The following is a 72,089-nucleotide window of genomic DNA, read 5'->3' on the forward strand; positions in this document are numbered from 1 at the left end:
TCCTCCCAGGTTCCCAGATACCACTTCACTTCACTGGGTGCACACATCTTTCTAAATCTTTGTTTCGACACGTGAGAAATTAATTTTATTGCATAGCATGTTCAAGCAAAGCAATTACAGAATACAGAAAAGTGAAAAATCAATAACCGAATAATTATATCACAAAAATTGGCCTAGTGCGAGTAGGACTCGTGCTCTGAGGGTTCTATAGACACTTAATTTATGTATGTAGGCAGCTCTGCTGCTAGCTATGAATAACTATGTCTCAAGTACTTTAAGGTGAAACTGCACTTTTAAATTTCAAGTCTTCGAAGGAACTGTCAGCAGCAAGGTGTTGTAGCATAACAAATAAGCGCTTATTTGGCACAACTGAGTCTCTCATTATTGAGGTACCATTTTGGGGCTGGGGGAGGGGGGCAAGACGTTGAACTGTCATTTTTTTATACAGATAAATTTGTCGGTTTCGAGGTGGGTTACGCCAGATAAACTAAAGTTTACAGGTGACACAAAAACTCATTATACTCCTGAGAACTGATAGTTATCTACTCTATATCTGTCATAGGTACATTACTTTGATAATTCAGCCAACAAACAAACAACTACGCAGCAACTGCTAAAGCCATAGTATTGTCTCACTGTGACTTCCATGTAGTGATAAATTTGTCTAAACGAAAGGCTTAGTGGAATTGTGGGAAATCACTTCTAGAAGTGTATGATAATTTAATAATGCATAAACCTCTGTACTCCATATTCCAAAAAGGAATGACAGTAGATATATATTGAGGTCACAGGCACACATTTACAAATTGGGGCATTTTACACACAAATGCCCGTAAAAATCAAAAGCTACAATTTTTTAGACAAAAAAGAAGGCAATTATGTGCACATAAAACGACATTTCTATGTATAAATAACCGCAAAAGTTCAATTTACACACTCATCCCACCCCATGAGCGGAAACTGACAGGCATAAATTTAATTAGGTTACTGAAATTATACTTTCAGCTACTTTTGAAGTGTAAAGAATATAAATTACAAGTATAAATTTAATAAGGGAGAAGAAATAAAAACTCTGAAGTTTACCAAAGACACTGTAATTCTGTCAGAGACAGCAAAGAACCTGGAAGAGCAGCTGAACGGAATGGACAGTGTATTGAAAGGAGGATACAACATTAACATCAACAAAAGCAAAACGAGGATAATGGATTGTAGTCGAATTAAATCTGGTGATGCTGAGGGTATTAGATTTGGAAATGAGACGCTTAAAGTAGTAAATGAGTTTTGCTATTTGAGGAGCAAAATAACTGATGATGGTCGAAGTAGGAGGATATAAAACGTAGACTGCCAATGGCAAGGAAAACGTTTCTGAAGAAGAGAAATTTGTTAACATCGAGTATAGATTTAAGTGTCAGGAAGTATTTTATGAAAGTATTTGTATGGAGTGTAGGCATGTATGGAAGTGAAATGTGGACAATAAATAGTTTAGACAAAAAGAAAATAGAAGCTTTCAAAATGTGGTGCTACAGAAGAATGCTGAAGATTAGATGGGTAGATCACATATCTAATGAGGAGGTATTGAATAGAATTGGGGAGAAGAGGAGTATGTGGCAAAACTTGACAAAAAGAAGGGACCGGTTGGTAGGACATGTTCTGAGGCATCAAGGGATCACAAATTTAGCATTGGAGGGCCGCGGTGACGGTAAAAATTGTAGAGGGAGACCAAGAGATGAATACACTAAGCAGATTCAGAAGGATGTGGGTTGCAGTAAATACTGGGAGATGAAGAAGCTGGCACAGGATAGGGTAGCATGGAGAGCTGCATCAAACCAGTCTCAGGACTGAAGACCACAACAACAACATACTTCGAAAATAGTTAAAAGTATAATTTCAGCTATCTTATATGCGCTCATGGGGCGGGGTAAGTGTGTAAATTGCATTTATGCGGTTATTTATATTTAAAAATGTCATTTTACGCACGCGTAGTCGCCTTCTGCTTTATCTAAAAATTGGAAATTTTGATTTTTTACGATTATTTCCGTATAAAATGCCTCAATGTCTCCAATATACATCTGCTAATGACTCCGGTGCGGGAGGTGCGCCCATATAGAGGCACAAGCATTTCCAGTAGTGTGTTAGATGTTGGACCATCAACATATAAAAATAAATTTTTTTTTCGTTCAATTTCAATTCAGTTCTCTTGACAAGTTTACATGAGTGATCTTCGACGCTCTTTGAACCAATTTTTTTATCCACATTGTTTTCTGCTTGCAGCATTATCGGTCTGGAGCGTCTGCCTAACATTTCAAATCATGATATTCCTGCGCAATATTATTGACTATCTAGGGGGCGCTTAATCCCAAGGTATCCTGTTGGTCTCAACATTCTTGCATGCTTTACTTGCGCAGACACTTTGGCGATACGCTATAAGAGACATGTTACCATGGAGACATACCTCCATGCATGTTACACATTATTCTTTATCTAGTACCTTTAAACTGCTTTTATGGTCTGTCCTTCAGCAAATTCTCTACCTTTATTTTTATTTATGAAAACAAACTTTTTTAAGAACTGTTTATTTAAAAAGACACGTTGTTAAAAGTAGATTTTAATTTTGTACAAAGGGAACATACCTCTAGTGTCGTTGCTTCTATTAAATGAATATTTCGTCCACCTCTGAATCCAATAGTTCAGCACTTTTCAAAATAAAGCTACTGTATGTATGATGCCAGGAGTAATGGCACTGAAATCGTCCGGGAACTGTCAGTAAACTTAAGATAAATGCAATAGTCCTGGCATTTGATTAACTAGTACCTACTCGGATTGAAGAAAATCCATTAATAAAAGGTACTTTTTTATTGTCACTTCGCGCATTCCAGCGAAAGTTTGTCTCTCGCGGTCCTATGTGATGTTTGGTACTCTTTGCGCAGTGCGCGAAATGTAGTTGAAATTTTGGCACATCTCTGACATATAAGTGATGAATAGTGTTTATGATATTTGTGTGATAAATGGGTCTGTCAACACTAGCCGCTGTGAATAAATACGGGTGATGCACAACTATAGTTTGCTCGCTGTTATCCGAAATTCGGAGTTTGCGAGACGCCGACAATGCGCGGATGACGTGGAGTTGTAGACGCCGTCTGGATTTGTGAGAAGTGTTTTCACTGCAGGATACACGTATAGAAATAGAAAGAAAATGTTCGAAATCACGGATGTTCAAAGTAAGTGAGCCGCACTAAATTTTCTCCAGACAAATATATGACATTGTGTTATATTTTATAAATACACCATGAGAGCTTGGGATTCTTTCAGAGCCGAATTATTTGAACAATATTAGAAAAAGTAATTTGCTTCATCCCATCTTTAACAGTAGTTTGTAAACGTTATTCGGCATAAGAGTGCTACTTACGAAATGGGTCAATCAAGATCAGATTAGATTCAGTTTTGGTTCCCTAGGCCTAAAAATATGATTCTCGTGGTTCTGGAGAATGTCAGAAAGCATAACACAAATCCACAACATTTAAATGTAATACTAACTTCCTTCATCAGTTGTTAGGAGATGTCGAAATATTCGAATACATTATAGTAAACTGGAACTGCTAATATGTTATATGGGTGTTACATGTATACGAACATTTTCAGCGCGTTTATCATCAGCAGTTAACAGTTAACAGACTTGCATACTTTAAAATGGAAAAAGACATAGCTTGCGGTCTAGTTTGTTAATTTTGCTTAATGTTTTTGGAATAACTTACTATATTGCAGTTTTTCAATTGGAAGCAACAGGTTACCCCTATTTATCGAATAATGTTATACGAAAAGTGACACATCAGAATATTACTAGGCCTAATTTGTTCTTTCTTTAATTTACTATTCTGAAAAGTTTCGGCTCAGTTTTTATTAAATTTTTTATTAATAATATGAGCTGTTAATAGCTACATGTTGCAAAGCTGGTGAAATGGGATATTATGCTCTGCTGTGAATTCAGTTTTCGTATGAAATATTGTTCATTTTCAGAAATTGGTGTTGGTTTGGCTGGTTTCGGGATAGCATTTCTATTCCTTGGCGTGCTGCTCCTATTTGACAAGGGCCTGTTAGCCCTTGGAAATGTGAGTATTTGCGTCTATAACTGTAAAACATTGTCACACTACTTTATTTGCAGTCTTTCCATGTTTCTCTGTTGCTGATTGTGTGTGTGTGTGTGTGTGTGTGTGTGTGTGTGTGTGTGTGTGTGTGTGTAAGAATATTAGGAATTGATTTGCTGAGTCATTGTATAATTTTGATCAAGTGTTTAAGGAATATCTTAGATTGACAAAATCATTAACTGTTAGGATTGTATAGACTCCTTTTGCAGATTACTGTTACATTTGTTTTTACATTGATCATAGGTCCAGGACTTGAAACAAATTACTCTGAAGGTGTTTTGTAACAACACAAATCTCGGTGTTGAGTGTGACTGTGATCTCTCAGAAAAACCGATTGTGTTGACACTGATATATAGCCTACTTAACTGTCTGGATTACGTTTAAAGGTGATTATTTGGTTGTGACTTGATTAAGCCAATGAATGTGACTGTAGAATAGTTGGTGATAAACAGATTAATCTCTAGGAAAGCTTGATGTCCTCTTTTGCTTAATATTTGACATGCTTTACCATATTTAACACACTTTTTGCTGTAGAAAAACACACTTCTAGAGAGGTTGATGGGTCAGATATAATATGGACAAGTCTCAAACAATTATTTGGTGCTTATAATGTACCTATTTCATACATAAATGATGTAAACTGCAAGGGGGTAAAGTAGAGGACTTAACCATCCTAGTGTTCATTGTGAAAAATAAATGTAACAGTAGACTTTGGAAAAGACACAGTTCAGGTGTAGTGGGTTTTCACCACCTTAATTATTTGGGTACTGGTAATGAACAATCAAGCAGTCCCCTATCAATTAAAGTAGAGAAGCAATAAGCCTATTTATGATTCTGTTGACTGCAGTGCATATTACCTGTCTGTCTGGGATAGTTTGAAAAAGAAAATCATATTTTCAAGTGTGGTAAGTAGAGTATGTGAACAGTGCCCAGCATGTGAAAATAAAATATAAATGAAATGCACGAAATGTATTAGCACTGGTGAATATGGGCAACCATCTGCTAATGGAATCACGACACCAGGCAAATGGCTTTAAATTCAGATGTCTCGCCTCTATGGGACTATACATAGTGAATGTACTAGTGCAGGTTGTAGAGACATAGTTGTTGACATACAGAAGTTTGGGTCTGGCTGTGAGTCGTGCTCAGATAGCTCATGATGAGTGGGAAATCTGGGTCCGAGTCCTGGTCCAGCACAAATTTTTGTTACTGTCATTCCATTATACAGCTGATGGTAGTCCATATTTCATAATGACTGTCGTCATGACAATGTCTGCCTCTACATCAGCTACAGCTACATCCACATCCATACTCTGCAACTCACTGCGAAGTTTATGGCAGAGAATACTGTCATACTAGTTATTGGGTTCCTTGCCGTTCCACTCACGTATAAAGTATGGGAAGAATGATTATTCGAATGCCTCTGTGTGTGCTGTAATTATTCTAATCTTGTTCTCATGATCCCTGTGTGAGTGATACTTAAGGGGTTGTAGTATAAACCTAGAATCATCATTTAAGGCTGATTCTTGAATCTATTTTAGTAGACTTTCTTGGGTTAGTTCATGTCTGTCTTTGTCTGCCACTTCATTTTTTCATCATCACACTCTCCCACGAGACAAACCTGTGACAGTTCGTACTGCTCTTCTCTGTATATGTTAAATGTCACCTGTTATTTGTATTTGGTACAGATCCCACACTCTTCAGCAATATTCTAGAATGGGTCACAAGAGTGGTTTGTAAGCAATATCCTTCGTAGATTGATTGCAGTTCCCCAGTATTCTACCAATAAACCGACGTTTATTACCTGATTTACCCACAACTGAACCTATATGATCATTCCATTTCATATCCCTACAAAGTGTTGCACCCAGGTATCCGTATGAATTGGCCTATTCCTATAGTGACTACATTGTTTTGTTTTATGAAGTGCATAGTTTTATTAGGCCTACAACTTTGCTTCTGCCGTTTTGCAATAGACAGCAGTAGCGGCAAGTGGGGTTCAGGTGGTTGGTCATAGGTGTACTACAATAAGCTTAGGCATCTGTAAACATAATGCCATAAAAATATTAGTCGATTTATGATTGCATCGTAAGGTTATTCTCAATTAAGTACGTCATTGTTCTTGCCATTTGCGGGAAGTTTTAATTTTCTGCCTAAACATGAAGAAATCTGTGGCTCTTAAAATGCTGGGTAAGACCAATGGTGAGGGAACTATTAGTGGAAGAACATGCAGAGAATGTTTTCAATGCCTTAAGAATGGTGATTTTTGATGTCGAAGACTGGCATGGCAGTGGAAGACAGAAAGTTTTCGTAGCTACTGAAACAAATGGAGACAGTCACAGGACATCATTATCGAAAGCAATTGATGCATTCGAGCCCAGCACTGAAACACAAACGGCCACAATACAGCGATAGACACGTAAAGATAATTTTGCAGCAGGTCAGTGCTCGATCCTTGTAGCAGAACCTGTCAGAATATACATGTAGATGTTGAAATGAGAAGTCCTATCCCTCCCGCCGTATTCTCCATATGTTGCTCTCTCTGACCACCACCTTTTACGATCAGTGGCATACTGTCTGGTTGACCAGCAATTCCGATCATATGGACAAATGCAAAATTGAATAGATTCATGGATCCCCCACAAAAGATGCCCAGTTCTTCCACCACGTATGCTATCCTAAAGATGGGAGAATGTAGTGGCCAGTAATGGGCAATGCTATGAATAATAATTTTTTTGTAAGTTTATCACAATAAACCCCCGAACTTCGAGAAAAAATGGCGGAAGCAAAGTTGCTTTGCTACCCTCTGCTTCAGTTCTTGTCTCATTCGCTAGCAACTGGATGCTAGCTTTGGTGTCACTAACAGCCTTTTCATACAACAGAATTTCTTTGGGTTCTGTGAAAGATCATTTGACAATATTTTGCTGTAGTGGTCATTGATGGCATCACACATTGCTCTCTTGACAGTGAAACTTATTTCATTCAGCATCTCTCTGTCTGTAGTCCTAAACTTTGCTTTTCATCTATTATTCAGTAATCTGTGTTTCTTTAGAAGTTCCTTTACAGTGACTGTATACCATGGAGGTTCCCTCCCGTTATGGACTGTTCTGATGGGCACACACACACACACACACACACACATATCTCCAGTGCTTGGTCAACTATTCTTTTAAACTTGAGCCATAGTTCGTCTGCTTGCTCCTGCTCTGTGCTGGAGGTTTCAAACTCCTCATTGAGAGGTGCCACTACTCGACTCTTTCTGCTTGTTTTAGTTTTCCTTTGTACTTTGGTGATCATTGTTGTCACAGCCACAACATGATCACTGATAGCAGTTTTGATATGGACATGCTCAAAGAGGTCTGGTCTATTTGTTACCATTAGGTCCAATATGTTTCCATCATGAGTGGGGTTCCAAACCATCTGTTTTAGGTAGTGCAGAGAATGCATTTAGTAAACAGGATGTTTTAAGTCTCCTGATGATTAGATTATGATTGGGGAACTTATGAACAAATGAATGGAGGTTTTCTGTCAAGTTTTTGCTAACATCCAGAGATGACTCTGGTGGGCAATAGGAGGATCCAATTGCCAATTTATGTTCACTACTGATATTGATTTGTTGCCCAAACATTGTTACATGTAGCTTCAATTTCTATCTTGATGGATTTGGATTTCTTGTGTAGTGTGACTAATACATCACCTTGATTTCCCATTAGCCTATCCTTTTGATAAACACTAAAATTTTCCCCAAAAATCTCACTGCTATCCATTTCAGGTTTCAGTCAGAATGCATGCATGTCTGAAGAAACTTTGCATCATATTTCAGAACAAGACAGGCTCCAAAATATCATATAAATAAAATGTGTTCTCTTGTTAATGTGCAATACCTAAGGCATCTGTGCACCTTAGTTTCCCTATATGTTTGTCGACAATTGTGTACAGAGTAGCTTATAGATACAGGATGGGTCTTATTGCTCAGTGTCTTAGCAGAGCTGACTGGAAGACTTGGTTGTTTGGAACATGTGTTGTGTATCAAATCAGTCCTGTTTCATATAGTGGTGAAGCTACATTAATAACTGCGGCTCAGTGATAGGTGAAACAGTATCAACTAATTCAGCTTCTTACTGGTGTTAATTGCATAGTCAGTCATAACATGTGGGGAGCAGAGATGCTGATGAATAAAGAATTCAGAGTTACAGGATAATGAGAAATTTGTATGTTGATACTTACAAAACTTTAAAGCCACTGTTATCTCTGGAATTTGCCCCTTCTTTCACTGCAACGTTGTGTGGTATGGAAAGTTATCAGAAACAGATATGTTTTTATGCTACAGCCCCCTGCAAACCAGCAACGCCATTGAGAGTCTCGGCCCAGAAACAGCTATTTCTGCTCTGCTGCCTAGTCATCAGCTTAGAAAAGTGTAGTTAAAAGAAGAAAACACACTAGGAAACTAAGGCAAAAACCCTCTGAAGAAGGGCAAACGCTGCTGTGGAACTATGAACAGATTTTCGTAGATAACTTAGTTTTGTAGGTACTTCCTAACTGCAGTGTCATTTCATCAAGCATAGAGAATTTGTCTTGAGAAGTATTTCTTATCCACCATCTGTTGTCAAAGCTGTTGGAAGGATCTTCACACTAATGTATTTAGCCGGATGTGGTCACATGTGGTGCACAAGACAGCCAGGGCAATTTATTATCGTAGATTGCAAGGTAATATGAGAAGACTGCACAGGCTATGTGTATTACAGGAAAACAGCTCTGATATTGCAAAATAGCAACAGAGTAGGTAGGTTATGAAAGAATAGGCACTGTTCATAGTTCCTGCAACTATTTTTTATTGATTGTGGTGTTCAGTTCCCCATACAATTTTATATCTGAGGTCTCTGTATGCCACAGCCTCATTAACTTTTCAATACTGTTGTGGTAGCTGATGATTGTGGACTTGAAGGCAAAATCTGCTTACTTTATAAAAAAAGGTCACTTTCTGCACCAGACACCCCTCCAATGTACACACCATCAGATGCTTTCTGCAAAATGCCAAGATGTATAAGAAAGCTTGGCAAGTGGTGTTCTTGCTCATTGTCCACCTTCCAGACTACTTTTCTTGGTTGTCACTCTGGGTGCAGCATTGATCATAATTTGTGCTACTGTCATCTGACATGGAATTGGTGAACTTGTACATTCCCTGGATTCCACAGGCCTTAACACAGCTGAAGTTATATCCAGTTTACGGTGAAATTCTTCAGATGGATTATGTACTCTCCCTCAGGCTCTCAGTGTGATCTAGCTGAAATTCAGCTGTGTGTGTTATGCATGTCAAAACCACTCTGGTGTGTTAAAAATGGACCAGCATATTATGGTGCTCAAAACGACATACCCTATTCAATGACTTAAAAGCAGTTGTTGTAGGTTCAGTATAATCTTAAACTAGGCCTATGTGGTTATATTTTTTCCACAGCATGATATTTAAGATTGTTTTTACTGTCCTAGTTATCTGTGTCCCAAGCAAGTATGATGTTCCTAAATCACATTTTTAGACATTTTCGTCTTTCATTTTCAGTGGTATGATTCAAATAAGAGATAATGGCACCCCTGTTACTTATGGAATCAGCTGGGTTTCTATGCGTAATTATGTGGTATGGGTAGGTGAGTCATTCTGCAATGATCCCACAAATACTAATAGTGTTAATATTGTTTTCTTCTTTCCCCACGTGATGCAAATATGATCTTTTCATTTTTTCCATTGTAACTAATTTGGAAATGAAAGTGCAAAGAAGACGAATCAAGTATTTAATTTGATAACCTACCTTCTAGACAGCATTACCACACAGAGAAATTTAGTTGAGGTAATGATTTTTCGATGATTTTAAGCAAAGTTTGAAACCTGTGCACCTGCTTCCTTTGGTTTTGTTGCTTTGAGCTATGGTTTTAATTGTTCTTAGCATTATTGCATACGGTGAAATATTATATAGGCCCTATAGGAAATGAGTACTTCAAATACCGATAGCATCAGTGTTACTGAAATTATGACGCATAGCAGACCTAACAATGAGATCAAAGAGCTTTTAAAACAACTACTTTGTTCTTCAGAAAAAGGAAAAAATACAGAAAGCAAATACACTATCAGAAAAAATTAGGCCACCTGGACAAACGGCATCAGATTCTTATCTGATGACAGCATATGCCACCTGCAGATAGTAGATATACTGATGATAGTTTATCATCCATCAAAAGATAGCATATTGGCATAGCACCACAGCATCATCTGTGCCAGCCTTAGATAGGGAATGGTAACAGCTAGAAGAACCAGTGTGGTACAAACATGTGAAGCGATCAAGCCACACTCTGCTTCCTACAGCCAACTGAGAAAGTTTGAAAGCAGTCAAATTATGGTCTTCTGAGTAATGAGATGGTCCTTTTGGAGAATTGCCACACAAGTTGGATGTGCTGGATCAATTGTGCAATGGTGCTGGTATCAGTGGTCAGGTGAACAGTCTCACACTTATAGATGAGGTTCCGGTCATCCACACAGCACAGGTGCCTGTATTGTAAGGGCAGCAATGGCAGATCGTACAGCTACAACATATATAAGAGGGCTTGTGAGCCCAGGCATGTCAATGTGAACTGTTGCGAACTGCTTACTAGCAGTTGACTCCAGGCATGCACACCTCTAGCCCGTCTCCCACTCATGCCACAGCACCGATGTACACGGCTTTACTGGTGCCGTCAGAGGATCACTTGGAAGATGGAATGGTGTGCCGTGGCCTTCAGCAATGAAAGCAGATTCCGCCTGCAAGCAAGTGATGGTCAGTTGCACAACCTAGACCTGGTGAGCACTGTCTCATAGAGTGCATTCGTCAGTCACACTGGCCTTGTGGTCTGGGGTGCAATAAGCCACAGATCTCGTTCATCTTTGATGTACCTGGAGGGGATGCTAACCAGTGCGCAGCAACTTGCCTCGCCAGCACAATCTCCAGACTTCTCTCCAATCAAACATATTTTACACTCTTACAGAACTAAGTGGACAGTTTGAGGAGGCATGTCTTAGAGAACTAAGAGAACCAGTTGAACAGGCATGGTATAATGTATCCCAGGACAGTATTGGCCATTTGTACGATCGACTGGATGCTAGTCAGTAACTATTGCCACTCGTGCAGGCTACGTCACGTACTAATATTGGTGTTTCAGCATGGGTGATACCTCAGAATCGCATGTGTTAGTGATGTCGAAATGTAATCATTTCATGTGCCCCGTATGCAATGTTGTAGCAATAAATATTGAGTGAATTGTAAACCTCTAAAAGGATGAACTAATTTTTTTCCCAGTTGTGTAATATAAGGGAAAGGAACACTCGGTACTCTCTAAAACAAGATTGTAGGGAGTAGAGAATGTAACAAGTGATGCCTTCAGTTAGTTTTGTATAGTTTGTACTATAGTGATAATATATTCAAAATAACTTCTGTCATCTTGTTATTCTACACTGTCCACAAAATATTGCCAGAGAAATTCTTGGGAAGAAGGAGAAGAAGAAAATAGAGGCAAAGTAATTATAATATGAACGAGTGTAAATATTGAAAAGAAGTTGTGTATAATTTGCTGATTTACTTGGCATTTCTTGCAGTTTTCTGAGACCAAAATTTTAATGGAAATTTATTATTAGTGATATCAATTTTTCATTTTTATATTGCCTCAAATTACTTGTAACTATTGTAATGGACAGTCTTTACATTGATGTTGGTGAAAAGTAAAACACTGGTGTTTGCCATGTTACTAGCAGAAACTATCAGCAAGCACATTTCTTTTGACAGGGTAGTGACTTTTCTGGGGGGGGGGGGGGGAGGGGGAGAGAGACGGAGAATTGGGAATTCTCAGGGAAACTGAATTACTGGAAATTCCCCTAGGGGGAGTTGAACTGTTTGTTGATGGAAAGAAGAGTTCAAAGGAAATTTGTTTTGAATTGCTTGAAGATTCTGGTCCAGAAGTAATCTGTTATGAAGTTGTGTAAGGAAAGTCTGAGAAGGGCATTGAAATGTTGTTTATTGCTTGTCAACCCAGGAATCATCGTTATTGTTCCTGGCTTGTCGGGCTCCAGGTCAGTTATGTATTGCGTGATTGTGGGTGTGACAGTGTGTAAGGTGTGTGAGAGAATCTATCATGTAGCAGTGAATTTGTCATTCTCACAAATGCAAAGGCTTTTTCCTAACTCTATATGACATATAAAAATGGATCTATATTTGAACACACACATTGTAGCTCACATTAAACATTTAGGCTTCAGTTCTTTTTCTACTAATTTCAGTGAGAAATAGTACTTTACCTGCTTTCTTGCAATGACATGCTGAAAGTTAACTGTGACTACAATGTGAAAAGTGTCCATTCTGAGACATGATACATCTTTGCTATCGATGTCTATTGGTATATTCCAGCTACAGCAGTTTGAAGCATGTTGCTGTGAGGCTTTCTCATGTCCTTGACGCTTTCATACAGTGACACAGCATGGCATGGAATGGTAACAGAAAACTGTAACAATGAATTTTCTAGGGCAGGAAGAGCTTCTCACTTACAGAGCTGATGATGAAACTGTAAATCCTAGCTGAAATCAGTTAAAAAAATATAATTTGCTCTGAAAATTAGTAAAGTAAAATTTGGTCCTACATACAACAAAAATTGGATCAGAGTGAGTTGAGAATTTCAATATGAAAATGCTGGGAATTCTTTTAATGCATCAAAGTTGCCACTCTGTTTGACAACAAAGTTTATTGCAATCAAATACTTGCATAAATAATTTCAAGAGCTCATGATTAATTCTTTGTCTAAGGCTGCATTGAAGTATGCTGACTCGCCATTTGTATGGTTCTCCTACCACTCTACTGGTAAAAGCCTTAAACAGCTTAACAGCTGTTTGCAGTCTTATGAAGTTCAGTTTACTTTTTCACAAATAGTTTCTTTCAGCATATTACGATGCAGACTTGAAACATTCTTGTGAAATTGACTGCAATGAACTTCGTTATTACTAAATTTTCCTTTAATGTGTTTTTACTGCTGTCTAGAACTTCCAGGTATAACATTTTGCAATTATTCCTCCATTTGTTACAGATACTTTTCATCTCAGGATTAGCCTGTGTGATTGGATTAGAACGGACGTTCAGATTCTTCTTCCAGAGACACAAAGTTCGAGCATCTGTTGCCTTCTTTGCAGGCATTCTTGTTGTTTTATTTGGTTGGCCATTAGTGGGTATGCTGATTGAGACATATGGATTTGTGTTGTTGTTCAGGTTTGTAATCCTAGAAAGTTTATGTGATGTGATTGAATTTACTCCTAATTGTTTCTACTTAAAGGTTTGAAATTTTGCATGCATTTGTAAATCTTTAAATTTTTATTGTTGTCCTGTTATTTGAAGGATACAATCAAAGAAATAACACTTAAATTTATACATGTCTATAGGCATTAAAACTGTAATTTCTGTACTTTGTCATAAAAGGATTTGAATTAACTTGAAAGTAAATGCTAAGTATGGTGCCATTTCAAATGGCATGTTCGAATCTGCCTTGGGCATGGATGTGTGTGATGTCCTTATGTTAGTTATGTTTTAGTAGTTCTAAGTTATAGGGGACTGATGACCTCAAATGTTAAGTCCCATAGTGCGCTCAGAGGCATTTTTTTATTTGTTGGAAAAAGTGATGAAACTTAATTTCTCTTATTGTTTTGGAACATTAGTTTTTACTGTAACGTGTTATATTGAGGTTCTTAAGAAGCAAATAGAGAAGACTGGGTTTGGGGAAGACGAGATTAACTGTCACTTAGTACATAGTGCAAGATGAAATGTTCTTGGCTGAGCACTGGTAACAATGTAATTTTGTTTTTATGATGTTGCTGAATGTGTGAAACAACATAAGTTATTGTGCAATTAAAATAACTTGTGACTTTTGACAGTTCCATGCAAAGCAGGAAGAGAGGTGGTGTGTTGTCAGCTTGCACTGTGCACACCTTGCCTACTTTCAGCATATGGTTGTTAATTGGCCATCAGTGAAAATTTTGAAAATGCTACAATATTATGATGTAAGTGGCATGCCTCCAGGGGAAGAATCAGTGTTCTGTTCCTCAGACCAGGAAGCTTCACTTCAATCTGTTCTTCCAGCAATGCCTCTTCGATCCGTGTTGACGAAAGTACATTCTTGGTATGACTCAACTGGGGAAGAACCGTGTGCAGCAGTGGACAATAGCTTCTGTCCTGCCACTTTTCCCTGTTGCTGCTTTTGTTATTCCATAGCTCGCTAACATGCTCTACCAGCGTCAACACTCCTTACCAGCACTTGTTATGACATGAAGTTCAGCCAGTTGCTGCAGAACGCTGACTTTCGACTGTTACTACCTGATACCAGATGGAGAGTTTATGGTGTTGAACATGCAGCACCTTTGAATTCAGTGGTCTGGAGGTCAAAAATTTCAGTTTTTTGTGAGCTCCTGTAGCAAAGGAAGCTGTCTGCTTCATTACATCTGATGGGAAATATTTACACACGAAAGCAGTAAGCAGTATGAGATGGTTGTCCCCACTGTTGCATTAAAAAAAAAAGCTGCGTTTTCTAGTTCTGGTGATATGTGCATTTCCAACTGTTTTCTTACATCACAAATTCACAAGTGTGGGAGAGTGCTTGTCACCAAATTCGGCACTATATTTAGCAAATTCTTGAATTAATGTGATGTCATGGGAATGTATCAAATCCATTAATTGAGATTTATATACATTGGTTGAAATCAGATGTTTGCATGTTTAAGAGGATATTTCCTTCAGTACTTTTATTAAGACCTGTCCACTTAGACTGATGATGAAAGCTTAACAATATTAAGCTGTGTATCTTAAAAAAAAGTACAAAATCTTCCTTGAGGATGCTTAGTTTAAAATTTTCTGATGTCTAATTGATTGATTCTTAAGTTTATTAAAAAGTGATTTACTTATGGGAAATTTAAATTTTATGTTTCTAAGAAAATACAGTTTGGAAATCTGCTGGTAATGCTGACTGTTTTCTGAATCTTTCTCTTGGGGATAGACTTATAATACGCCGAAAATGTTGACTGCAAACTGCTGATGAATTTTACAGTGTATTTGGCATGAAGTTTACTCAAGAAATCACATGTTACCAAGTATTTCTTTGGTAATTATCAACGGGAAATTTGCAGTAACTGCTGCATCCGGATTTTTCTTTCTCATTCTTACACAGTGGCATACAGCAGTAAGGCAGCTGTAACAAATAATGAGTGTATTTCAGATGTTATATGTTACAGAAACTTACTATCAACTTACTAGTATCAACTTACTTCCAGTGCAGATATTCAACACTATCTGCAACACACACACACACACACACACACACACACACACACAGCTGTAACATGAATGCAAATTTTACAACAATGATTTCAACATTATAGGCTCTGTATTGCTTAATTTCATTTAAAGATGACAGCAGTTAGGTGATAATCTCTAAACAAATAAATCCAGCAAATCATATATTACATGTTCACTATTTACAGCCTACACAAGCACATGTGATTTCAACATTAACAGTTCCTTAATCAAGGACTGCCTGGGGTGGTGAGTGGTGCCAGATGTGGGGAAAAATTTGCGTACTCTGAATCACTCGCTGCCATATCATCCTGGAAAGTGCTGAGTCTGTTAGAGCATAGTAGAGGATTATGGTTAATCATTCAGGTGTAATGTACGCATCCATTGTCAATGTGTGACACACATTGATGAATGTCTTGGCAAGCACCAACTTGTTTTTGAACAAAATGCTTCTCATTGCATATAGATATCTGTGCTGGCATCCTGTTGCTGATATGTTACTTATGTTGTTGATCAACTTCTAGACATGGAAAATTTTTCATTCCAGTATCCAACTCACAGTGACAGTTTTGAAGATTTGACTGATGCCCTGTTAAATAACTCTCCTTTATGGCATTAGAAAGAAATGTAATGTGTATGTGACTTGTGTTAATAATATTGAACAGATCTGTGCTTCATTCTTCTGGGATGCATCCATCTTGGTTTCCCGTTTTTTTGTAACTTTCTTTCTTCCCCGGTGGTTCCACAAAAGAGTGACCTGTTGATATTTCGTCACTGTAATCTTCCTTCCTTCCATCCTTTCCTTTTGCTTTCCATTTCTTAGCACCTTGGATCTATGGTTATTAAATGCAGCAACTGTTCTGTCCACTACTCTTGAAACATCTGAAATTGGATCCCTATAATTGCACCTGACTTAAAAATAGTCACACTCAAAAATTAGTGACCTAGTCTGTGGGTTGGAATTTCCCATTCAGCTTGCAATACTAAACCAAAACTCGTGTTGAGATATTTCACACTGCTACGAAAACAATGCTGCTATATAAACTCTTTCATAACAGCACGCGACAAAATGTGAAACTCTGCAATACTTTACTAAATTATACTTCATTATGAGAAATAAGAAACTTGGAAACAGTTGCTCAACACAGCATGCTACCATTTACCAATGAGATGGCAACAGGTTTTGCTACAGCTGCTGAGCTATTGGTGGCATCGGAGGAGAAGCTGGCTCATTGTTGTTAGCTGGGCAACAGTCGCATGTTCCGTCCACTGGGCCAAACTGTCAAAGGTTGCGAGGTAGTTTAATTACATTATAACTATCAATTTTATCTGTGGAACAGTTTATACGAACTTTGTTGTCACGTAGTGTGTGTTTTGTTCAAACTGATGAACTGGAATGCTATCATAAAATTCTTTTTTGTAAAGATTATACCCATTGGAAAGAATGCCAATATTAATGAGTCTGCTGCTTCATTTTTAACAGTTATAAAATTCATGTCAAATTTCTTTTAAAGATGATCTGTGTGATAGACATTACAGATATTCAGTCTCAGTGGAAAAATCGAGAAATTATGTAATGTGTTGTTAGACAATCTGTGATTAAAGATGTATTTTGTATTGTTGCCAACAGAAACTTGAATAAGAGATACCTCTAGGGTGGAGTAAATGGTCTAGAATTAAATTTCAAACCAAGTTATTGTAAGTAAGGCAGTGCAAATTTTGAGCCAAGCAATAACTGAAAGAAATGTGGTCTTTCAGTAGGCAATCGACACAGTCAAAAAAGATAAAGCTGGGAGAGAATCAAAGCCCAATTTCAGAACATGGGGTATGATCACTACTCGCAGTACAGAGGCTTGGGAGTAGATCAGTCCCTATCACCTGAAGTGCTAGGCAGTGCTTGAAAGCATGAGCCATCTCCAATGGTGGTTTGCACACCACACACTGCTGTTGACACAGTGGAGGTTGCCACTAGATGCTGGTGACATCTTCTGTAGCATTTTGAGTTCTTCATTGTTGGAGCCCATTTCGATATCCACCAGGGGTAGGTACCAGAGTGTAGAAAATAGCCATAGTTACTAGGTGTAATGGAAGAAAAATTACAGTACTGTTTGAATGAAGGGATAACAGTGAGACAGCTTCTTGCAAGTGGAAGCCACAATTGTTTTTTAATTGGCTTTTCGCCAGAATCTCACAAATGTTTGCAATGTTTCCAGATGATTTTCTGTATTAATTGTTACTGTCGACGAGATTTGGGCCTACCACCTTATACGAGTAAGAAAATGGGTATCGTTTTTCTTAGAAAGATTATGATTAATATTTCCTGGGTTTCAAAACAGATTCTTGTTTACTAGCTACTTAAAAAAATACATAGTACCAGTAGTTTGGCCTAAGGTTGCTGATCTTTAAATCAGACAAAGTACCTGATACGTGGCCAGCTGTCAGTGGTTACTTGGTCAGTGGAAGGACTAGGCAATGGGAAATGGAACATCATTGGCCGGCCGGTGTGGCCGTGCCGTTCTAGGCGCTTCAGTCTGGAAACGCGTGACCGCTACGGTCGCAGTTTCGAATCCTGCCTCGGGTATGGATGTGTGTGATGTCCTTAGGTTAGTTAGGTTTAAGTAGTTCTAAGTTCTAGAGGACTGATGACCACAGATGTTGAGTCCCATAGTGCTCGGAGCCATTGGAACCATTTTGGAACATAATTCATAGCAAAATAACACAATTTATTTGAACTCCCACTGGTGTGATACAGAGTAATTATTCGACAATACAGTTACAAAGATCGGGTGCTTCTCGAGCACAATAGGCCTGCCCCCTGGTGACACACAGACCCACTAGTTTGGACATGCCACAGCACACAGTGGTCATGTACTGCAAGTGCTGGGAAGTTTTAGAAGACATATACAAGGTGTCTTAAAACAAATGTAATGAATGCAAATACAAAGGGCAATTGGACTGTTAACTGAACAATTTAAATAAATAAATAAATAAATAAACAAACAAGTTGTCCACAGATCAAATCGTAGCTCTTTTTTCTTTTTTTTCCTTTTTTTCCTCTCTTTTTTAGTGCAGACAGAATTTGCTCATCAGCAAACAGACCACCATTAGTGAAAGAAATTATTAATGTGGCTCAAAACTAGTGTCAACCCAGAAGTAAATTACACGAGAAAGTCCAATAAACATTTGGTCCAGAATAACAGCACAATTTAAATAATCCCAAAGGCTTGTATTTAAACACAGGGAACTAGAATAAAACACATTAGAAAAAGTGCACCATGAGAGACTGAGCTGCACTGCTGATCAAGACATGCCTAATTCTTGGAAAAAGGCACAGGTCACACTAGTCTACAAGAAGGATAGCAGAAGTGATTCACAAAACTACCATCCAATATCCTAGAGATTGATTTGTTGTAGATTCTTGGAACATATTGTGAGCTTAAATATAATGAGGTATCTTGAACATATTGACATCTTCAATGCCATCTAGCATGGATTTCAGAAACATTGATCACTTAAACCCAACTCTCACTTTTCTCACATGACATACTGAAAGCTTTGGATCAAGGCAGTCAGGTAGATGCTATAATTCTTGATTTCTGAAAAGCATTTGACTCAGTACCACACCTACGATTACTGTCAAAAGTACAATTGTATGTGGGTATCAAGTGAAATGTCTGACTGTACTGAGGACTTTTTGATAATGAGGCTAAGTGTTATCTTGGATGGAGAGTCATAGCCAGATGTAGATGTAACTTCGGGTGTACCCCACGGAAGTGTGTTGGGACCTTTGCTGTTCATATTGTATATTAATTACCTTGCAGGCAATATTAATAGTAACCGCAGGCTTTTTGCAAATGATGCAGTTATCAGTAATGAAGTACTATCGGAAAGAACCTGCATAAATCTTGAGTCAGATCTCGATAAGATTTCAAAGTGGTGCAAAGATTGAAAATTTGCTTTAAATATTCAGAAATGTAAACTTGTGCACTTACAAAACAAAAAATGTAGTACGATATGATTATTATATCAATGACTCACTGTTGGAATCAATCAACTCATACAAATACCTGGGTGTAACACTTTGTAGGGATACGAAATGGAATGATCACATAGGTTCATTTGGCAGTAAAGCAGATGGTAGAGTTTGGTTTATTGGTAGAATGCTGGGGGAGTGCAGTCAGTCTACACACATGATGCCAAAGTGGCGTCAAATAAAGACTTCACCCGGCAGCTGATCTCCACAAAAGGAGGCTCCTAGCCTACAATGCCATACACATGTAGGCAGCTAAAAAAAATAGACGCGTATTTACTTCAAAAGCGTCGTATTTGTCAGCCTTGAAGGCTTTTTATTTTGCCCTGATCATAATTAATGGGATTAGCCTACAGTGTGATAGGCTGTATATTATGTATTCTTTTGTGCCACTTTATATCTGTAGGTGAGAAAAAATGTGAACCCTCTTTTACCTTTATGAACCTGGCACTCAGTTAATTGGAAAAAATTATTTGAAAACTTATCACTACATTGTCCTGAAAAACTTGTGTTGGAATAATTAGTTCACAGCAGAAAATTATGTGTACAGAGTAATATTAATGTAAAACAGTTTTTTGGTGATTATATGTAACAGACATTAAAATATTGTGACAAAGAAATTAATTTTTGTGATACAGGTAACATAACTGCCAACATTTTGAACGACCTCTTTATCTGGTCGCAGTTATGCTTGAACAACTTGAAATAAACTGACTACATGGTAATTTTCATGCCTCTTGATATCACCAGAACACACATGATGAAACAAAGCTCTTTGAAGGAGAGGCATTTGTTATTCTTTTAGTCACCATTTATCTTTTTCTCTACTGACATGTTAGGTCTACATGTAGTATTGCTTAAAACAGCTTTGTAATCCTTCCATTAAACAGAGATGTCATGTACCCACATAATCGTAGTTGTCCCCCCAACTGTTCAGAGGTCAAACTGCTGACAAGGAGTAGTAGATGCATGGCCAGTCTGTGGTGCACTGACTCCAGATACTGGCTACTGTGCCAAGTACCTATTGCTATTGTTGGGTGGAATCAGGTTTTGTGATCTGCAATGAAATGGGTCAGATACCCAAACCAGTACCCATGTTGGGATGACCATCTCATCAAAAATTCACTGCTGAGAATTACAACCTAATAGTGTTCCCATATTTGACTTCACTGGAATGGCAGTCTAGCAAGAATAAATGGAATCAGACAGTCCTCAAAGTACCTCATGTGCTCAAGAGCAAATAGAAAATCTTCTGCTTAATGAAGCCGTTGTTGTTAATTGATGAAAATATTGAGTGCTGATCAATTACTGCCACTCAAGACCAGTTATAAACTATATGTTATACTGTTCTTGATCACTCGTCATAGCAGATTTTGCCCTAGGTCTAATCCTAGACTTCACACTAAAAACTGACAAAGTACTGTGCGTTAACCTGGAGCAGTGCAAAAACCAATTTGTCTGTTTTCAGAGAGGATCAAAAGATAACAGGTTGATATTAGTGATTTTATTCTTTATCTCAAAGGTAATGTTTTCCCTAACAAGTTTAAGACTATGATATACAGGCACAGTACCAACACTTATACCACTTTCCATAGGAAGTGGTACAAGGGTTTGCATCATGTTCTTCTTTAGATGCCTCAGGTTCAGATGTATGTCCTTCTTTTGCATTAATGTAACTACTTATTGGGAGGGGGACAGCAGAGTAGCGTATCATGAGAACTGTCAGACAACTCCCTATATGTATAAACTTACCAGTTAACACTGCACTACCTCTCCTTTGTTTACTGATCATATTCATGAAAGAGAAAAATATTCACTTATACAAAACACTTGATTGCCAAACACCTCGTGATGCCGGAAAGAAATATGACAGGATACACTGTATCAGTAAGACATCACATTCACTAAGACAGTAACAAAACTTTAACCTTATACAGTGGCGACAAAGTCTCTAAAACTCTTAAACTCCCAACTTCAGCTCCACCTGTATGCTAACTTTCTTGTTGAGAGAAAAGTACTTCATCCTCATTGTCTCCCCAAACACATCATCCTAATGGTAGCCTACACTGGTACAGCCAGAGTAGCCTCACTTTCCTCTGGTACCACCAGGGAGAAAGAAATCTGCTACGGAATTCCCCTCTCTCAGTGAAACAGACCATTGAACCCACACTGTATCATAGTTTATATGATGCCATCACACTCCACATAAGTTTGAGCGTACAAACACTGATCTTTTACTACACTCAGTTACCTTTACCTCCTTTCCCCATTGATGCTTTCTGAGACCCAAATCTGAAATTTAATGGTATTGTAGTGACTACCACGGTCACCTATCTGAGCTTCGCCAATTTGTAGAACACCTTGTTGCGTGGTGACAGTACAAAATGTGAGGTTTTTAGAAAATAACTCCTAATTGTCACAAAATATCACGACTGTTGCAAAAACTGTACTAATACTGAGAGGGCATCTGTAGATGTCTGCTTGGAAAGATTTTAAGATCCCTTCAGTGACTTAGTACCCCTAAACATCTCATTAGAAGCATTAACAGTCAGTATTCGTCTGTTTTTAAGGACTGTGGTATGCAATATTTATATTCCTCCAGGTAAAGAAGCAACCTGGTGGAATAAATAGGAATAAATATCCATGCCTTCACTTTTACTAGGGTCCTCCAGTGACCACAATAGTGTGCGCAACATCGTCCAGTGTTGACGAAGCTCTGCTGCAATTGTGTCTTCAGGCTTTTTTCCCCCAGCTGTCTAAAGCAGTTCCCAGCATATTTGTCAATGGTGGTAGTAGCACTGATCATTTCGGGATTCTGGACTTCCTGTTGTACGGTTGATCAACTTCATTGACTCCTAAACACTTGGAGGGAGGGAGGGAGGGGGGGAGGGAGAGAGAAAGAGAGAGAGAGAGAGAGAGAGAGAGAGAGAGAGAGAGAGAGAGAGAGAGAGACTTTCCATATGCAGTACCTGGTACCATAGAAGGCCAATTTAATGACTGCGAATTCCTTGTTGCTCTAGCAGCATATACTCACGTTTCACAGATGTGATAAAAATCCACAAATGACTTTAGCAATAATTCTGAAAGATGACATACTTAAGATTATATTTGGTGAAAAGGAAAATTTCACTTGGAGTAAAGAAGAGTATTGTCAATTCTATCCTGAATCTAGCAATAACTGCAGTCCGATATGGTTATTGAATGGAATATGTATATTGTTTGACACAATTGTTAGTTAGCAACTGTGTTAGTACCTGGAAGCTAACAGACAGTTCCCAGATTTCAAGTTACTTTTGAGAAACCTGTTCCATTACAGACCATTTGATTTGGCTAGAATCTGCAGTTTGAAAAGATCTTGTACTGTTGCTAACACCTGTTTGCTGTGTTCCATGATATGCAAATGGTATTTGATAATACCTGGATTTTGGGGGTTACCTACCAATTATTTTTGCCTGACTCCATCCGCTTGGGTCGTTAAGACTGTCAAATATGGACGGGATCACATGGCGATGAGATTTCAGTGCTACCCTCTCCACAGTTGAAATTAATACCATGGCTGCTGTGGGACCCACAGTTTCACATTACTGCATGTGGGAGACTTTTGTCTATAGTGCAGTCTTGTATCATTTTACACTGTGGAATGCTGATTCCACAGAGTTGTATACATGACACAGAACTATTCTCTGAACTGTGAATATCAATATTCTCATATGAAAACAAACATCATCACAGGCTCATGCCTGTGTATCCTTGCTCTGAGGTTTCTGTAGGTAACAGGTTACTCAGTCATTGAACAGATCTCAGTGTTAGATCTTCAATTGGCAGTAAGTTAATGTGATAACCAAATCAAAATCACCATCATCATCACACTAGTTGTTACCCACGGCTATGTTCGCATGTCAGTAGTTTTGCTATCATGATCGATGGCGAGCAAGCAAGCTACTGTGTGTGTGTGTGTGTGTGTGTGTGTGTGTGTGTGTGTGTGTGTGTGTGTGAGTGAGTGAGTGAGATTACATCAGCTGCCCTAAAATGTCTGCCAGTTTTTCACAAGAGCATAGTTTAATCTGTGGCTCACTCTCCCCCATCCCAAGCTGTCTCAAAGCAAGATTCGTCATGTGCAGCATTTCTGTCAAGCAGCGCATCCAGAGGGGCATGGGCAGGAGCTTCTGCACATTGTGCTGTTGAAGTAGCCATACATCAGGGTTTCCCAAACTGTGTCCCACAGAACACTAGCATTCTGCAGGAAATGAATAAGTTCTCTGCAAAAAAAAGAAAAAAAGTTGAACATACCTTTTTGGTAAAACACCTTATTCTTTTGCATAAAGAAGTCCATAACTGCCTGCTGCAAATTCTTATCTGACAGGACTAGTCGACTATTCAAGGCCTTTCTTAAGGGACTGAAAGTGTGATAATTGAATGGGGAGAGGTTAGAATTATAGAGCAGGTGCTAGAGTGTCTCCCACTTGAGTTGATGTAACGTCTGCGTTATGGCATTTGTTATAAGAGGACATGCTGTATCGTGACACAGCACCACCAATTGTTGCACCATTCCACAACAGTGGTTTAGAAATAAATGTGCTGCTGCATACGTATTCTTCATTCTCCAATGGATGTGTACCACAAGTTTGCCCTTCGGCAGCCAAAAAAAAAAAAAAAAAAATAACAGGACGTTGGTCCTGTTTGGACACATTTGGTAATAATGTTGCCACAGTCTATTGTTTCTGCATTTACTGCACGCACATTGGAAAGACACAAATGCCACACTTATCCCTTGTGTACATGTCGCTGCTTATATATCTGCATCAGAGTCACATTACATTCCATAAGTGCTGCAGCAGTGCCCTCAGATTGAAACTTATTGATCGTCCCTCATAATTTTTTAAATTTTTTAAAGTTTTTTTTTTTATTTTTGTGTCATTAGTTATTAAGGTAATTACTAAGCAGAACAAGTTTCCTCATTTTTTATTTTATTTTTTATTTAACAATATTTACCCTCAAAATAAACAAGCTGTTCCATCAAAGTACCAGCATTCTCAGTGTTCTGTCAGGGAACACCTGCTACACATTATATAACACATATAGTGTGGAATTATGGATGGAAAAACATTGAAGATTTATAAGTACTGTATTCATTGCTTTGAATAATATCAGGTAGCATATGTCGACCAATAAAAGCATTTTAACAGATATGATAGACCAAAAGCTGAAAAATAAATAGTGTTTTCAAAAAGTAAATAATTTCCCTAATTTTGGTAATAATTTCCAAATCAGTATCTTGTAGTATAGACTTGCTAAAGTAGCCTATGTTCTTGCTCAGGATTCAATTACACTCTATTCTTCAGTTACACTCTATTACCATTTGTTTTACTTTTTTATGTTAATCTTATAACCCCTTCCCCCCCCCCCCCCCCCCCCCCCCCAGGACACTGTCCATTATGTCCAACTGATCTCTGAAGTATTTTGCTGTCTCTGACAGAATTATGTCATTAGCAAACTTTTGTTTGTATGCGTGCTCCATGGTCTAATTTCTTTTACAACTTGGGAAGCCAAAAAAAATCAGAAATGGGAAATGCAGAGGCATAGTCTAGATATAGTGGGGGGTCAGTGAAGTGAAATGGAAAAGGGTAAGAATTTCTGACCAGATGGATATAGGGTAATATCAACACCAACAGAAAATAGTGTAACAAAGAAAGACTCCATTTGAATAGGAGAGTTGGACAGATAGTGGGTAACTGCGAACAGTTCATTGACACAGTTGTCATCAGAATTGACAGCAAATCAGTGCAAACAACAATATCTCAGGTATACATGCCGATGTCACAAGCAGAAGCTGAATGTGTTGAGAAAATATATGAAGATATTGAATGTATAATTCATTGTGTAAAGGAGGATGATGGTCTAATAGTCATGGGTGATTCGAACATGGTAGTAAGGAAAGGAATAGATGCAGTAGTTATGGGATAATATGGACTTTGTAGTAAGAATAGGAGCGGAAAATTGAGTTCTGCAATAGATTTCAGCTAGTAATAGTGAATACTCTCTTCAAAAATCACGATAGAAGGAGGTATACTTGGAGCAGGCCTGGAGATGCGTGAATATTCCAGCTGGATCGTATCGTGCTCAGACAAACTTTGAAGTAACATGTTGGATTTTAAGTGTATCCAGAAACAGATACAGACTCTGACTACGGTTTAGTAATGATGAAGAGTAGGCTGAAGTTTAGGAGACTCAGCCTGAAGATTCATTGTGCAAAGAAATGGAATGCTGAAGTACTGAGGAATGAGATGGGTCTGAAGTTCTCTGAGGCTATAGCTACTCAAATAATGAATATTGCAGTAGGCAGTTCAGTTGAAGAGAGATAGATGGGTCTGAAAAGGGCAATCACAGAAAGTGTACAGACAAATGTAGGTACAAAAAGGGTAACTGTGAAAAAACCTTAATTAATAGAAAAAATAAAACTTATTGACAAAAGGAAGTGAGGATAAAAATGTTCAGAGGGAATTCCAGAATACAGCATTGTAAGTCACTTCGGAATGAAATATATAGGAATTGCAGGAAAACCAAGGCAAAATGGCTGCAGGAAAAAAAGTAAAGACATTAAAAAGGAAATGGTTATTGGAAGGACTGATTCAGCATATACAAAACTCAAAACAACGTTTAGTCAAATAAAACCCAAGGGTGGCAATATTAAGAATACAGTGGGAATTTCACTCTTAGGCACAGAGGAGGGAGGGGATAGGTGGAAATAGTCCATTGAACTGCACTACAAGGGGAGAACTTGCTTGATTATGTGATAGAGTTAGAAATGGGAGTATATATGGAAGACACAGGTGATCCATTATTACTGTCATAATTGAATAGAAGTTTGGAAGACGTGTGATCTAATAAGGCAGAAGAGATAGATAACGTTGCTTTGAATCCCTAAAATCATTGGTGGGAGGAGGGGGTAATTGACAGCCAAGCTACCATCCGAGTTGTTTTGTAAAATCTAAGCCTAGAGATATACTGTCAGACATTTTGGAAAAATGTCATTCACACAATTCCAAAGACAGCAAGGGCAGGCAAGTGTGATAAATGTTACACAATCAGCATAAAGGCTCATACTTCAAAGTACTGGCAAGAATAATATCTAGAAGAATGCGATAGAGAAGTGAGGATCCTTTATATTAAGATTGTGTCAGCTTTCGAAAGGGTAGGAGCACCAAAGAGGCAGTTCTGACATTGTGCTTAATAGTGGAAACAAAACTTAACAAAAACAATCAGGACATGTTAATTGGATTAGTCTACTTGGAAAAAAATGTTGGACAATGTAAAATGCTGCAAGATGTTTGAAATACTGAGAAAACTAGCACTAAGCCATAGGTAAAGTTGAGTAATATACAGTATATGCAAGAATCAATGACAGAACAACAAGAATGGAAGATCAAGAACATAAGAATGGAATATAAAGAATAAAGTGCTTAGCTTAAAAAGGGTGAAATAGGCTGTGGTCTTTTGCCACTACTTTCCAGTCTATACATTGAAGAAACAGTGATGGAAGTAAAAGAAAGATTCAGGAGTGAGATTCAAATTCAGTGGGAAAGGATATCATTTATAAGATTCACTGATTATATTGCTGTCCACACTGAAAGTAAAGAAAAATTAAAGGACATGTTGAATGGAATGAACAACTGTAATAAGCAGAGAATATGGGTAGAGAGTAAACCATAGACAGACAAAAGTAATGAGGAATAGCAGAAATAAGATTATTGATAAACCTATTAAAACAGTAAGGACCATGAAATAGACAAAGTTCAGGAATACTGGTACCATTCAAGCAAAATAACACATGATGGATGGATCAAAGAGGACATAAAAAGCAGATTAGCACAGGCAAAGAGGGTGTTTCTGGCAAAAAGAAGTCAGCTTGTATCAAACATTTGCCTTCATTTGAGGAACAAATTTCTAGAAATGTATGTTTGGAGCACAGCATTGTAGGATAGTGAATCATGGACTGTGGGAGAACACAAGAAGAAGAGAATCAAAGCATTTGAGATGAGGTATTCTAAAAGGCTGTTGAAAATTAGGTGGACCGACAACGTAGGGAATGAGGAGATTCTCCATAGAATCAGTGAAATAAGTAAGGTGTGGAAAACAATGACCACATGAAGGAACAGGATGACAGGACATGGTACTAGTGGGAGCTGTAGATGGTAAAAATTGTTGGGGAAGACAGAGATTGAATTATATCCAACAAATAATTGAGGACACAGCACGAGGGAAAAAAAAACTTTCTTTGTTGCTTGCTCTATATACAAATGGCCTAACATTGGGACATTCATGTATAGAAACAGCTGAAGTTGCAAGATGCACTTTTTATTTAATTGATGACTAGTTTCGGGTTTCCTAGTCTCCAGTGAAATAAAAAGTGAAACTTGCAACTGTGGCTGTTTCTGTATTGAACAGGTTTCCATCATGCTGGAAAACCTTTGGAGTGTGTGTGTGTGTGTGTGTGTGTGTGTGTGTGTGTGTGTTGGGAGGGGGGAGGGAGGAGGCTGGGGGAGATTACAACCTTGTCTTCCATCTCAACTACTGCTTCCCTTTCATATTCTGTGACTTTCATAACTGCACTTCGGTTTCCGTATAATTTGTAGCTAATTTTTTAATCCCCGATAACTTCAGAATCTCAGAGTACTTTCTAGTCAACATTACCAAAAACTTTTTCTAAATCAGATGCTGTAAATGTCAATTTATGGTTCTTCGACTTGTCTTCTAATTTGAGTTGTAGTGTCAGTACTGCCTCACTTGTTCTTACGTTTATCCTGAACCCAGACCAGTCTTGTCTGAAATCAACTTCTGTAAGTCATTCCATTTTTCTGTAAGGAATTTATATTTTGCAATCATGACATATTAATCCAATTTTTGACGTATTAATGTGCATCTGTTTCTCTGTTGTCCTTACGCTATGGTAAATTTATTTACAGTCTATCAGACTAGTAGTTGTAAATTTTAATGGTCTTGAACACAATGAAATGTTTCACTTCACTAGCAATTGTTCTCAAAAAATGGTTCACTGTAATAGGGTCCTAAGCACTGTGTTAACGACAATGACATTGTTACTAGGCATAACTTGTTAATTTCCAGTGAAATTGGTGCACCGGCATAAAATATCTTTTAAGAGAACACTGAACTATTTTGACTGATACTTTAAATATCCTTATGGAGGATACATTTTAAATTTCTGCATATTGTTTCTCTTGAGGCTTTGCAGGGACATCATAATTTCTGCTTTCTGGCATAAGATAAGAATGTGTTTTGAAGAAAACTATTTAACTGCTTTGAAATAGCCCCATTTGATGAAACTTGTCGTAGTGAAAGTGTTAGAACTTCAAGTTTAACACACATATTTCGGAACGACACAACACATATGTCACAGAGTAAGTTGACAAGTAAGACATGTGTACACGTTAGCATTCGAATGAGCACTGAGTCCCAGTCTAGCGGCTGCTGCTTGGCTGGCCGCTTAGATGGCGCAGCGGCTGCATGGCTGGCAGACAGCACCGCACGTAGAGGACGCGCGTAATTGCGTGGTGGCACTTTGAATGATCGGCGAGTCACAACACTTTGCCCCCCTTTGAAATAGTTGTACTGGTCTTGATGGAGGTGTCCTGGAGATGGCTAACGTCCATAGGCGTTGTTTGACTCGCCGTAAAGTCTCGAGGAGGAGGCTTCCCGTACGGACGGAAGCATCCCCGATGATAACGGGTCGAGATGACAGGAGACGTAGGGGCCGAATCTGCTGGGGCCCCATGCACCAATCTGCCCGTTGCAGCAAGTCCAGTTGATATGACAGGAGACATGGGCGATGTGTCGGCGTCCATTGGAGGAGGAGGTAAGTAGATTTGCTGTGACAGAGGATGGTCCTCCGGTTCCTGCATGGGCACGTCTCCTGGTGGCGTCCGTTCTGGTGCTGGCATCGCGGTGACGGTGAGAGGGTTGCGTTGTGAGTATTGAGAGATGCCAAGATCCCGAGTGTCAGGTAGAGCCAAAGGTGGTGTGGCGGCATTCGGAACAGGCGTTGCTGGCACCCGAGGCCGGAGCTGGTCCGAATGATGCACTGCAACACCCGTGTCCGTCTGGATTTCATACAGGTGTCTGCCACGGTGTCTTAAGATGCGGCCCGGGCTCCATTTTGGCTGCCTGCCATATCCCTGTACCCAGACGAGGTCGTCGACGGTGAACTGGCCAAGTGAAGGCACCCACGGCCGTGAGGCGGGAGGCCGCAGAAGATGAAGTAGCGTGCGGGGCTTTCGGCCATGTAAGAGCTCAGCCGGGCTGTGGTCGCCCATGGGGGTGAAACGGTAAGACGCCAGAAACTGGAGAAGCGCATCATCAGCAGCAGAAGAAGTCAGAAGTTTCCGCATCTGAGCCTTAAATGTGCGGACCAGTCGTTCAGCCTCACCGTTGGATTGTGGATGGAACGGCGGGGCCGTGACATGCGTAACGCCGTGACGAGCACAAAAATCCGCAAATTCGGAAGAGGCAAATTACGGACCATTATCAGTAACAAGAGTAGATGGGATGCCTTCCAAAGAAAAAATGCGGGCGAGAGCACTAGTGGTTGCCGCGGTGGTAGGTGACGTGCAACGGACAATGAAAGGAAAGTTAGAGTAGGCGTCAATTACGAGGAGGCAATAAGTACCTAAAAAGGGTCCCGCAAGGTCAGCATGAATGCGCTCCCAGAGCTTCTCAGGCGAAGGCCACGGTGACAAAGATGAGTTCGGGGCAGCGGCCTGTGATGCACAAGGGCCGTAGGCAGCGACCATGTGTGCTATTTCAGAGTCGATGCCAGGCCAGTACACATGATGGCGCGCCAGAGATTTTGTGCGAGACACACCCCAGTGCCCTTGGTGAAGGAGGCGCAAGACCGAAGCACGCAAAGACGCAGGTACCACAACACGCGGCAAAGCATTGTCAGTGGAGAGGATGATAACACCATCCCTAGCCGTGAGGCGGTAGCACAAAGTGTAGTAGTTCCGCAACGGATCTGAAGTCTTAGCGGACGGGCGATCTGGCCAACCCTTCTGAATACAGCGTAAAACCCGGGAGAGGGTAGGGTCAGAACCCGTAGCAGCCGCCAGCCTGTCCCCAGTGATGGGGAACCCGTCCACAACCCGCTACTCGGCAACATACAGGTGGAAACACAAAAGTTCGTCCCTATCGAATGCCTGATCAGGACTCATGGGAAGGCGAGACAGAGCATCAGCATTCACATGTTGAGCCGTTGGCCGGAAATGAATCTCATAATTGAAACGGGACAAGTAAAGAGCCCAACGCTGGAGGCGGTGTGCAGCCTTGTCGGAAAGTGACGTTGATGGATGAAACAAGTGATTTGTGATCTGTAAAAAGATGAATTTTTGAGCCATAGAGAAAAACACCAAACTTATGAAGAGCATAAATGATGGCCAAAGCTTCTTTCTCAATTTGAGAATACTTTTGTTGGGCATCCGTGAGCGTTTTGGAGTCGTAAGCAATGGGTTGTTCCGAACCGTCAGAAAAACGGTGCGCAAGGACGGCACCGACCCCGTATTGAGAGGTGTCTGTGGCAAGAACAAGATGTTGGCCAGGTCGATATGTAACCAGGCACGGGGCCTGTTTCAGCATAGTCTTCAACTTCTGGAAAGCCGCTTCACATGACGTAGACCAGTGAAAAGGCACGTTTTTATGCAACAGGCGATGCAACGGCTGAGCCACCAATGTGATACTATGCTATTTTCCCCAAGAAGGCCTGCAGTTCCTTAACAGATGTAGGGCGAGGAAGGGCATCGATCGCAGCAACAGTTTGTTGAAGCGGACGAATACCATCTCGAAAGAGTTGAAACCGCAAGTACGTGATAGATGCCTGAAAAAATTGTGATTTCTGAAGATTACACTTAAGACTGGCAGTCTGTAAGACATGAAAAAGTGTGCGGAGATTTTGAATATGTTCTTCAGTGGTGGAGCCAGTGACAACAATGTCGTCCATGTAATTGATACACCCAGGGACAGGGAGCAATAATTGTTCCAAGAATCACTGAAAGAGAGCAGGGGCGCAAGCAACCCCGAATGGCAAGCGTTGGTATTGATAGAGGCCGAGAGGCGTGTTAAGGACCAGAAACTGCCAGAAGCAGCGTCGAGAGGAAGTTGATGATAAGCTTTGGACAGGTCAATTTTAGAAAAATACTGGCCTCCAGCAAGTTTAGTGAACAGTTCTTCAGGACGGGGCATAGGATAAATGTCGATGAGGCGTTGAGCATTTACAGTGGCTTTGAAATCGCCACAGAGACGAATATCACCATTTGGCTTAGCAACTACAACGACAGGAGAGGACCACTCACTGGAAGTGACAGGAAGCAAGACCCCTGAAGCAGTGAGATGATCCAACTCCCGTTTTACCCGATCACGAAGGGCCACAGGAATGGGCCGAGCCCAAAAAAACTTAGGCCGAGCAGTAGGTTTGAGCGTGATATGAGCTTCAAAGTCGTTTGCACGGCCTAACCCAGGAGAAAAAAGGGACGAAAATGTCGTCGACAAGGAATTCAGTTGAGCGTAAGGAATAGCATCAGAGACAATATTGACAGTCATCTATGGAGAACCCAAAAACGCGAAAGGCACCGAAACCAAAAAGATTTTCTGCGTTGCTCTGGTCGACCACAAATATGGGAACAGTGCGAACGACGGATTTGTAAGATACCTCAGCATTAAATTGTCCCAAGAGAGAAATAGAGAAATCTTCTGTTTATTGTACGTCCGTAATTGCCGAGTGACAGGGGACAGGAGTGTTGAACCCAGCTGAAGATACGTCTGAGAAGTAATTATAGTGGCAGCAGAACCGGTATCCACTTGCATGCGAACATCTCAACTAAGGATTTGGACAGTGAGGAATAACTTCCCTGAAAGGGAAGAAGTGCAATTGACAGACAACACAAAATCAGAATCAGCGTCATGTTCATGAACATCATGTATGCGGTCAGATTTGCAAACGGAAGACACATGACCTTTCTTTTTGCAATTGTGACACACAGCCCAACGTTGGGGACAATCCTCGCGTGAATGTTTCGTAAAACACCGCGGACATGAAGGAAGTTGCCGGGGGTTTTGCTACAGTTTCTTAGTGGGTTGTTTACGGCTAGGCCGAGGCTGCGTGTGGGAGCGCACTGCGGCCACGTCGGCCGGCGGGGACGCGCCGCACGCGTCGTCAACAGCGCACAGAGGTTGTATTTACCCGACATCACCCCACGCCTCTATTTGCGCCCCAGCGGTGCGAGAAATTTCAAAAGACTGCGTAATGGAGAGAACTTCATCTAGAGTCGGATTCGCCAACTGAAGGGCACGTTGCCGAACTTCTTTGTCGGGTGCCGACTGGATAATAGCATCCCGTACCATGGAATTGGCATAGGATTCTTTGTGAATGTCAGTAACAAATCGACACTTTCGACTGAGGCCGTGAAGTTCAGCAGCCCAAGCGCGATAGGATTGATTTGGTTGTTTTTGACAACGATAAAAGGCAACACGAGAGGCTACCACATGCGTTTGGTTTTGAAAATAGACAGACAGAAGTGAGCACATTTCAGCAAAGGACAAAGACGCAGGATCCTTCAAAGGAGCCAATTGCGACAACAACCGATACATTTGAGGTGAAATCCAGGAAAGGAACAGAGACTTACATGGTTGTTCGTCCGTGACATGAAATGCCAAGAAGTGCTGTCGAAGATGTTTTTCATAATCAGACGAGTCTTCCGCCGTCTCGTCGTAAGGAGCAAAAGGAGGTATAGCCAACGACGAGAAACGCCCCGGGTGAAATTGCGAATTGCCGCTGTTAGAAGCGTTTGCTGTTCAAGGAGATTTTGCAATAGTTGCTCGACAGTAGCCATGGAACCCTGTGAGTCAACGGTGAAAAGGAAAAATCCACTACCTCGTCGCCAATTGTTAGAACTTCAAGTTTAACACATATTTCGGAACGACACAACAACACATATAAGTCACAGAGTAAGTTGACAAGTAAGACATGTGTACACGTTAGCATTCGAATGAGCACTGAGTCCCAGTCTAGCGGCCGCTGTTCAGCTGGCCGCTTAGGTGGCGCAGCTGCTGCATGGCTGGCAGACAGCGCCGCACGTAGAGGACGCGCGTAATTGCGTGGTGGCACTTTGAATGATCGGCGAGTCACAACAGAAAGGACACAATTCAAGAGTGGAAAAACAGTTGTGCCTATACATGAGATAACAAATAGTTCCACAACAATGTGAACTGTCTTTTCTTTGTCAGCATTTATCTATTCCCTTCATCACATAGTTCCATTATTCTGTTTGTCAGATGTGTCTTGGTGTTCTACAGTACTATGCGGGTGGTGTAGCCCTGAAAGATTAGCTTTATATATTATTTTTAAGTGACAGTACAGAATCCTTATTAGTTTTTGGGAATAGGATTTGCAGTTGGGTATGCTCTGTTTATTATGAGATGTTTACTTCTTGCATTAAATATTAAATGTTGAGTTGTAGTTGTGGATAAAAGCTAAATGCCACAATGTTGTTTCAGTGAATTCTGCTAAGCTGTGTTGGTTGATAGTACAAATATGTAACACTTACAGCAACATATTTGGAAAGAGTTACTCATGATGTTTTTGATGACTTCACAGTAATTGTTGAGTGAATACTTCCATGTATGTTTGCATACTGACTGTCATCTTATTGAGATGAAAGTGAATGATGTGGCATAATGGTTAACATACTTTATTCTTATTCGAGAGCATGTAATTTAAAATCATTACGCAGCCATTCAGATTTAAGTCTTCCATGATTTCCCTAAAATTGCTCGAAACAAATTCCAAGATTTTCCATTTGAATGGAATGTGACAGTTTCCGTTCCCCAATCTAATATTGTTGTCAATCTCAAATGATCACATCATAGATAGTGTGTGAAATCCTAACTTCTGTCATTTATAACATGAAATCGTGGCAGAGAAAACATTTGAGATGCAAACAAAGAACAGTGATTGAAAGTTTAAGTGCTGCAACCAACAAACAAAATTCCTCATTTCAAAGCTAATGATACTTGTTTTCTGTTGTAATTAAAGGATTATATTCATTGACTTCATTTCCCCACAACACATCATACATTATGGCACTTCATAATTTTTGGCATACCATTTGGAACAACTACAGAAGCAAATCTTTGCAGTACTTTGGTGTCATATGTGATAATGTACTCCCACATCCCACCAAGGAAACAGAGAACTTGTTGCATGGCAAATTCTCCTTGTGTATGTTTGATTATCCTATATACCTGGCTGTTCCACCACTGCCCCATAGTGATGGGTGTTCCTCATCTCACCCTTGGGCAGGAGCAACTAGTCTTGGCTATCCACCCCCATAACTTCCTTTAATTTTTTCTCTCTTTGTTACTAACTCTAACCAGGTAATTCAACTGATAACTTATTTGTCAGCAATGTGAGCAGTTTTTTGCACTTCCTGGCCAAGAGTCCTCAACACTGACTTACAGCTTTGGAATTTTAAATGACTGGGTAATATTCTCTCTCTCTCTCTCTCTCTCTCTCTCTCTCTCTCTAAGAAGTCAGCCACAGATCAGGAGTTTTGTATCAGGTATGACTGGAGTATGAAGCAGATGTGGATTCCCTCTGTAGAAAGGTTTTGTCCAGAAGTCGTGCACAGTTATTTTTGTTTGCTATTGAGTGCTTATTCTGTTAGGTGAGCTATCATTACATATTTGTATTAGTTTAATTTTAAAGTATTACAAAAGAATAAAACAAAGTTTTTAAATGTTATTTTATAGTGTTCACTTTCTTCTTTTTTTTCAGTGGCTTCTTTCCTGTTGCAATCAATTTCCTACGAAGGGTACCAGTTCTTGGAACAGTATTAAATCTACCTGGAATTAGAGGGGTATGTGGAGCTGAATAATCATGTTGTTTCTCTTTATTTAACATCTGTTGTGCTTTAATCTTTAAGATTAAAAACGTGTGTGAAATTTTAAATATTGTTGAAAATTTGTTGAATACTAGTAGAAAATTTTAAATATTGTTGAAAATCTTTTGGTACATAATCTTACTTATGTAGTGTCGATGATAGTGGATATAACAGAAAATTTATTAGCAATCTATGAAGCACCAAAATGTTGAGCACATGCCTAAAGGAACATTTATCTTATCAGTCACTTTTTTGTGGTTTTGTTAATTTACTCCAGGATGGTGTCATTGACCTGGCATAAGTGGGTACTTGTGTTACAAGTAAATGCACAGTATCGAAATGTTGAGTTTCAGTAGTTGTGGAACGTAACACTTGGACATAAAAAAAATTCTTATGTGGGGAATATTGAAAGTAGATTCTCTCCAGACAGCATTACAAAGGTTCATTGGCATTTTTTGACACTTGGTCGGGTATAAAAATTCCTGTGTTCGTCCAGCTCAAAAACTGAACCACAGGGTCAAACACTTTATGTATGTATTTATTTTTATACTTTTCCCTTTATGATAAATGGTTGTGTATTCAGATATCATTGGTTTTTTTTTTTTTTTATAAAAAGAAAACATTTTTTACTTTGCTTTCAAAACAGTCCTGATGGAAAATTTAATTTTTAAAATATTATTGGGATTGTGGCTGCAATTAAGCCCAAAATAACCATTGTTTACTGTGTAAAAGAATACACAAAGCATAGAACATACTCATGACAACCACCTATTTAAAAAAGAATTATTGTTGTATTAAAAGTACATGATTTTTCATTTTCAGGGAGATCGTAAAATTTTACTTTTTTATATTAGTATTTTCAATATTAATACTCATTCATTGTGTATGAACACTTGTCACAGTTTATGCTATTATAAGTAAGGTGTGCCAAAGACAAGAAACTGGCTGTGTTAGACATAAATGTAATTCCTGCAACAAGGAAGTTGTGAATTAAATTCTCAGGTCTTTCTTTATACATGCACTGAAAAGAAAGGGGGAAACAGAAAATAAGGATCACAACTTAACCATATGTAGTCATCTCATGATATACATTCTTCTCTTTGTTGTTAGTTTTGCCCCTCAATTAACACTCAAAACTGGTTGCTGGAACTATATTCACTTTATAATTACTTAAGGAATGCCATGAGTAGTTACGTGAGAAGTCGCAGAGCAGAATAATGTTGTACCTTGCACAGAACACTTTAAAATAGCAAGTTCATTGATCTTGCTCACTTGTACACATCACTGATTAAAGATAGAACTAAATGTTTTCAGGAAGAACTGTTCTATGTTTTCATTTTGGTTTATTGAAACAAATTATTAATGCCTGTCATGATGCTGTGCAACACTTTCAACATGCTGAAAACTTTTTTGTTAATCGATTTAGATGAATACTTTATGCAAACAAATTTTAAGAGTGAATCATTCTGTGGCCAAAATATGTCCTTTGAAAATAAAAGTGTTAAGCATTAAAATTGTAGTTGTTGTTTATATATTTTAATCATACTGATGATTTTGTATCATTTTTCCAGATTATGGACAAGCTGGCAGGAGACTCCTCAAGGACAATGGTTTGACAGCAAGATTAACTTTGCAGTGAGCGACTTGCAATGTGCAGCACTTTGAAAGTGTGGGAAGTTTTGTGTGATAGTGTGTGAAGGTTTTTGTGTGTACTTTCAGAAAAATTGATGCACGGTGTCGTCATTGAATAACGGTGAAGCAGTGGTGTAACAAAATGTGAAGCCGTTCACAATGACACTTGAAAATGCTTGCCTTCCTGAGTGTTCTTGGGAGTGTTAATTGTGACATTCCTTTGGAGTGTTGGAGAACATTTCTCACTATTGACACATATTCATGTTTCTATCACGTAAATATGTGCAATCCTGCTTGAGATTTTCGTGGTGGCAGTGGAGTCACTGCTGCTACATATGGTTGCTAAGTGGTGTTATCAGGTACTTACTTGTTATATGCACAGTCATAAGCTAAACATTTTTATGATCTGTGATATACACAGGGATGAGCGGATATAAAGAAGCATATTTTGTGCTAATGTTTTATACAATCTGTTTCTCTTAGTGAATTTTCCAGTGTTTTCTGTGAGTTCCATCAGTTGTAATGGAAAGATTTAACTGCAAGTGCAAAGACCGGTGTATTACAAATGTATTGTAAATTGTAATCATCTCCTCATGCTTGTATAACTGTGAATCCAGACACTGATACATATCGTCAATTTCAGATGTAATAACATTCCCTTTTTGTGTACATAAAAGAATAAATTATCTGTCAGTATTGTTCTGGCTGTGTGCTAAACACACTTTAATTTGGGTATGAATATCTCATTTCTGAATTAATTTTGTGTAATTACCAGTAAGTAGCATTCCCACATAACAGTACTTCTAGCAGATTGTGATTGCTTTCTCCAGAATGTATCACATCATAGAAAAATAAAACCATGTTGTGCAAAATTTTACCTGCCATATAACGAAATTTAAAAACCCCATGCAGTGGGATTTTTTTGTTGTACAACTAAATAAAAGTTTAATAATAGTCCAACTTTCTTGGAAACATTATGCTGTGCTATTAGCGCAGAGACACATCCCTATATGTGTATTCTAACAATGAGTTACCACTTGAAATTTTCGGTAATGGAGGAAGTATTCATTTCTCATTGAACTGCATTTACAAATATTCAAACTGGTTTTTTGTGTAGCAGATACAATAAATTATTTTTTAGGTTTTTTTTTAGACTGACTGAAACGTCCTATCAAATTTTGAGTGAGATCATCATAAATTACTGTGTAAAACAGTCTTCCTCTTATTTGTAATGGAGTCCAGTAATATTTTGTTTAGCAAAGATTTTGTAATTACAAGGCACTTTATGGAACCATTTAACTGAAAAATTCTTTTTGGGGAACAGGCTCTATTGGAAAAACTTGCTGTGACACTTCTGTGTACTTTGATTTGTAATTTTATAGCATGATATTGCACTATCACATATTGAAAAAAAAGAAAAGAAACCAGTACAGTTTGTGTGAGAAACAGTTGTGAACAAATTATATGAATATTTCTTTGTTGAATACATTTTGCATTGATTTTCTGTAAAAAGACTATTTCTCTATCCTTTGACATTTTGGCGAGTTCGTAACAGGAAACTTATTATTTTGTCCAGTTCAGATCCATGCGTCTTAATCTGCTATCTCTGCAGTATATAAAATGTTATTTTTAGGACAAATTATTGATTGTACTTTGTGCTGTGTGTGGAAAATTGAGCAAAAATTGCAATAGGTTGTGGAACTTGAAACTTCATCAAGGTACCTTTCACTTGTTAAAAGAAATCCAGGCATAATACTGAAAGTTGATGACAAGTTAAAACTATGTGCTACCAGTACACAAACCAAGCAAACCTAAAGAACAGACTCAGATTTTCAGATCACCATCATATCTCTCCTCTAAACTTCGCAGAGGTTGTTCCACAAAGCTGCATTAAGTGTAAAAATATCTCAGTAACATCTGCATGTATCTGATTTAGTCGAATTGTCCATTATATACATTTCCCCGAGGATGCTAATCCTACACCATCAGAGGAGCCCTTGCCCAATTTAGTGCAGTTATGTGCTATGGCTCAGTTTATCCATAGGGTATGCCTGGATGGCTTAATCAATAGCACACTGTCCACAAAATCTAGAGATCCTGATTTGGGTTGCAGCGTGGCATGCAGTCTTAACTATCACAAAAGTTCAAATTCCTGCTGTTGCCTTCAAATTTTGGAAATGTAAGCATATTCAGTTAAAAGTCGCTAGCTTGTTAAATAGGCCCCTTTAGCTTAATACCACCATTTATCAGAATGAATCCTTCATAGGCTAAAAGTATTATGTTGTAGGGAATTAAGAAATGAAAACATGTGAAGTATATAAGATTCCGTTTTAGTAGCATTAACTGCAGATGTTTATTTTTATTGTAAAGTTACTTTGCATTCAGTTTCGGCAAGAGACTGAGAATATCTGCATTTTACAAAGCTTACCATCTTTCCCCCATGCCAAAAATATGGTGTCTTTTACATCAGTAATTGCCACAAATTTCTTACATACAGAATTGTGTGTAAAGAACAGGATGTACTGTTTCCAGAATGAGATTTTCACTCTGCAGCGGAGTGTGCGCTGATATGAAACTTCCTGCCTGGAGGTTTCAGGATGTACTGTGTTTTATTGCTGTAGCTTCTCCAAAGCACATAATTCATTGTATTACAAATTTTCCGCTCAGAATCTCTAACAATTATGGTTGTACGATCTACAACCGAAAGTCTGTAAAATAATGTGATACAGTCATTAATGTATCTTTAAAGATATGTCGCTAACATGGAATACTGCTGAACACCACACATTACTGTCCCAGTACTCATTTTCTGTTATCCAACAGTGTAAAGACGTATTTTGCATCCTCCAGTTAAAACTGAAATTAATTGTATTCCTTACCCCAAATCTCGTAGAAGCAGCTTCTGTTCTGTTATGAAGGTACCTAGTGGCAGCCATTTTTATGGATACCGTCCATTATGTGGCATTATTGCATGATCAGTTGAACGGCTGTTCTTAAAACCAGACAGTGAATTGCACTCTGAGAAATGTCTAGTTTTCTGTTATACATGGTGAACCAGAACCCCACAGATAAACTTAGAGTTGCTGGTATGAATCAGAACAATAAAAAAAGTCTAATAAATATGGGCTTGAAAGTGCATACCTTAAGAACTGTGTGTAGTTATTCACTAGAAGAGATGTATCACACTAACAAAGAAGAACAAGTGTTTATAGCTCTTAATATATGAACATAAGACTGCATTTTTACTAGACATTTTTTCACGTTTTTGTCCATACTACCAACTCATAAAATTAGCCTGTGGAGTTCTGGTTCACCCTGTATATTATCATCCCTCTTTACATTAATTATTAGGTCGCTCAGTTTAAGGCTGCGTTTACAGTGGCACAGACAATAGTTGTCAGATGCCATCACCAGAGGTCGTCTGTATTGGGTGGCAGCTTGGTCATGGTGCATCCAATCTCATTTGTCAGTTTTTGGCTGGGTTGAGCAGGTTAGGTTAGAATCTAGTCTATGTATGAAGTAAGTTAAATTGTAACTTCCAAAAGGTGGGATGGATACCACGACACATCTGTGCTTGGAGACGAGTGCTTTAATGTGGTGTTTGCTATTAAAAAGATGCCTAATGAGCTATATGTGGCTCGAAAAGAACGTTTTGAGTACTGTATGCTCTGTCTTCAGTTATTAGAGAAGTTTTATGAAATACTCTTGTATTACAAAAATATGTAATTTCAATGATACATCACACTAAGAATCTCTCCAAAATAAGTTGTTCAGAATGTGATTTATTATGCTGCAATGGTGACTTTGATGTATAAAGGTTTTGCCAATGATGTTATGTGCACATAATCCTTCATTTACTTTGTGAAAATGGATGTTGCTTGTATATGCTGACTGGACTAAATTTGTATGTAAGTAATCACTAATGAAAAATAGGGTTGTGATTTCACAGCAGCTTGCTTTATTCTAAAAATGGTTTATATTAATGCAATACTGGCAGTAGGTATATTCAGATAATCAGATTCTAGTACTGGAAATGTCACTGCCCTTCAACCACTTGCCCATTGGATTTGAGAAGGATGAAACAAGATTTCTGGTGGTTATTTCAGATTGAGTTTTACTTTTAATAAGGAAACTCAACTATATTACAGTGTCTTTTAGGGATTGTATGAAGCATAGTGTCAAAATATCATATTTGAGGTGCAAGATTGAAAATATCAACTTTCAAATTATTATTTAGACCCTGGTAAATAACATCCAACATATCACAAAAAACTTTGAAACTGTGCGTTTTAGAACGCATTAAAGGCCTAATCATTGGAAAGACATGATCTGCAGAATTGCATCTTTAATGTGAGTATCGGATTTCTTAAAATAGATGAGTGGTCAGTGTGACAGACTGTCAATCCTAAGGCCCGGGTTCGATTCCTGGCTGGGTCGAAGATTTTCTCCGTTCAGGGACTGGGTGTTGTTTTTTGTCCTAATCATCATCATTTCATCCCCATCAATGCGCAAGTCGCCGAAGTGGCATCAAATCGAAAGACTTGCACCAGGCGAGCGGTCTACCCGATGGGAGGCCCTCGTCACACGACATTATTATAACCTTCAATGACTGCTATTCAGCAAACCGTACTTGTGAAAGACAAAGTGTGGAATAAGGTACTCTGTACACTTAAAGCAATGTAAAGTAGAAAAACATATGTGCACCACATTTGCAAACCATTTCATGGAACAGAATGACCAGAGTTCTGGCATAAAAATGCCAGACCGCTAATGTCCACCTACCACAACCCAATAAGTTCCACTACAGTACCTTTAGTCGTAAGATACACCATAATAATCTAAACCTAAAATTTCCTATAAAGATTTTGCCTTTTGGCTTCCAATAAACCTGCAATTTCAATCCAAATATTCAGAGTTGTGTCCCAATTATAATATTTTTTTATCCTCAGGATGCCACAAACTATTTCTTTGACTAAACGTATCAGTTTCCCACAGTCCACATTTTATGTCATGTCAGTTTTTACGATTGAAAAACAAACAAACTAACTGATTTCAATTTTGCCAACTGTCATGTGAAATCTGTATTTTCAGGCGACAAGATAGGCTACATTGTGACCGTGCTTGTAGCGCTGTACTGATTTGAAAAGACTGGCTGTCTTCGGATGACGGTTATTGGCGGAATCCACCAATATTGGTGCCATTGTGACCACAGTCTAAAGCTGTCATCACATGGACAGTGCTGTCGAACATCAACGTTGAGCATGTCGAGTTCAACGTGCTGCTGAACGCTCAGAAACAAAGCGACTTGTACATATAGTCCATGGACCCCAACATGGTATACACGATTGCAGTGCACTCCAGTGGCAGTTGTCAGCCATATCTGGCTCATAAATAGTATAGTATTGTTTAGGAAATGGGCGGGCGTGAAGATTCCCATATTAGTCTAATAAACTTTTTTCTCCCATGTCCATATGCTAGTCAAGTTGTTCTGTCTGTAGTATATATAAATAAAAATTTAAATAGCTGCAAAAATAAGGCAAAAAGGAAAGTAACGTGTTCAGTCAGTAGGGAGCTCAGCTTATAAAAGTTACATTATAAATAGTCCTATACCAATTTGCAGCTGGCCGCGGTGGCCGTGCGGTTCTAGGCGCTCCAGTCCGGAACCGCGCTGCTGCTACGGTCGCAGGTTCGAATCCTGCCTCGGGCATGGGTGTGTGTGATGTCCTTAGGCTAGTTAGGTTTAAGTAGTTCTAAGTTCTAGGGGACTGATGACCACAGCAGTTGAGTCCCATAGTGCTCAGAGCCATTTGACCCATTTGAACCAATTTGCAGTAGTTCTCAACATAAGATAACAATTATTTCATCATTCTCCCTTTTTAGTAAAACCTTTAGGTCATTCTTATTTGATCACTGTTTCTACTCAGTAGCAGGATCTGTACATGTGAATTACAAAACTTATGAGGAAAAAGGGCAAAATGTCTTACTGCAAATAGTGCAAAGTGCCCTATAGATTAAGCAAATCGAACAAACTTATCCCTCAAAAAGAGCACCCTTATATTTACATAGCATCGAATATTATAGTAAGTATGTATATTAAACTGGTAAGAAAGTATCAGAACCTATTAAAAAAGTGAAGGTCAGAGGAAGAAAAATATTAAGTTGTCGTGCGATGAGAAGCACCAACACTACCGCAACCATGGCTGTTAAAGGACCGTGTCCAGCTTACTAGCTTATTGCTATACCTTGAAAGTTTTATTATAGCTATACTACTAATTGAAATTAAATTATAGCAAATTGTACCAAGAACAATGCATTTTTAATGGATCCCCAACATGCTGTTGATTTCAAATGGCCTACTCTCAAAATACACTAGTTACAGTAATACTTTTCCCACGAATATGATGTTTCTTGTCATTTTATTACATTGAATCATACAATTAAAGGAGTGTGTTTCAGAGCTACCCAGTTGCTGGTGCTCAGAAATGGCATATATACACATGGGCCTCAACTGCAAGCCAATATGGTGCCTCAGAACTCTGCACTGAAAGGAGATGGCATGCATATGACGTTTTGCCATCTCATTGGTCAACGTTCAATCGCACATTCAATATCGTACATGCTAGATATTGCTCTGCATGTTCAGAAGGACTTCCCATCACGCTATTCTACACTATGATGTCAGAAACTTGGCACGCTCAATGCTCAATATTTGGATGCAGAGTCTGTGTGACAACGGCATAAGGCTGTGTTCACTGTGGCACTGACAAGAGCCGTCAGGCACTATTGCCAGAGGTCAACTGATAACATCAGCTGACAGTGTGGTCATGGTGTGTCCGATCTCCTTCATCAGTTTTTGGCAGGTTCACGGAGGTTAGGTTAGAATCTATTCGATGTATGAAGCACTTTAGGTTTTAACGTCTTAGGGTGGGGTGGATACCAAAATGCTTCTGTGCCTGCATACGAGTGTTGCATAGCAGCTTCTGCTATTAGAGAGACACCGAACGCATGTGATTGAGCTTTTCTGCCTCGTAAAGAACCTGGCAAGTACTATACATTCTCTCCTCATTTATCGGAATAACCAAAGAAGTTTTATGAATATATGAGACGATAGAATCGTTCTGTTACATAAATTGAGATAATTCGTGGTGGCCATGAGAAACAAATTATAAACACTCTGTTTCATTGAAGTTGTGCAGACATACGTCAGGTAATCTGCAGTGACTGTCGTTTAGCATGCAAGTGGACGACGAGCATGAAGTGTAGCACAGAAAAGTGGAAATACGTACTGTACTCCACATTTGCAACTATTTCATATTAACAGAATTACTACCCTACTGGCATAAAATGTCGGTAAGCAGTAATAATAATTTGTAGACAACTAATGACAACCTACCACAAAAAAGATTCAGTACAGTAGCTATATGCGTATAAGATATGCCCTCGTCTTCACTTGAGCAAATTATTTTTTGAAGTTATAATTGATGCCTAAAATTTCCAATAAAGATTCTGCCTATTTGAAGTTTTGAATAAACCTACGATTTCAGTTCATAGATTCTGAACTATATCCTGACTATGATATTTTCATCCTCAGGATGCCACAAACTCACTCTTTCTTGGACTTAACTTATCAGTTTCTCAAGCTCCATATTTCGTTTGCGAGAACATTGGTTGGTTTGACGAAAGAAAACAAACTGATTTGAATTTCACCTATTATTGTCTGAAGTCTGTAAGATAAAGTCAGCTGTTGTGTGGCTGCGCACATGATGTTGTACTGATTTGGAAAGATTGGCCTTTTCTGGCTGATGTCTGTCGTCCATGAAATCCACTGATATCGGAACCACTGTGACTGAACATAAGTGGTAGACCGTCGAATAATTGAAGACAATGTCCATAGAACACTGGTTCGAATCCAACACAAAAGAATATTTTAATTTATTTATAAAAGGACTCGACAGTCCTCTCATATGAAAAACAAATCACAATTACAAAACTTCACCACACTGATCAGAAACAGAACATTATTGTTTTCCTTGCTGTTTACATGTGCTTACATTTGCAATCGCCATTTGCACACCTCATGTTCAGAAAAATATTTTCTAGTTAATGTGACCACAAACTTTTTACTTTATTAGAAACAATGTTTTTCTTAATTATTATTATTATTCCTGCTCTCCAGCTATAATCTTTAGTGTTTAAACTTTTGAAGTTTCATTATCTTACATAAATAGGAAGTAAGTCTGCTTCTGACACTGATTTTAGTTTACACTTACAGACATCATAGCCCTTACACTTGTGTTACGTGCATGCTGTACATGCTTTATATCTCATCATCCTACATCCTGTTGTGTTGTGGGCATATGATGATATCTTCAGTACTAGCAATTCCTTCCAAAAAACTGAATTGTTTGTTCAAAAAGTAAATGCATTTGTCCTCAGTTGTCCATTTCTCAGACAAGCTTAATGTGAAGCTATTCATCCCACCATCAAAACAACTGCTACTATCAATTCTTGCTAAAGCTATTTTTGTATTTTGTGTAAAACTTTTGAAAATATATGAACTTCCTAGGAATCTAACATGTGACCTCTTTGTCCACTGTCAGATATGCTATCCATTGTGCCATCGAGTGCTTGCTTGGTACAAGATCTCTGCTGAGTACCTTCTATAGCAGAAATCAGCACAAAAATTTGCCAAGAATAATTTTATAGTGTTTTGAGTCATAGCTAATGACTGATAGTCGACAATCTAGTTATAATATACAGACCCATTTGCAAAAGTTCTGAATTTCCTTAGTTTTGAATAAGTTTAATGATGCTGCAAGGAGCAGGGACAAGAATGTTCATTGTGGCACATAATCACCGCTCAAAATGGATGGAGCATAAACGTTTCACCTTTTGCAAGGTTTCCACTATCAGCGTTCACAAAGTTCCTTTCTATTGTTACTTAAGTCATAACAGTGTTTTTTGCCACTGAATAGGTAAAGTGTTTGCAGAAAAAGTACATAAAAACATTGTAACTTCAGCTGACACATCCTATAACACACGTATAGCTTTGTGTTACTCTTAGTCTGTGACATCACCAGAATGTCAGCCAATAACACAGCATTTTCAGTCTCGTGGCCAAATCATGATATTTAATAATTTATGAGCTTTAATTACATAAAAATAACAGGTCTTTAGCTAGAATAGTCTACGTAAATGCTATTTGAATGTTATAATCAATCAGAATAACAACAATCCAAACCATATTTTTAATGTAGGAAAATTGCCTATTCCCAAACAGGATTGATGCTGTAGTTGTACTTCACTCAAAATGAGGCAGACAAGTTATAATTATCCATAGACCTATCAGCCTCCTCTCTGTTGATAAATTTACAAAAAGTTACATAGATAAAAAATTTAATTAAAGAAACAAGGTAGCCTTGAAGCTGATATAACATAATACAGCACAAACAAATGTTTAATGAAAAGAGTGTGAATGTACCATTTTGACTGTGATGTACACTTGAAGCGGCGGAGAGTTTTTTTGTAAGCACATTTTGGCTAACACAGGACCCCAAGCCCTTGCAATACTACTTTGTCTGTGTCATAAATCTAACTCTCTGACACTCCACTCCCCAGGAGCTCACAATTCTTTTGTGCTTATGTGCATGATAAGCATGAAGCCCTGAACAGTTGCAATACTTCTCTTCCAATGTTTACTCTCTGACTGTACCTTCTCTCTGATTTTGTCCATTGGGTGGCTTCCCTGTTGACAGTCTACCTTTTTTCATTGATTATATTAAATTTCAGCCTCCAGTTGCATAAGCAAAGAAACTTTACCTAGGTTTCGGCTATAATAATGTAGCCTTCTCCAGAAATGTCACAATATAAAATTAAATTAAAACATGCCAGATATTGGCCTTGTCAAACTGGCATGTTTTAATTTAATTTTATATTGTGACATTTCTGGAGAAGGCTACATTATTATAGCCGAAACCTAGGTAAAGTTTCTTTGCTTATGCAACTGGAGGCTGAAATTTAATATAATTACATTTTAAAGCTGCTGACTCTGCTGCACCATGCTAAAAATATTCAAATTTTTCTCTGATGCTGACTAAGGTTACTTATTGAAACTTCATTTTTTACCCCATTGCCACACATTTGGCTAAACTATGTTCTGACCCCAGAACCAGATTTTACCTCCATTTTTGCTCCTTCAAAATTGTTGTGCTATGTAGATCATCCACCATCCCAGATGCCATCCATTGTGCAATACTGTCTTAAGCACCTCTTGTGCGAGAGATTAAATTTGGTGCCCAAAACTGCATTAGGCAGTCTGTTGTGTGTGTGTGTGGGGGGGGGGGGGGCAGATAGAACAGATCAATTAAATGTGGAAAGGTACGGCCCAAAGGCTCTCCCATCTCTGGCCGTGGCAAGGGAAGAAGTAACTTCAGTAGAAATGGTGAAAAATAATCTCCACAGTACCTAGTTTGTACCTTTTTGGATGCAAACCATTGTTCTTCATTGAAAACATTGAAGAAACATATGGAGAAGTAGTGTCCATTAACAAAACATGAAGTGGGTACATCCTCACTAAAACAGTGGTACTTAAACATTCACAGGCAGTGCTCTCTTGTGAAACTTTCAGTGACATCCCACTCCCCACCACCACCATCACCACCACCACCATCACCACCACCACTCATGCCTCAACAAGATTCAGGTTGTTAATTTCATCAAGGTCTAACGTTACAGACAACCACGTTCAAATTTGGAAAAACAGGTTATCCATTTTTTCCCATATCCAGTGCCAGCGCCAAAGGATAAGTGAGTGGATGCTGGAGCTTTCTTTGGCTTTTTAAAGGGGTGGATTACCCGAAAAGATCAAAGCAGTCACTTAAAAGATACAATATCCTTGATAACTTTTCATGTTCTGGGCCAGAGAAAAATATGAACACTTACATCCAATTCAAATGACCATTAACTTTGTAAACAAAGTAACGAAGGGTCCATCTATAAAAAGGTGGTCATCTGCTTTCCCTTCAGTATCAGACCCTGTTGGCCACCTAAATGCATGTGTATGTGACGGGTACAGGACCCTCCTTTCCCCATGCCCTTCCCCCCCCCCCCCCACTTCGACAGAGGGGACCTCTTCGTTCCCACATCCCTGCCTGAAAAGAGTCATTCTCATACGACTTTCCACAGCAGAGGGCCACATTCCTTTGAAACTTCTTGGCAGACTAACACTACCTTGTAGCCAGACATCAGCCAGTGCACTATGAAGACACAGGCTATGGATAGCAAGACAGCTTATTCATCTTCCCTTCCTTGTATACAACAAAGGAACCCCCATCCACAGTTAAAACTTCACACGAAAAACAAAGAGAATGAGAAGAAAGGAAATAAGAAAAGAGAACAATGGCAAAGGTGGACTGGTGGCCCCAGCTGCATCTGACTCCAACATCACTAATGCTGAATGTCACTTGCAGACATTTTAAGTGATAAAGTTGTACTTGATAAGCATTAGTGGCTGTGCCTTTTCTCATGCAGACAGTTATGGGTATTACTGTCTGTAATGCTTATCTCCCTCCAAACAGGGATCTTACATACTATGGGGTCGGATACCTGACCTGTCAGCTCCACCTTTTCTCTTCGTGGGCAATTTCAATTCCCACAACCCATTGTGGGGTGGTGTTAGAACATCTCATTTATATGCTCTAATAGAACAAGTTGACTTTTACTAAACAGTGAAACACCGATTCATTTTATTGGGTCACACAGAATACATACAGCTGTTGTCTCTTGATCTGTCTCATCAGCCTATGTTCCTCAATCCAACTGACAAAATTTTTGAGAATGATAGTTTCTTGAAAGTCATGACCCTCACACACAGCAACTCAACTGAGGGCCCTCGATAGTGGACCCTCAAGAAAGCTGATTGTTATGCTGTAAATGTTGTTCTACCATCCAAAGCTACTCTACTAGGGAATATGGATGACTTAATACATGACACAACCACTTCAATACTAAAAGCAGCAAAAATTCCCCTTTTTTTGGGAACATCTTGTGTGACACCAGTCCTACAGTAGACAAATGGAATATCTAAGGCATTCATAGATTGTAGGTGGGTGCTCTACTGACATAGGGATCACCCATCATTGGAAAATCTTTTTGGCCTTCAAAAGGCTTTGTACCCAATTATGATACCTTACAAAGCACCAGAAGAAAGAATGTTGAGAAAGGTGTGGTGCTAAAGTAGAGACCCATAAATCTCTTTCACAAGTGTGGGCTGAGTTGCAGTGTATGTATGATCAACAGCTAGTAACCACTATTTTCACTATCCTTTTTGACAGTAATATTCATTCTGACCTTACTGTTATCACAAAACACTTTGTGGTATACTTCACTCGAGCATCTGCTTGTAACAATCATCTCAGTCTCCTATCCACACAAGACAGGTAGAGGATAAGAAACTGTCCTTTGCTAACCAATGTCTGGAACCTTATAACAAACCTGTTGGAACCTATAGGAACTCCTCAGCACTCTGTCCCTTGATCATGGCATGGCCCCAGATCTGATGGCTCCACAGTTAAATGCTCCAATGTCTAACTGTGGATTACTGATACCACGTACATTTGATCTTCAATCATGTTTGGTGTGAGAACGTGTTTTCAACCAAGTGGTGGGAAAGCACGGTTGTCTTAGTTTTAAAACTGGTTATAACCTTGCTTGGAGTAGACAGCCATAGACCCATCAATCTCACAAATGTTCTGTGTAAGCTGCTTGAACAATTGTTGGACCAATGGTTGTGTTGTGAATCTCTTTGAGACAGGGTGCATTTTGACTAACAGCCATTGTGGATTTAGGTAGAGCCAACCCACAATTTACCAGTTAATTCAGCTAGCCTACTATAAAGACAGCTTTTAGCCATCTCCAAATGTCCCAGCACTATCTTCTTTTATTTAATTTAGGCCTAGTAGACTTCAAGGCATTGCCACAGCTTTACCACACTGTAGAAGTGGTGTTTTAGTGACCCTCTCCCAGTTTTTGTTAATACATTTTTGTCTGGTTGTTTTGTATCAGAGTTGAGACTATAGTACCCTCCATATACAATCTCACAGGATCTCTGCAGAACATGGCCTTTTACTGATGGCAAATATTTGGCTTGGAGAGGCTATGACTGACGACTGTCAGTTGCAACATGCCATCGGGAAGCACAGTCCTGCACTCACTAACCTCTTCCAGTTTTCCACTGCAGAAATATGTATTATGCACTTCTGCTAACACAGAACTGTTCGTCCACTTCCAGAACTTTACCTTTGTAATGAATTGTACAGTGAGTAAGACAGAATATTTTTGGGACTTATGCATCTGTGCAAAGCATTAGTCCTGCCCCAACTGGATTATGAATGTCTGGCTTTTAGAAATGTGGCACCTTTGACATTACAGCTACTGTATCTGGTTCACCACTGCACCTTTTGGATGAGCCCTGCGGACAGTCACCTCTTCTACAGACCAGACACCACCAATTACTTCCTCAGTGATGCAATAGGTGTCTGCAACTAACCTGAATACCCAATACCAAACCACTGAATCCTCTATCCCTAATAGAGGAATTTTCCTCTCACAAGGGTGACAGAGGTCTGGTGTTCCAGTAGCACTTTGTTGGGAGTTTCCTCTCTGACCTCTGTCTTCCTTCATTGAACCCTCTTGTCGTAAAGTTCCCTTGATGAACCCCCCCCCCCCCCCCCCTATCCCAATGGATTTTGAAAAACCTTGTGACACTATTTGGCAATATTTGTGCTAACACTTAATAAGAAATATGGTGTTAGTTCAAACTAAGTATATCCAGGAATGTGCACATAACACTCATCAGGATTCAAAATTGATGAGTCTGGCAAGGTTCTATCTCTCATTAGAACTATCCTCCTAAGGCCTAGAGAAAATTTTGGGATCATTAAACTAGGAAACTCAATGAGTATGTGTTAATGGAATATTCCTGAACCAACTTGCTAATGACATTGCACAAAAGAAATTTACATGAAAATGATCTGAAGTTTTCAAAATGATGTTTCTTAATGTAGTTCGAAGACTGGTTTGATGCAGCTCTGTATGCTAGTCTATCCCATGCAAGCACCTTCATTTTGCTGTAACTAGTGCAGCCTACATCCATGTGAACTCTCTTAACTGTAGTCAGATCTTGGTCTCTGTCTGCAATGTTTACCTCCCACAATTCCCTCTATTGCAAAATTGATTATTTCTTGGTGCCTCAGAATGTGACCTGTTGACTAATCCCTTCTTTCGGTCAAGTTATGCCATAAATTTCTTTTCTCATCAGTTTGATACAGTACTGCTTCATTAGTTATCCACTCTACCAATCCAGTATTCAACATTCTTCTTGTCTGAACTGTTTGTTTTCCACATTTCCCTTCTGCCCAAGACTACATTCTAGACAGAAAAAGACTCCCAGAAATTCAAAATTTATATTCATTGTTAAAAAGTTTCTCTTTTTCAGAAAGTATTTTCATGTTATTGCCAGTCTGTATTTATATCCTCTCCAGTTTGGCCTTTGTCAGTTATTTTGCTGTCCAGATAACAAAACTGATCAACTACTTTTTGCGTCGCTTTTGCCGATCTAATTCCCTGAACGTCACCAATTATGTTACATTCCATTACTGTTTATGAGATGAGAAATTTAAATCAGTGTGTATATTAGTTTTATTTTGTGACAGTGAGACACGAAGCTGTAATCGAAAAAAATTAAAGGACAGGTTATTGTGAATTATCAGGGAGACAGGAATACACCTAAAGGGATCAGCTGAGAAAGATGCAATAGTTAATAGAATAAATGTAATTGTTCATAGAATTTTTTTAAAAAATTCCTCAGTTGCCTGTAATGTCTATTTATTGCATGTCCAATTTTTAAGCCTAAAGCTTTATTTTCAGGTGCCACCAAATTATTATGGGACCACTACATTCTTTAAACCAAGAAGCTTATGTTCATGAATCAGTATGGTTTTAGAAAGCATTGCTTGTGCAAAACTCAACTTGCTCTTTACTCACATGATGTACTGCCAACTATGGATGAAGGACAATAGGCAGAGACCATATTTCTAGCTTTCCAGAAAGCATTTGACACGGTGCCCCATTGCAGGCTGTTAAAGAAGGTGTGAGCATATGGAATAGCTTCACAGATAAGTGACTGGCTCAAAGACATCTTACGCCATAGAAACCAGTATGTTGTCCTCAACAGTGAGTGTTCATCGGAGACAAGTGAATTGTCTGGAGTGCCTCAGCGAAGTGTTATAGGACATAAATGATTTGGTGAACTCGGTGGCAGTAATCTGTTGTTGTTTACTGATGATGCTGTGGTGTATTGTAAAGTGTTTAAGTTGAGGGACTGTAGCAGGATACAAGATGATTTTGAGAAAATTTCTAGTTGGTATGATGAATGGCAGCTACCCTAACTGTAGAAAAATGTAAATTAATCCGGATGGGTAAGAAAAACAAACCCGTAATTTTTAGATCCAATAGTGACCTGCTTGACACAATCACGTCATTTAAATATTGGAGTATAATGCTGCAAAGTGATACGAAATGCAACAGTGTGTGAGGATAGGCAAAAGATTGACTTCAGTTTATTGGGAGAATTCTAGGAAGGTGTGGTTCATCTGTAAAGGAGACCGTATACAGGATGCAAGTGTGACCTATTCTTGAGTACTGCTTGAATATTTCGGATCCATCCAAGGCTGAATTTGAGGAAGACATCGAAGCAATTCAGAGACAGACTGCTGGATTTGTTACTGGTAAGTCCAAACAAAAAGCAAATGTTACACAGATGCTTTGGGAACTCAAATGGGAATCCCTGGAGGGTAGAGAACATTCTTTTCAAGCAATGCTGTTGACAAAATTTAGAGAACCGGCATCTGAAGCTGACTGCAGAACGATTCAGTTGCCTCCAACATACATTACACATAAGGTCCATGAAGATAAGTTATAAGAAATTAGGTCTCAAATGGAGGCATGTTGTTATTGTTGTTGTTGTCTTCAATCCTGAGACTGGTTTGATGCAGCTCTCCATGCTACTCTGTGCAAGCTTTTTCATCTCCCAGTACTTACTGCAGCCTACATCCTTCTGAATCTGCTTAGTGTATTCATCTCTTGGTCTCCCTCTACGATTTTTACCCTCCACTTTGCCCTCCAATGCTAAATTTGTGATCCCTTGATGCCTCAGAACATGTCCTACCAACCGGTCCCTTCTTCTTGTCAAGTTGTGCCACAAACTCCTCTTCTCCCCAATTCTATTCAATACCTCCTCATTAGTTATGTGATCTACCCATCTAATCTTCAGCATTCTTCTGTAGCACCACATTTCGAAAGCTTCTATTCTCTTCTTGTCCAAACTATTTATCATTCATGCTTCACTTCCATACATGGCTACACTCTATACAAATACTTTCAGAAACGACTTCCTGACACTTAAATCTACACTCGATGTTAACAAATTTCCCTTCTTCAGAGACGATTTTCCTTGCCATTGCCAGTCTACATTTTATATCCTCTCTACTTCGACCATCATCAGTTATTTTGCTCCCCAAATAGCAAAACTCCTTTACTACTTCAAGTGTCTCATTTCCTAATCTAATTCCCTCAGCTTCACCCGTCTTAATTCGACTACATTCCATTATCCTCGTTTTGCTTTTGTTGATGTTCATCTTATATTCTCCTTTCAAGAAACTGTCCATTCCGTTCAACTGCTCTTCCAAGTCCTTTGCTGTCTCTGACAGAATTACAATGTCATCGGCGAACCTCAATGTTTTTATTTCTTCTCCATGGATTTTAATACCTACTCCAAATTTTTCTTTTGTTTCCTTTACTGCTTGGTCAATATACAGATTGAATAACATCGGGGACAGGCTACAACCCTGTCTCACTCCCTTCTTAACAGCTGCTTCCCTTTCATGCCCCTCGACTCTTATAACTGCCATCTGGTTTCTGTACAAATTGTAAATAGCCTTTCGCTCCCTGTATTTTACCCCTGCCACCTTTAGAATTTGAAAGAGGATATTCCAGTCAACATTGTCAAAAGCTTTCTCTAAGTCTACAAATGCTAGAAATGTAGGTTTGCCTTTTCTTAATCTATTTTCTAAGATAAGTCATAGGGTCAGTATTGCCTCACGTGTTCCAACATTTCTGCAGAATCCAAACTGATATTCGCCGAGGTCGGCTTCTACCGGTTTTTCCATTCGTCTGTAAACAATTCCCGTTAGTATTTTGCAGTTGTGACTCATTAAACTGATAGTCCGGTAATTTTCACATCTGTCAACACCTGCTTTCTTTGGGGTTGGAATTATTATATTCTTCTTGAAGTCTGACGTGCTTGGCCACACTCACATTTCCCCATCTTGCCAATTTTTTCTGCCTTTGTAAAATTCTTGGCGCTGAAACCACATGTGTTTCCTTGACGTTACACTCATTCTGTTAACTTCCACTAGTTGGTGATTAATTCCAGATGGAGACATTTTCTTTAAACACAAAAACTTTATTACACTTTGCCCTGCAGTCATTGACTATGTATCCATCAACACTTCCACCTTGAAAATGTCTTGGTATATTAACTGCTGAACCATCCACACATAATATAAAATCAGGAACACTGACTTAGTAACTACTTGGTGTAGGTAATAATCCATTATTAGGCACTACTTTAAAATTTTGAGTAAAAAGTTTTTTGTGTTTCTTGTAGTAAATCTGAGGCTTCCGAAATGTAATGCAGAACTTACAGGCTTTTTGCTAGTCACTGTCCTCTGCCACCTGTCCCCTTTCCCCATCCCTGCTCTTACTCCAGCACTAGACAGCCTTCTATTTCACCTTTCCAATCTCCTTACTGCATCTAGTAGCCCTCCCCCCCTCCCCCCCATGCCCCCCATGCTCCCACAAGCAGCACTACTCCCTCTCCCACTTCCATGCTGGTATCTCTCATTCTCTCCACCCCATGCCAACCTCCTCCTTACCCCCACCACTCAGATTGCTTCTCCCATCAGGTGTAGTTGCTTGCAGTCCAGCTTCAGTGGCCAGAAACATTGCTCATGTGTGTGTGAGCTGTGCTTGCATGAATGTGCATGTGTTTTCTGTTAGAAGAAGGCCTTCTTGCCAAAAGCTCACATTTATTGCAGTCTTTTTGCTGTGTTTGTCTGTGACTCAACATCTCTTCTACATGGCAAGCAGTAATCTATCTTTCTCATAATACTGTAGTATTTACATTAGTTTATTTTAAAGAATATAAGATGTTGCCCATAAGCAATTAAGACCTTCTAACACTTAAACTATTACTTCAGTTCTATATAGATCAATGTAAATGTACTTGTGTCACCACAAGCATAGTGGGGATCAAACACAACCACCATAGCAGGGACTGGCTGCGAATAGGTACCTCCACAGCCACTGTGACTCCAGTGCTGTTTTCCACCACTCCTGGCCATCTTATGTCAGCAAGCATGTGACCAAGGGAAGTTTCCATAAGAACACTGTGATATTTCAGAGTATATTGTGATACTGGGTGGTGAAGTAAAGTCTAATCGGGGGCTAGGACTTCCTGTTATTTAATCTTGCTCACCTTATTATTTCAGCAGCTTGCCAACCTTTTCTGATTGAGCTAGTTTTTTCGAAATGCTGCAGTTACTGCTGGAAGTCAAGAGTACACATGCAGCATTCACCTTATTGGTGACACCATTTGGAGAGGGTAATCAACATTAAAAATAATCACATTTGCTGGAGTAAATTCCACATTCAAATTAAACCAGTTCCATGGATAAATTACCCAAAACCTCCAATAAAAATTTCTTATAAACCCAACCAAATTACTGTTCTCCAATAAAATTTTAAAAGAATATTTTATGTGTTTCTAAAACAATTACTTGGGACTCTATAAAAATCACAGACCTATATTGGTATATGGCCCTATATAGTTACTATGGGGAACACCATTTTCATTGTTATGAGGCCAGTTCTCTAAGCAGACACCTTCAGCCTTCATAAACTGCCACTGAACCAGAAGAGTTAAATGTTTTCAACAATTAACAAGTATTGGTTGTTGGATGTTTGGTAATCAGTTACCTACTTTCCAGACCTGATGATGCTGGTGATGACGGTGATGATGATTTGATGATGCTGATGATGACGATAAGGTTTTGTGGGTGCACAACAGCAAGGTCTTCAGTGCCCGTAATACAAACCTGGAGAATAGAGCACAAAACACAGACACTTGTCTTCCTATTATGTAATCTTTATATTAGCATTGGAACAGATTAACCAACCCAAGTAAATTATTCTACATTGCCGCTTTGGAGAAACCTAAAAACTAACAATACTAAGTTATGTTGTAACCATCAAGATACACCTCTTTCCATAGAAAGATTATCTCTACACTCATTTAATTATCCACAGCAATATTGTCCCTATTTATGTATTCTCCTTTTTATCTCAAGTAGAGGTAAACCTTTGCCTCTAGATCCACCTATCCTTTCCATCACACCATACATACATATGAATAATGGAACCATAGCCCATTAATAGCACTTAAAACTACCTCCTCATTTTATACATATGTGTCGAGGTAACCTAATCCTACAGCAGTTGGTACTCATAACTGGTTTCCTTGTTTACTGTATTTATTTTACACTTTGGTACATACACTCACTACTGTGACTCTGAATGTTCTACTGTATGTTTCAGCGAATGCTCTCTCCTCTTACATGTTGCAACAATCAAACCTAGACATTAGCCCTTCATGCTTACACTTCATAGCTAAGGGTACATTCTCCTTGATTCCCCACCTCCCAGCAAAAAGTGACAGAGCTAACAGCCAGCTACACTTAGAAAAAGGAAAAACTCCTCTAGGTCCTGTGGTCTATTTGCTGTATAAATTGTGTTACTTTCTGTTGTTTGCCACATGCCAATTTAAAACTATGTTGTAAAGGAATTTCTCTTATGACACATGTGTTTTCATTGTATCTATATTATAGAGCCCTTTTTCTCTTCAGCTCAATGGGTCTACTAAAAAAACGGCCTTCAAGAGAGGAATCCCTATAATTTTGTATGGACCTTCATAATGATGGGAAAAATTACACATATCTTTCTTTAATTGTGAACTGTGATGAAAGACTTTCACTAACATCATGTCAATGACTTTAAAATTAGGGATGCTTGCTTTTAAATTTCTCCAACAATAAACAAATAGCTTTATAGGTAGCATTATTGCCTCAGGTAAACAAAAAAAAATTAAAAATCTTAACCATCATTGTAAACTAAATAAAAATGCTTCCAGTTCATATACTGGTTTTTGAGAGGCACACTGCAGCAGACACGCACTGTGTTGTCCTATGCATTAAATAACCAGACACCTCCGAGGTTTGGGTTGTAGACACATTTTAAATCTAGGCTTCTCTTTCACTGAACAGTATGCTTCTTGCTGTCTGGCACCAAGCATCTAGTAGCATGCCTAAATTTATTCAGAATGCATTACTAATAAACCTTACTGCTTCTACAGATAATTGCATAATAGTTTATGTTGAACATCTTCATAAAATAATGCTCCATTCAAATACATATTCTCATTCCAATACTTCTCACAATTTCAATAAAAACCACACTACGCTTTGTTACTTTCACTCATATGCAACCTCCCATGACAGACATTGCTCAAGTCTTAAATCTTCATCAGCATTGTCACAGTTTTAAAAACATTTCAAGGCCAGATTGCTGAGCATGGTATACCAGTACTTTAGTACATTCTCATGGACATACAAATGTTTGCTTAAAATCTACTTCCTTAGTTTTAATTAATTCATCCCAAATTTTCTGTAGCCTAGTTCACTCACTGTCCTCTCTTTTTGCCTTAGAATGAGGTGTTTCTATAGATGATTCAATCCTTTCTCATACTTTATTATTGACTAGGTCAACTACATGCTCCTCCAAAGTAGCAAGAGTAGAGCCAGAAATAGCAGCTACATCCGAATCAGCTTTGTTCCATCACTCCTAATCTTTCTTGAGTGCCTTAGATTTGATCATGTATTGTTTTAAATTCCAGCTCATTTAATTCTTTTAACTGATTCAAGTCCTTGTTTACATTTCTAAATTGCTCACTCACTTCATTTCAAACTAAGCTGCACTGTTTGAACATTTCTGAATTTATTTCACCTGGGAAGTCTTGTCTTTAACTGTGAGATGCTACTCTTTAAGTCCTGCTTTACATGACCCATTGATAAGCTATTCTAATGCAGTATTTGTGCAAGTGTTGTATTTATTAATTTATTTCATTTTTTTGTATCATTAACCAACTTCCCACTAAATACTTTGAACCAAGCCAGGACAGCTGCATCAGTTTTTCTTGTCACATTGGCATGCAGTGTTTACAGCAACATGTCTAATTGGCCTCAGCTTAATGCTCTAACATGGCCAGGTATGCTATTGTAAACTTACATTTTTTGTGAAAAGACATGGGTTATCATCCATGTACATTAAGATCAGCTGTCATGGGTATCAAATTGCATTAACATTAAACACAAGAGAATGTACATTACTGATGTGAGGAAGATCTCCCATTGATGTACATTACACAGGATTGGCAGTAAGTTTTTGAGACTAGTAAACTTAGTGACGTCAGCTTGCAGGGCCAAGGCAAGTAGTTTGCTACACTGCAATAATATGTCTCTAGCTAACACCAGATGAGCTGTCAGGTTAAACATGGATATGCTAGCAAGCCCATACATATTTGAAAATCACTCTATCCAGGGTTGGAAGTTTTCAGAGATTAGGAAAGCAGAAAGGGAATGTAGAAGCTACGTGACAAGACACACTTAATAGCCATTGGTGTACTGTAAGTAAGAGTCCACCACAAATATGAGCAATAGTACAGTAGCCATTGTTGTATTGGTGCTGTTGGAGTTGGAAAGCATACCTAAACACATACAACAAAATCTTAATGTCACAGTACTGAGTGCCATGCAGCAGTACCAATGTGCGAGGAAAAGTGTATTCCATTTTGGAGAGCAACAGACTTAGTTAAGCACAGAGCACCAGAAATATTGGGTGCCTTTGTCTGTGTGTGAGATAACAGAAAACAAGAGCAGCCTGCTCTTGTCTGTACTAGTGAGCTGATATGTATATGTGTTTCATGATGTAGTACTTGAGTCTGACAAAGCTGAATAATAAGGGGACAGAGACATATATACTCCCTTCATCAGAAAAGTTCCAGGGCAGGTTTTTTTTAAAAACAGAAAAGTGCACTTACCAAGTAATAATCCTACTCCCCCTTGGCTATCTGCACACAGTTGCCAAGTTTCTGGAGGCCCTGGAAGCAAGCAGGGAAATTTTCAACTGTGATGCTTGTAAGCTCATTTGCCACATTCTGGTGGATGTCTGTGATATGTTGATGAAGCTTTCCTGGCAGTCACCTTTTCACTTGCAGAAACAAGAAAAAATTGCAAGACAAGAGGTCGGGCAAATATGGCAAATGTGGGATGGCAATAACAGATCTTCTGGCCAGATACTTGTTAACAGAAAAAGCAGTTCAGGGTCTTGCCTTGCCATGCAGTAAGGACTAGCCCTAGAATGTCACAAATCGAGGTGACAATATTGAATTGCTCATTGCAAACATTTCAAGACTTTGATGTGAAGAGTTTGGTTCACTGCTTGACCTGGAGGAACATATTCATGGTGAACTAATCCTTTACTGTCAAGGAATGTGGTCAACATTCTCTTTGTTCTTGAAGGTTGTCATTTGACTTTTTTCAAAGCTGGTGATCCAGAACTCTGACATTTGGACCTTCGACCCTTTGTGTGAGGGTCACACCGGTAGCAATAATCTTTGACAGAAATGTAGGACCGCACCTGGCTCTATCCAGCAGGTCAGCAGAAATTCTTCTTTTCCTCTTTCTGTTCATCTTTTAGTGTGTGAGAGATGAGTTTTGCATTAAGTTTCTGTTTCCCTAAATCTTCTTCTGATATTGCATGCACAGCTATATGACAGTCTTCTTGCAATAACTGCCTTTCACACTCCATATTTGCATCAATATGTGATGTAGATGGGTGACTAGATCTGAGATCATTCTTGTTGCACTTTAAAGTACGTGTTTGCAACATCAATTTGACCTCAGATGAAAATAAATAAAGTAGCCAAATGTGAAATGTTTTCACCAAGATTTATTGTTTGTATATTTATTATAGATTCATCCGATAACAGTGTTGTACACTAATGAACCAAACCAATATGATCACCTGCTTAATAGGTTGCTGGTCCACATTCGCAATGTAATACAGAAGCGATTATGTGTGGCATGGATTGACAAGTTCCTGGTAACTTTCCAGATCTATGTGGCTCCAGATGTCCATGCACAGGTGATTCAAATCCCATAAATGGCCAAGACATCAACCAGACATCAAGTTCCTCAGACTGCTGTTGCAAGATTCTGGCCTTGTGACTGAAAGACAGCATCGCCATTGAGGAAAACATCAAGTTTGAAGAGATGCAGCTGGTCTGCAATAACGTTCATGTTGTCCACAGCTGTTGTGGTGCCTTGAATTACTACCACAAGTACCATGGAAGCCAAGGTGATTGTCCTCCAAAGTATACAATGGTTCCCACCAGCCTGCATCCATGGCACTGTACAAGATTTGAACAGCCATCCGCTTGGATGATGATGTATCTGGACACGACTATCAATACGTTGTAACAATAAACGTGATTCACCCTACTAGATGACACGTTTCCACTGATATACAGACCAGTCTCAATGATCCCGTGCCCACTGCAGTATTAATTAGTGATGTCATTGGGTCAGCATGAGGGCTTGTAGGAGCATCTGCTGCAATGTGTTGCAGGGTATGCTCCAAAACGCTGGTGCCTGCACCAGCATTGTACCCTTTCTTCAGATCTGCCACATATCACCACCGATCCTACCTCACAGAGCGGGCAAGCCTATGACCTCCATGCTCTGAGATGAAACTTGGACGTCCAACAGCTTTTCACCAACTCCCTGCTCTGCAGCCACTTTCCATAGATTCTCACAACAGTAACATGCGAACAGTCAACCAGTTTCGCCGTTTCTGTGATGCTCTTCCCCAGGTGCCGGGCTGCAACAATCTTCTCGTCAATTAGAATTGCTTATGGCAGTGGACCACTGCATCTGCAGCCCTTACCGTCGTTAAAGTGATTCACTATTCGTCTCTGCTCTACATACCTATTCCCTTAGCTTGTCCAGTGCCAACAAGGCCACTGAGTGGCATTTAATTGATCGTGATACTTTGACACCTAAGTAACCTACATAAAGAATCAAACATTCCAGGAAAACATGTCTTCTTTCTTTAACATTTGAAGTTAGAGTAATTTATTCTACATTAGTTGCCTTTTGTGTTCTTGCTATGCTAATGACAGAAGAGGGGAGCCATTGTAAACAATGTCTCTGCCTTCTTACTCGCTACTAAAGCAAAAGTAATTACGTGGACCAAATTAGAAGTTTGTTGTTTTATTACTGCGGGAAAAAACTAGCGCTCCACACCTTGCTCAGGTTCTAATTTCCCCTGAAGGAAAACAGTGGGATACCGCTCCCTAATAAGCCGTCAACTTTGATGTGCACGCGGAAGCGACTCTGACCTCACGAGATTCAGCGCCGTCGGCACACGGGACGAGCTGATCAATGTGGTTCGCGCTCTCCAGCGGCCGTTGTCGGCTTTATTTGGACCGCATTTTACATACCTACGAAAATGGAAGCACGTAACAGCTGCAACGATTCTGTTAGCCACTGTCAAAAAAAAGGGAGAAAATCATGAAGAAGAGTCTGGACTCGTCGATGACTTGAACAGTGAATTGCTGGATAAAGGAACACTACTTAATACTGTACAACGATCTGAGATACATCCTACAAAAATACACTCCTGGAAATGAAAAAAAGAACACATTGACACCGGTGTGTCAGACCCACCATACTTGCTCCAGACACTGCGAGAGGGCTGTACAAGCAATGATCACACGCACGGCACAGCGGACACACCAGGAACCGCGGTGTTGGCCGTTGAATGGCGCTAGCTGCGCAGCATTTGTGCACCGCCGCCGTCAGTGTCAGCCAGTTTGCCGTGGCATACGGAGCTCCATCGCAGTCTTTAACACTGGTAGCATGCCGCGACAGCGTGGACGTGAACCGTATGTGCAGTTGACGGACTTTGAGCGAGGGCGTATAGTGGGCATGCGGGAGGCCGGGTGGACGTACCGCCGAATTGCTCAACATGTGGGGCGTGAGGTCTCCACAGTACATCGATGTTGTCGCCAGTGGTCGGCGGAAGGTGCACGTGCCCGTCGACCTGGGACCGGACCGCAGCGACGCACGGATGCACGCCAAGACCGTAGGATCCTACGCAGTGCCGTAGGGGACCGCACCGCCACTTCCCGGCAAATTAGGGACACTGTTGCTCCTGGGGTATCGGCGAGGACCATTCGCAACCGTCTCCATGAAGCTGGGCTACGGTCCCGCACACCGTTAGGCCGTTTTCCGCTCACGCCCCAACATCGTGCAGCCCGCCTCCAGTGGTGTCGCGACAGGCGTGAATGGAGGGACGAATGGAGACATGTCGTCTTCAGCGATGAGAGTCGCTTCTGCCTTGGTGCCAATGATGGTCGTATGCATGTTTGGCGCCGTGCAGGTGAGCGCCACAATCAGGACTGCATACGACCGAGGCACACAGGGCCAACACCCGGCATCATGGTGTGGGGAGCGATCTCCTACACTGGCCGTACACCACTGGTGATCGTCGAGGGGACACTGAATAGTGCACGGTACATCGAAACCGTCATCGAACCCATCGTTCTACCATTGCTAGACCGGCAAGGGAACTTGCTGTTCCAACAGGACAATGCACGTCCGCATGTATCCCGTGCCACCCAACGTGCTCTAGAAGGTGTAAGTCAACTACCCTGGCCAGCAAGATCTCCGGATCTGTCCCCCCATTGAGCATGTTTGGGACTGGATGAAGCGTCGTCTCACGCGGTCTGCACGTCCAGCACGAACGCTGGTCCAACTGAGGCGCCAGGTGGAAATGGCATGGCAAGCCGTTCCACAGGACTACATCCAGCATCTCTACGATCGTCTCCATGGGAGAATAGCAGCCTGCATTGCTGCGAAAGGTGGATATACACTGTACTAGTGCCGACATTGTGCATGCTCTGTTGCCTGTGTCTATATGCCTGTGGTTCTGTCAGTGTGATCATGTGATGTATCTGACCCCAGGAATGTGTCAATAAAGTTTCCCCTTCCTGGGACAATGAATTCACGGTGTTCTTATTTCAATTTCCAGGAGTGTAATAGAAGTTATTCGATAACTCGGTTGAATTTTCATCCATTTTGGCTTTAAATTAAGGTCTGTCAGTTTCCACAAGCATAATATCCTTATTCTCGATGTTGCATTGACTACCAAGACTCCGAATAACGTATTTCATTACAAATGTCCGCCTGCTTCGCTGAGTGGTTATGTGCTTGCCTCCCATGCAGCGGGCCCAGGTTCGGTTCCTGGCTGAGTTGGAGATTTCCTCCGCTCGTGGACTGGGTGTTGTGTTGACCTAATCTTCATTTCATCCTCACCACCGGCACGCAAGTCGCCCAATGTGTCATCGACTGACTTGCACTCGGCGGCCGAACTTCCCCGGATGGGGCCTCTCAACCGACAATGCCACACGCTAATCATCACATAAATTTGAAGATCGAGATTTGTTTCGTAACTTCTTCTGAATGGGAGAGGAGATTTTTTCGAGGCTGTTGATCCTCATTGACAAATATATTTACCGTCATTTCACAGTAGCAAAACATCCCAATGTTAACTTGTGGTTGCTTTCTGACACAGACTGATAGTCACGTTATGATTTCTGGCCATTAGGGAAACATTCCAATCCTTGACTTTTGCAACAAGAATCGCAGTGAATACATTATTTATAATACAAAAATTGACTCCTGACGTAACACTTCCGTTAAATAAGTAAGAAAGACACAGAATCTTTTAGAAAACGAAAGGTGAAAAAAAAAATTGGGGATGACGGTCAACGCGACCCTGTCCCCTGTCTCGTCACAGTTCACGACGCGTCAACTAACTGCGCTATGACTTTTTGCAAAGAGATCTCCGTATATGGCGAACTCTGTCTAAAGACTGTATCAACAGGGTGTTCATTTTAACTGAAGACACTGAAATATCCCGAGAACTACACACCGAATCATAAAAAGTTATAATTCCAATTTATTTGTCTGGGAGAGGGACATCCAATGACGCTACCCTCGACCCATCCACCCCACCCCAACCGTGGTTCAAATGGCTCTGAGCACTATGGGACTTAATATCTGAGGTCATCAGCCCCCTAGAACTTAGAACTACTTAAACCTAACTAACCCAAGGACATCCTGCCCGAGGCAGGATTCGAACCTGCGACCGTAGCGGTCGCGCGGTACCAGACTGAAGCGCCTAGAACCGCTCGGCCACCCCAAGCGTGGGTGGCACGGAGCAACTTTGAAATCTTCAATGGGAATCCTCGTTTTTTATTGCAGATCACGACTCTACGGCAAAAACTACATACATTGCGTCTGAAGCATTTTCTTCGTTTCGCCACAGATGGCGCTGTTATCGGTGGAATAAAAATGGGTACACAGTCCTCATCTACATATGCATAGATATTCCGCAAACCATTGTACGGTGCGTGGCGGAGGGTACCCTGTACCACTACTAGTCATTTCCTTTCCTGTTCCACTCGCAAATTGAGCGAGGGAAAAACGTCTATCTATATCCCTCCGTATGAGCCCTAATTTCTCGTATCTTATCTTCGTGGTCGTTACGCGCAATGTACGAGGGCCGTTCAGAAAGTAACCTCCGGTTGATTTAAAAAAATACACGAAGTTAAATAAAAATATTTTAATATATACATCTTACAACTACATCTTTGCACTATTTTTCTACATAGTCTCCATAGCGATTGAGGCACTTATCGTATCTCTTCACAAGCTTTGAAATTCCTTCTGCATAAAAATCACCCGCTTGTGCCTGGAGCCAGCCTGTGACCGTATCTTTGAGCTCTTCGTCGTCATCAAACCGCTGTGACCCGAGCCATTTCTTCAAATGCATGAAGAGGTGATAATCACTTGGCGCCAGGTCTGGGCTGTAAGGTGGATGGTTGATAACGTCCCACTTGAAGCACTCAAGAAGGGCCGTTGTTCTGCGAGCAGAGTGAGGACGGGCGTTATCGTGCAAAAAAACGACACCGGAAGTCAGCATACCACGGCGTTTGTTCTGTATAGCCCGTCGTAACTTTTTTATTGTTTCACAGTACACGTCTTGATTAATGGTCGTACCACGTTCCATGAATTCAACCAACAACACCCCTTTGGCATCCCAAAACACCGTTGCCATCAGTTTTCTGGCAGAAAAATCTTGCGAGGCTTTTCTTGGTTTGGTAGGCGAATTTGAATGTGCCCACATCTTTGATTGTTCTTTTGTCTCAGGGTTCACGTACTCGTACTTAATCCAGGTTTCGTCACCGGTCACGATTCTGTTTAACAATGGTTCTCCTTCGTCCTCATAACGTGACAGAAAGTCTAATGCAGAGGTCATTCTTTGAGTTTTGTGGTGGTCGGTAAGAATTTTGGGCACCCATCGTTCACAGAACTTACGGTAACCCAATCTTGCTGTCACTATCTCGTACAAGAGAGTCTTAGAAATCTGTGGAAAACCAGTAGACAACTCCGACATTGAGAAACGTCGATTTTCACGAACTTTTGCATCAACTGTCTGAACGAGTTCGTCAGTCACCAATGATGGTCTACCACTCCTCTCTTCATCATGAACGTTTTCTCGTCCACTTTTAAATAAACGTACCCATTCACGGACAACTCCTTCACTCATAACTCTTGGTCCGTACACGGCACAAAGCTCACGATGAATAGCTGCTGCAGAATATCCTTTGGCTGTAAAAAACCTTATGACAGCACGCACTTCACATTTGGCGGGGTTTTCTATTGCAGCACACATTTCAAACTGCCACAAAAACTAAACTAGCGCAGGTACGACGTTCACTCGACCACGGCTTGATGCCGACTGACCTGTTGAGTGCGTGAACGCACAGATGGCGTCGCTACTCCCCCAAAACCCGCACTGTGACCGATCGGAGGTTACTTTCTGAACCGCCCTCGTATGTTGGCGGCAGTGGAATCGTACAGCAGTCAGCTTCAGATGCCAGTTCTCTAAATTTTCTCAATAGTTTCTCGAAAAGAACGTCACTTACCCTCCAGGTATCCCCATGTGAGTCCCTGAAGCATCTCCGTAACACTTGTGTGTTGTTCGAACCTACCGGTAACAAATCTAGCAGCGCGCCTCTAAATTGCTTCCATTTTTTTCCTTCATTCCGGCGCGGTACGGATCCCAAACACTCGAGCAGTACTCAAGAACAGAACGCACTAGCGTCCTATGCGTGGTCTCCTTTATACGTGAACCACACTTTCGTCTGAACCTCGCAATAAACCGAAGTCGACCATTCGCCTTTCCTACCAGAGTTCTCACGTGCTCTTTCCATCTCATATTGCAACGTTATGCCCAGATATTTAAACAACTTGACTGTGTCAAGCAGGACACTAGTAATACTGTATCCGAAAATTACAGGTTTGTTTTCCTACTCATCCATATTAACTTACATTTTTCCACATTTAGGGCTAGCTCCCGTTCATCACACCAACTGGAAATTTTGTCTAAGTCGCCTTGTATCTTCCTAAAGCCACACAACTTCGACACCTTACGGTACACCACGGCATCATCAGCAAACAACCGCAGATTGCTGCATCCCTGTCCGCCAAATCATTTATGTGTACAGAGAACAACAGCTGTCCTCTCACACTTCCCTGGGCCACTCCTGACGGTACTCTTGTCTCTGATGAACACTCGCCGTCGAGGACAACACACTGGGTTCTATTATTTAAGAAGTCTTCGAGCCACTCACATATCTGCAAACTTATTCCATATGCTCGTACCTTCATTAACAGCCTACAATGGGGCAGTGTGTCAAATGCTTTCCAGGAAATCTGGAAATATGGAATCTGCCTGTTGAACTTCATCCATAGTTTTCAGTACATCATGTGAGAAAAGGACAAGCTGAGTTTCACATGAGCGATGCTCTGTAAAACTATGATGATTCGTGGACATAAGCTTCTCAGTCTCAAGAAAATTTATTATATTCGAACTGAGAATATCTTCAAAGATTCTGCAGCAGGCAGAAGGTAGTGATATTGGTCTGTAATTTTTCGGGTCCGTTCTGTTATCCTTCTTATATACGGTACTGGAGTCACATGCGCCTTTTTCCAGTCGCTTGGGACTTTGTGCTGGGCGAGAGATTCACGATAAATGCATGCTAGGTAAGGGGCCAATTCCATATGTAAAATCGAAAAGGCATTCCATCGGGACCTGGTGATTTATTTACTTTCAAATCTTTCAGTTGTTTCTCTATGCCCGAGTTGCTTACATGCGGGAGTCTGTCTAATGGTCCAATGATGGTATGTTTGTACGATTCTCCTGTGTGAACTATTTCGTGAATGTGAAATTTAAAAAACGACGTGCTACACCATAGCCCTTGACTATCCAGTGGCATGTGGGACTCCACCCCCATGCTACGAGGGTAGGACAGGCCAGTATTTCATAACTTCTAATTTGAAGCCAATTCGCAATGTTGTATTCCACCGACATATCGAACAGGACACTACTCGTTGCGCCAGTACGGCCGTGGCTCGAGGCGAACACTGCTCTCCTTTTCTAATTAGAGTAAGTGTTCGAACGTAGTGCCGCCAGCTTCAATGCGCTTCTTGATTTGCTGTTCAGATAACCGTACACAGGACGGAAGAATGTCTGTGGGGATGTGTTGTGTACACAGTTCCGTGTAGTCAGCACGTACACAACTTTCTCACTAGAGCGCGCCCCGCTAAGCACTACAGTGCAGGCGCAGCGCTCATCCGCCTCCGCACTACGAGATGGCGCTGCCATAGAGACGGACCAAATTCTGCTTCTGCTGATCTGCGTGTTAATATGTAATGCAGCCAATGAGATTGCTGCTAATGTAGAACCTTTTTTCCTCAGGTATCACACTCGCGCAGTGATACATGAATGCGCGAGGTATTAAACGAGTGTACAGACCTCCGATTGGTCAGTCTGCATTTGTCTGCACCAGTATGCATTAGTCTGTACCAGTCTGTACGAGTTCTACATTTGTCTGTACCAGTCTATAGTCAAGTTTCAGTCTGCGCCTAATAAGATTACCATATTCCTGTTCATAGCCATTAAGATAAATGTATAGACACTTTCGTCAAGTATCAGAGATATATGTGAGAATAAGATTAACATACCAATACAAATGAACTTCAGATTGTCAATTGTAAATAGCATCCAGAACCAAGTTAAGTAATTTTTATGCTTGTTATTATTTTAATAAATGTGTGTGGAAATTAATCAAGTTCTGTTTAAAGTTGTCACCGTCAATCTGCTACTCTAAGCGTGCAAGTGGTATTTCTATCGTATAACCTAACAGCAGAAGATAAACACGCCACAATAAGACCATGAGACATATTGCTGACACTCGCCTACTTCGTTAGAGCGAGAAGTCAAATAATGATGGTGTGTGTACTGAAGGTCTTACAGTACGCACACCACAGGATGTCAGCACAGGCGTTTCTGATGCGGTCGACCCTATCTTCACGGCCTGTTGGCACTTGCTGGTACATCTTATCTTTTAAATATTCGTACGGAAAGAAATTCGGCGACCTACCAGGCTAATTAATAGGGCGACTTCTGCCGATCCACCGACCAGCGTACACACTTCCTAATGCCCTAATACCTCCCGCGCTTCAATTGCGTAATGCGCCGGGCAACAGTTACACTGAAACCACGTACATTGTCGAACGTCCAGGACAACATCCTGCAGTAGTACCGGTAGTTCCTGTTCCAGAGAGTTCTGTATTTGCGTCCATTCAACGTGCCGTCGATAAAATGCGGGCCAATGAGTTTATTCCTCATGATGTTAATTATGGTCAACTAGCCATAACCAGCGGGGGTTATCTACACTCCAGTAATGCTTGTAATACCGGTTAATGCTACCATGGTTTGTGAATGTAAACTCATTAGAAAACAGTATCTCAGCAAAAACCATGGGGATTGTTTGCATTTGTTAACGTGCCCATTCACAAAAACACTACCTGGTTAAGGAAACCGGCGTCTTGAAGTTCTTGATGCAGACACACGTGGTACGGATAATACAGGGCTATTACAAATGATTGAAGCGATTTCATAAATTCACTGTAGCTCCATTCATTGACATATGGTCACGACACACTACAGATACATAGAAAAACTCATAAAGTTTTGTTCGGCTGAAGCCGTACTTCAGGTTTCTGCCGTCAGAGCGCTCGAGAGCGCAGTGAGACAAAATGGCGACAGGAGCCGAGAAAGCGTATGTCGTGCTTGAAATGCACTCACATCAGTCAGTCATAACAGTGCAACGACACTTCAGGACGAAGTTCAACAAAGATCCACTAACTGCCAACTCCATTCGGCGATGGTATGCGCAGTTTAAAGCTTCTGGATGCCTTTGTAAGGGGAAATCAACGGGTCAGCCTGCAGTGAGCGAAGAAACGGTTGAACGCGTGCGGGCAAGTTTCGCGCGTAGCCCGCGGAAAATTGGCTCATGCCACAACTGGAGACCGACAACGCCGACTTCATCTTTCAACAGGATGGTGCTCCACCGCGCTTCCATCATGATGTTCGGCATTTCTTAAACAGGAGATTGGAAAACCGATGGATCGGTCGTGGTGGAGATCATGATCAGCAATTCATGTCATGGCCTCCACGCTCTCCCGACTTAACCCCATGCGATTTCTTTCTGTGGGATTATGTGGAAGATTCAGTGTTTAAACCTCCTCTACCAAGAAACGTGCCAGAACTGCGAGCTCGCATCAACGATGCTTTCGAACTCATTGACGGGGACATGCTGCGCCGAGTGTGGGAGGAACTCGATTATTGGCTTGATGTCTGCCGAATCACTAAAGGGGCACATATCGAACATTTGTGAATGCCTAAAAAAACTTTATGAGTTTTTGTATGTGTGTGCAATGCATTTTGAAAATATCTCAAATAATAAAGTTATTGTAGAGCTGTGAAATCGCTTCAATCATTTGTAATAACCCTGTACTTATGACTATGCAGTATTGTGACAATACTACAGACGGACATACAGGAATCGCGGTGTAATTGCCGGGCGCGTATCCGTGGATTGTGGTGCACTGCCACTAGTACAGCTATTTCATTAGCTTCTCCGTAACACGTCTGCTTCGTTTCCTGTTGCTGGTCTGTACGCTGCCATCATACAGGCGTTCACAACCTTGTAAAAAAACGGACATGAGCGAGTTTTCCCTGGAAAACCCTCGGTATACAAAGCAACAGCAAAATGGCTCTGAGCACTATGGGACAACTTCTGAGGTCATTAGTCCCCTAGAACTTAGAATTAGTTAAACCTAACTAACCTAAGGACATCACACACATCCATGCCCGAGGCAGGATTCGAACCTGCGACCGTAGCGGTCTCGCGGTTCCAGACTGCAGCGTCTAGAACCGCACGGCCACTTCGGCCGGCCAAAGCAACAGCAGCCTCAACATTTACCGAGCGGGGTGGCGCAGTGGTTAGACACTGGACTCGCATTCGGGAGGACGATGGTTCAATCCTGCGTCCGGCCATCCTGATTTAGGTTTTCCGTGATTTCCCTAAATCGCTCCAGGCAAATGCCGGGGTGGTTCCTTTGAAAGGGCGCGGCCGACTTCCTTCCCTGGTCCGATGAGACCGATGACCTCGCTGTCTGGTCTCCTTCCTCAAATAACCCCAACACAGCCTCAACATTTCTCTTACATTCTCCATAAATCAAGATCCTTTCATTTTTTTTCCTGTGATTGCAACATTCATCGTTCACTTACATGTCTGTTCTCCAGATGATATGTAGGTGTGCAGGCAATTAACACTGCACCAGCATTGTAATGTTTAGAGCCGCTATCTGTATGGTACGTGAGCCCCGGTCGCAGTGTACTGCTGTTATGATACGTCGTATGGCACACGGCCACAGTGGCGCGTAGGGTAGCGCCCTGCTCGATATGTAGGGGACATACAACTTTGCGAATGGTGTTTCCAATTAGAAATTATGAAATACTGGCCTATCCTACCCTCGCAGCATGGTGGTGGGGTCCCACGTACCATTGGATATTCAAGGGCCATGCGTAGCATGTCGTAAATTACGATTGTGTACCCATTTCTGTTCCTCCGATTACAGCGCCATCTGTGGCGAAACGAAGAAAATGCTTCAGACAAGAATGTAGATTTTACTGTAGAATCGTAATCTGCAATAAAAAACCGATATTCCCATTGAAGAGTTCAAGTTGCCCCCTCCGAGATAAACAAATTGAATTATAGCTTTTTTTTTTATTCGACGTGTAGTTTTCGAGAAGTACAATGTTTTCAGTTAAAATGAACATCCTATATAAATGTCATTTTTGATATTTGATATGCAAATTGTTCCAAAACACGCACTTTATATAGATCCTCATTGTGTCGTACCGCCAGCCGGGGTGGCCAAGCGGTTAAAGGCGCTACAGTCTGGAACCGCGTGACCGCTACGGTCGCAGGTTCGAATCCTGCCTCGGGCATGGATGTGTGTGATGTCCTTAGGTTAGTTAGGTTTAAGTAGTTCTAAGTTCTAGGGGACTGATGACCTTAGAAGTTAAGTCCCATAGTGCTCAGAGCCATTTGAACCATTTGTGTCGTACCACACACACACAAACACACACACACACACACACACACACACACACACACACACACACACATATGAACTACAGGAAGCCTTTACCCACCGATATGTAGTTTCTTCTTATTTCATTATAACAAACCGTAGCTAAATCGACGCTTTTTCGACAGATCCTC

The 72,089-nt window shown here is 40.1% G+C and overlaps 1 protein-coding gene across 1 annotated transcript; it reads left to right on the top strand.

Moving 5' to 3' along the window:
• Nucleotides 1-2,901: 2,901 nt before the first annotated feature.
• Nucleotides 2,902-38,047, top strand: LOC126188033 (vesicle transport protein GOT1B). The gene is made up of 5 exons (XM_049929458.1): nt 2,902-3,218; nt 4,015-4,106; nt 13,236-13,414; nt 35,350-35,431; nt 37,027-38,047. Exons 1-5 carry the CDS (start codon nt 3,194-3,196, stop codon nt 37,069-37,071), a joined length of 423 nt encoding a protein of 140 aa, XP_049785415.1. The 5' UTR covers nt 2,902-3,193; the 3' UTR covers nt 37,072-38,047.
• Nucleotides 38,048-72,089: the final 34,042 nt, after the last annotated feature.

The sequence above is a fragment of the Schistocerca cancellata genome, chromosome 5 (assembly GCF_023864275.1).
Source record: "Schistocerca cancellata isolate TAMUIC-IGC-003103 chromosome 5, iqSchCanc2.1, whole genome shotgun sequence".
Lineage (NCBI taxonomy): Eukaryota > Metazoa > Arthropoda > Insecta > Orthoptera > Acrididae > Schistocerca > Schistocerca cancellata.

Bases quoted from the DNA above. Each gene is read 5' to 3' on its own strand.
- LOC126188033 (XM_049929458.1), top strand. From the start codon at position 3,194: ATGTTCGAAATCACGGATGTTCAAA. The intron at 4,107-13,235 runs GTGAGTATTTGC...CATTTGTTACAG, and splicing joins GCCTGTTAGCCCTTGGAAAT to ATACTTTTCATCTCAGGATT. The intron at 35,432-37,026 runs GTATGTGGAGCT...TCATTTTTCCAG, and splicing joins ATCTACCTGGAATTAGAGGG to ATTATGGACAAGCTGGCAGG.